The sequence below is a fragment of the Sphaeramia orbicularis genome, chromosome 18, assembly GCF_902148855.1.
Source record: "Sphaeramia orbicularis chromosome 18, fSphaOr1.1, whole genome shotgun sequence".
NCBI lineage: Eukaryota > Metazoa > Chordata > Actinopteri > Kurtiformes > Apogonidae > Sphaeramia > Sphaeramia orbicularis.
The window spans coordinates 19,569,235-19,630,344 of record NC_043974.1 but is presented as its reverse complement, the minus strand read 5'-3'; the positions used below and the strand labels follow the sequence as shown (position 1 = coordinate 19,630,344).

Below are 61,110 nucleotides of genomic sequence, written 5' to 3'. Positions count from 1 at the left end.
TGTCGTGGCTCCTGGTGTGAGTGCGACGTCACTTGTGGATTTTTATTTCATATTTGTCAGAAGGATGGTGGGTTTTGTCGCCCGGTCAGGTGAAGGTAATTAATTCTGCTGCTAATGTTTTGACCTCATGGCAACATGTGGGTCGACGGGTGTTCTTTTGAATCCAAATACCAAGAAATGAGGTGTGAGTGTTGTGGTCGTTTGGTGTTTGTGTGTCAGGCCCTTGCACTGCATTCGCTCTGTGGTTGAAGTGTGACTATCTGGACCAATATGGGTGGAGGGGGAAAGGTGACATTAGCAGCTTTGTTTTTTGTTTTTGTTTTTTTTTTTTTAATATGCTTTAGCACAGCAGGCTAAGGAGCACTAATTTAAAGGCATTGCTAATCAAAGAAAAAGTGAAGAAACATGATTTATGAATGCAGTTATTGTTTTTTTTTTATATTTATTCTTATGACAGGAGGAGTGGACCATTTTGCAGCAGAATCGTAGCTGTCGATTTGTAACGTTTCTCCGTGTGGCGTGTCCTGTTACAGTTGTAAAGCTGCTTCGTCCAATGTGTCGTGCTACTGATTTGATGGAGATACCTCTCACGTCTATGCTGGGGTTTTTTTGCATTTTCGTGACAACAGGATCAGAGGTAAAGTCTCGTCTTTTCTTCAAAGGCTACATCACTTTCTCAGCTACATATGAAGGCCGTGTACTCGATGCCCCTCCACCCCCCGGCGTTGAGACACACCGCAGGACTGCAATAAAGCGTTTTGCACATACAAGTCAGCCTTTGAGTTGTGCCTCACATCATCAGTTTCACTTGCAGATTCACTGTCCCCTCCTTTTTTTTTTTGTGTGTTTTTTGTTTTGTGTTGAAGTAGTGACCAGCAAATATCCAAACCGTGTGCGTTTGTTTTTCATGTGTATTTGTGGCTGCGCTACAGTAAATGACAACCGTTTGTTACACGGACGCCCTCGTGTGAACTGATACGACCTGTTGAGACGTGAACTCAGTGGTAATGAGTTGAATACAAGGGTGTATATGTGTTTTTGTTGTGGTTTCTTCCTTCTGCTGGATGTTTGTGTTTGCTTGGGTTTTTTTTTGTTTTGTTTTTTCTTTTTTCTCCATCGTTTTTATTTCTCCACTCAAGAGACCCACATACTGTAGAGGGCTCAGAGACAAACATGGAGACAGCAGAGGGTCACCATGCAACTGTATCTCACTTGAAATGTACATAATGATGATTTTATTAAAATAAACAGCTGTACATACCCAGTTTGTCTGTGCATATTTGACCTTTACGTGTGTCACTGAATTTTAATTTTTAATGCAAATCAAAGAAGTAATACAAGGTGTCCACAAAAGTTATTACAAAAGCAACTGATGAGATATGTTAATCAGATTTGTTCTATGCACTCAGTGGTTATCACACTTAGGGTTCCCACACGTCCTGGAAAACCTGGAAAATGATTGACCAGTTTTCCAGTCATGGAAAACTTTATTTATAAAGCACTTTAAAACAACCACGGTGGACCAACGTGCTGTACAGAAGCATAAAAGCAGAATAAAAAATTAATAAAAGCATTAAAAAAAACATTAGAATCAAATAAAAATAGATAAATAAAAGAAGTTCAAATATAAAAAGAGACAAAATGCCAACATTGCAGGAGTGTTAAAAGGCCAAGGAGAACAGGTGGGTTTTAAGATAGAATATGAGAAAAAAGGTCAAATGTTTTGGAAACTTAAGTTATCCAAGAAACTGATTCATCCTCCCCGTCACTTGAGACGTCGTGTGCCTAAACTGAGATGAAACAAAGGATTTATTGAAATGTACAAATATTGTTAGCAGGGCTGTCAAAGTGAACACATTAATGCAGATTAATCCATCATCATGATTAATGTGATTAAAAATTTTAATGCAACTAACCCATCTGTAGTGCAGAATGTTAGAATGTTGGCACATGTGCAAATGGACAGTTGATCCAGTAGTGACAGGCAGCAGAACCAACCAATAAAGATGGAAGACACTAAACAGTACGCTGGCCCTCTGGATGGAAATATGAGGACGGAAAAGCCAAGATGGAACAGTTGGTTGAAGTTGTTTTGATGAAACTGTTGAAGGTGTTTAACCCTCCGGTATCCTGTCCAGCAAGGCCCTTACTAAGCACCAAGTGTGCCTTTTTTGCACACTTGTGGAATAATGTCAAAAAAATTTTCATACAGTTTGTTTTTAATTCTTTTACGCTTTTTTTCTATTTCATCAACTTGAGCCGTAAATAAAAATACCAAATACTCAATGACTGTCACATTTTTTAACCCTTTAAATGCCGTGTTTGTAATGTAAACAAACCATTCTTTTGGATGGAAAAAAAAAAAAAAAAAAAAAAAATTTCAATATACAGTACTACATAAAAAGTGGATCACATATTATTTGATTTTTGCAGCCTGGCATATGTCAATAATTAACTCTATTGGTTAATTTGCATTGTTATTTTTGGCGCTAGGTCAAATGTTCAAAAATACTAGCATCTGTCACCAAGTGTGTGTAAAATGCACACCTATAAATCAAACTATTAAATATTATATATTGATTTATTTTTCCGCTCTACTTTGATTATATTTTAGTAAATCCAGGTCAGCCCTAATCATACATATCAAATGGAAGAAATAGTGCATTTTAGGCACACTTGGGAGACAGATGCTAGTCTTGTAATTTTCTTTTGTTTACAATGTGTAAATTTTAGTTGGTGGCCAGCATTCAAAAGATTATGCAAAAATGAACAACTTTTGAATTCTAACCTTATTTAAATTGTGAAAAATAATATGAAGTTTTTTAACATGAACTGCAAAGTGTGCCTAAAAGGCGCACCGGGATACCGAAGGGTTAAATGCTGTGTTTGTATTGTAAACAAACCATTCTTTTGGATGCAAAAAAACACAAAAAATTATTTTTTTTCAATATACTACATAAAAAGTGGATCACACATTATTAGATTTTTGCAGCCTGGCATATGTCAATGATTAACTCCAACACTGGTTAATCTCCATTATTATTTTTGGCGCAAGATCAAATGTTCAAAAATACTAGCATCTGTCACCAAGTGTGTGTAAAATGCACACCTATAAATCAAACTATTAAATATTAAACGTTGATTTATTTTTCCGCTCTACTTTGATTATATTTTAGTAAATCCAGGTCAGCCCTAATCATACACATCAAATAGAAGAAATAGTGCGTTTTAGGCACACTTGGGAGACAGATGCTAGTCTTGTAATTTTCTTTTGTTTACAATGTGCAAATTTTAGTTGGTGGCCAAAATTTTAAAGATCATGCAAAAATGAACAACTTTTGAATTCTAACCTTATTTAAATTGTGAAAAATAATATGAAGTTGTTTAACATGAAGTGCAAAGTGTGCCTAAATGGCGCAACTGGATACCGGAGGGTTAATTTTACGTTTTTCACTGTAAAATATAGAGAAAAGTTTGGAGTTGACGTTATTACCTCCGCCAAGGAGGTTATGTTTTTGCCAGGGTTTGTTTGTCTGTTTGTTTGTTTGTCTGTCCGTTAGTGTGCAACATAACTCAAAAAGTTATGGACAGATTTGGATGAAATTTTCAGGGTTTGTTGGAAATGGGATAAGGAAGAAATGATTAACTTTTGGGGGTGATCCGGAAGAAATCCTGGATTCTGGATCACTTTGAAATTTTCGTTAACATTGTGGTAAATGGGGCCAAAATTTTCGTTTCCCAATATCTCGCTTAATTATTGACCAAAACTCATGAAATCTAACTCAGGAATTGACAATGGGGTCCTCTATCACATTTCAAAGGCTGATCCGGATCTGATCCAGAAGGCGGATTTTATCTCAATTTATATAAAAAATGGGGGTGCCCTTACTTTTTGGCCTACTGTGCCTTTAATTTGGATAAAAATTTCAGGAAATGTTGATACTGGCACAAGGAAGAAATGATTACATTTTGGTGGTGATCGGGGGTGGGGGGGCCCACAGGGGGGCCCACTGATCAGCCTTGGCGGAGGTCTGCGCTCTCCGAGTGCTTCTAGTTTAAATATTATTATGTTATTATTTTACTGGTCCGGCCCACTTCAGATCAAATTTAGCTGAATGTGGCTCCTGAACTAAAATGAGTCGGACACCCCTGTGCTATACAAATAAACTTGCGTTGCTATACTGAAGCCAGCTGATTTTCTGTCAGGTCTAACCACACCTGCATTTCCTCTGCACTCGTCTCAGCATCTTAAAACCATGTATAAGCTCAACCCCACTCCCTCCTCCAACCCACTAACACCTTCTCTCTCTCTCTTTTTTTTTTTTTTTCAGTTTTGATCTTAATAAACCTAACGCCGCTGCACCTTGTGCATAGAAGCCTTCCACTGCAGCCTTCACTGTTGTGGTCTTCAGCCCCATCATCATCTTAATCATCTTCATCATCTCCATCAGATCCAGATCCATCCTGAGTCATGAGGGCTGCGTCCATCCTTCTGCTGTGCATCCTGGGAGCTGCTCTGCTGTCCTCAGTGAACTGCAGCAGTGAGATTCTGACATTTTCCTCATATTCTCTCTGATAATCACTATTGAAAGGTGATCATACAAATCCTCTTTTCTGTAGACGCCAACAGTCCGTCTGAATGCTGCTTCACCTGGTACCCAAGAAGAATAAACAAAAGACAAGTCGTCTCCTACTACCTGACCGGTGATCGGTGTACGAAGATCGGAGTCATGTAAGTACCTCCTTCAGTCTTAAAACAGTAAAGTGACACAGGTATAAGAACCATGCACTGCTGCGTTACATATATACACCCTGTTTTTAATCATTTAATGTGTTATCTCATTAAGTATACATGCATTGACTACTGTGTATTTGTTTATTTTCAGTTTTTTCTTTTACTATTTATTTGGGCTTTTGAAACCGTGTGAGATGTTTGAAGGTATTATTTTTATTCTATTGTTTTCATTTGGTAGTGGTTTATTGTTCTTATTTATCTATTTATTTGTTTTTGTTGTTTTTAATTGTATGGCTTTTTATGTTTTCTAATCTATTCTTGTATTTTATTCTTTTATTTTGGTTTTATTTATTCTTCTGTACAGCATTTTTGTCCTCTGTGGTTGTTTTCAAGTGCTTTACAAATGAAGTTGGATTGGATTGAATTTAGTCCAGTCTAAATCACTTCAGTTCAGGGGCTACATACAGCTAAATATGATCTGAAATGGGCCGGACCAGTCAAATAATAACATAAAAACCTAGATTATTTCTCGGTGTCTAAAGATTTTTTCTGGACAACTTCAAATTTTTCTCTTTTTATTAGTACAAAAAAGTAAAAGTGCAATTTTAACACTTTTAATTCTTTTATCACTACATATTTGATACATTTTTAGTGACTGTATTTATGATAACTGCTCTTTTTGCACATTTCTGATTTAATCTTTTTTTTTTTTTAACTAGTTTTATTGATCATCAAGGTCAAACATTGATCACATACAATCATGAACACTCCTTGACAACAAAGATCATTTAACAATGTTAGTTACTGTACCAGTTCATTTCAAGTAGGAATGGAAGAAAATGAATTGCACAAGTCAAAGATAAAGAGGGGCAGAAAACAAAACAAATACTAAACTAAAAAAAACCCCAAAAACATAGATACACCCCCCTCACAAAAAAACAAAACAAAAATCCTTTCTAGATATTCTGCTGTTTCAACAGATATCATGATACACATGTCCACTTACACACTGATTTAATACGTTTTAATATATTTTTATATATATGTATTTCATATTTAACACACTTGATTCAGTAGCTGCTACAGGAGATTGCTGCTAAACAAAGTTTTGTTGTATCGTGTACAATGACAATAAAACTTCTTTCTTTTAATTTGCCTCAACTTATCATTTCTACATGTGCATTACAACTTACAGAGGATCTACAAAGACACAAAACATTTAGTAACAGCCATAATATTGTTCAAATTCCATTTAATGTCTCTTAAGACATTTCCGGTTGTTCATGATTATCTACAATATTCACATTGTTTTTGTTTTAAAGTGAAAAAAGTAAAATGACTTTATGAAATTTGTTTCTGTACATGAACAACCTGAAATTCCTTAAGAAAAATAAGTGTAATTTAATAATATTATGGCTCAGTTTATCATTTACAACTTACAGATCGCAGTGGATCTACAAAGACACAAAACATCTAGTAACAGACAGAATATAATCCAAATTACACTTAAAAAAATAACTTTCAGGTTGTTCATGTTTTCCCTTTTTTTGTGAAAGTTGATAAACATTTAATCATGTAATATTACTTTTTCTCTCTAAAACAAAGACAAAAATGTGGAATTGTCAATATTTATAGGTTATATTATTGTTTTACTGGTCCAACCCACTAAAATTATTTTAACCCTTTATTATTATTATCTTCTGTGTAAATTTTGCATTTCACAAATTCATCCCATGGGCCGGATTGGACACTTTGCTGGACCGGTTTTGGCCCACGAGCCTTATATTTGACACCCCTGCTCTAGATTTTACCTTTGTATTTCCTTTTTTAAACTCTACATTTTCACTCTGTGTTTCAGTTTTGTGACAGCCAAGGCACGCCACATCTGCGTGAACCCAAACCTGTCCTGGGTGGAGGGCATCATGAAGAACCTGGACGAGAGCTCCTTTTAAAACTGCAAAAATCCAACATGCACTGCAGCTTTTTAGCACTTCTTTGAGTCATATACATGGTTCAAAATTTATATATATTAAAAAAGAAAGTGCTTTAGATGGAGTCCTTTTGAGCAGATCTTGTTTTGTTTTTTTTATCTTCTGTATTTTTTATGCTTTGTAATATCGAACAGTGTAAACCTCAGATGTATACAATAAATACAAACTTTGACTTGTCTGTTCTCATTTCTGCAAAACTAACAAAACTATATATAGTTTTACTTTCTGCAAACTCAACTTCAGCATGAAGCTTTATTTAACCCTTTCATGCACGAATTATGAGAACCTTAATCAAAATTTTTTCCTGAGTGTTTGTATTCCTCTTTAGGGATGGAAAAAATAATGCGATTAAAAAAATTTCTTCTGAAAAATAAATAAATAAATAAATAAAAATTATTTTAAAAATGTAAAAAAAAAAAAAAAAAAAAACATACAAAAAATAACAATGAAAAAAAAAATTCTTATGAACCTATTTTTCTTGAAGTTGCAAAAGTGTCCACTCAGCTGGACACCACACATTTAATTTGTGACGCAGAGAAACATGTATTTACTGATAAATTGTGTGAAAACTATGGAGAGGGCTTGTGATTCTGGGGGTTTATGCTCAGGAGAGATCTACATAATGTTACCTATTTATGTCAGAAAAGATATATAGTGTCTTAAAACTTTAATAAAGATATGTGTAAAAAAAACAAAACAAAACAAAAAAACAATGAAAAGAACAAGAAAATCCATGAATATACAAGAGAACAGCTGTAGAAGAGCTGTCCACTGGAGTGACTACTGTGCATGAAAGGGTTAACATATTAAAGAAATAAGTCTCAGAAGGAAATCTGGTTGAATTTACTTATTACACCACTGAATGTATTTGTAAAGCCCCTTTTATCCTAACACTAACAGTAAAATAACCACAATATCTGTATGATTTTTATCAATATCAAACAGGAACTTTACAATAACTGGACAAAATCAACTGAATTTTTATTAATTTATTAAAAAAAAAAAAAAACACCACAAACAGGACGTGAAAACAGGACACATCTGAGCAAAAGAGGGCGTTGGGTCGCCCTAATCATATGGTGTGGTTTTCATATGTTCGACACTAACATACATATAATTCAAATACCTTCAGAGACACTTTAAGGGTCTTGAGCGCCCCCTAGTGACCATGTGAAGCCTCTCCTCAGCCCATCACTGTGGTGACCTCTTGTATATTTGTGTATTTTTGTGTGTGGTCTCAGTCTGTTCCCTCTGGCTGCTGTTGGACTGATGCCTACCTGCCTCACAACATGTGCTTTGTTTTCTTACCCAGTCCATAGTCCAGTCCATAGAGCGAGTAAACTTAAAGGTTCCAGCTTTAAAGTTGACATCCAGTTTGTCACAAACATCACAGACGTTTTCTCATCAAGCTGGAAAATGCAGGCCAGAATTTGTGTCTGTTTTTTTCTCCTGAGTATAATGTTGTTTTCAGAGCTGCACTCTGTCCCAGGTGAGTTGAAGGGACTCTTTGAAGGCACAGTTATGGCTTCTGTAAGTGTTCTCTGTCTTGTCTTGTGTTATTCATGAAACATAAGATGGGTATAAGATCCTTCATTTCTAAGCTAACAACTGTGTGTGTTTTCCATTTCCATGATGGCAGGATTTTTATTCTTATCTTTGATCACTGATAATATTAAGGAGCACTTGTGTTGTAGTACTATCTACAGATGGAGATGGCAGAGGACAATGCTGCTTCACCTTTTTTGAAAAAAGGATACCCAGGAGGCACGTCACCTCCTACTATATGACTGATCCCGAGTGCCCAGTGGTCGCAGTGGTGTACGTACTTCCTGAAGTCTTCATGTGTTTAAAAGTTAAAATAAGTAAAACGTGACACTAAACTTAACTAAACTTAACTAAACTAAAAAAAACTAAACAAAAAACATATAGATACCCCCCCCCAAAAAAAAAAATCCTATCTAGTTATTCTGCTGTTTCAACAGATATCACGATACACATGTCCACTTACACACTGATTTAATACGTTTTAATATATTTTTATATATATGTATTTCATATTTAACACACTTGATTCAGTAGCTGCTACAGGAGATTGCTGCTAAACAAAGTTTCGTTGTATCGTGTACAATGACAATAAAACTTCTTTCTTTTAATTTGCCCCAACTTATCAATTCTACATGTGCATTACAACTTACAGAGGATCTACAAAGACACCAAACATTTAGTAACAGCCATAATATTGTTCAAATTCCACTTAACTTCTCTTAAGACATTTCAGGTTGTTCATGATTATCTACATTATTCACATTATTTTTGTTTTAAAGTGAAAAAAGTAAAATGACTTTATGAAAATTGTTTCTGTACATGAACAACCTGAAATTCCTTAAGAAAAATAAGTGTAATTTAATAATATTATGGCTCAGTTTATCATTTACAACTTACAGATCACAGTGGATCTACAAAGACACAAAACATTTAGTAACAGACAGAATATAATTCAAATTACACTTAAAAAAAATAACTTTCAGGTTGTTCATGTTTTCCCTTTTTTTGTGAAAGTTGATAAACATTTAATCACGTAATATTACTTTTTCTCTCTAAAACAAAGACAAAAATGTGGAATTGTCAATATTTATAGGTTATATTATTGTTTTACTGGTCCAACCCACTAAAATTATTTTAACCCTTTATTATTATTATCTTCTGTGTAAATTTTGCATTTCACAAATTCATCCCATGGGCCGGATTGGACCCTTTGTTGGACCGGTTTTGGCCCACGAGCCTTATATTTGACACCCCTGCTCTAGATTTTACCTTTGTATTTCCTTTTTTAAACTCTACATTTTCACTCTGTGTTTCAGTTTTGTGACAGCCAAGGCACGCCACATCTGCGTGAACCCAAACCTGCCCTGGGTGGAGGGCATCATGAAGAACCTGGACGAGAGCTCCTTTTAAAACTGCAAAAATCCAACATGCACTGCAGCTTTTTAGCACTTCTTTGAGTCATATACATGGTTCAAAATTTATATATATTAAAAAAGAAAAGTGCTTTAGATGGAGTCCTTTTGAGCAGATCTTGTTTTGTTTTTTTTATCTTCTGTATTTTTTATGCTTTGTAATATCGAACAGTGTAAACCTCAGATGTATACAATAAATACAAACTTTGACTTGTCTGTTCTCATTTCTGCAAAACTAACAAAACTATATATAGTTTTACTTTCTGCAAACTCAACCTCAGCATGAAGCTTTATTTAACCCTTTCATGCACGAATTATGAGAACCTTAATCAAAATTTTTTCCTGAGTGTTTGTATTCCTCTTTAGGGATGGAAAAAATAATGCGATTAAAAAATTTCTTCTGAAAAATAAATAAATAAATAAATAAAAATTATTTTAAAAATGTAAAAAAAAAAAAAAAAAAAAAAAAAAAAAAAAACATACAAAAAATAACAATGAAAAAAAAAATTCTTATGAACCTATTTTTCTTGAAGTTGCAAAAGTGTCCACTCAGCTGGACACCACACGTTTAATTTGTGACGCAGAGAAACATGTATTTACTGATAAATTGTGTGAAAACTATGGAGAGGGCTTGTGATTCTGGGGGTTTATGCTCAGGAGAGATCTACATAATGTTACCTATTCATGTCAGAAAAGATATATAGTGTCTTAAAACTTTAAAAAAGATATGTGTTAAAAAAAAAACAACAACGAAGAGAACAAGAAAATCCATGAATATACAAGAGAACAGCTGTAGAAGAGCTGTCCACTGGAGTGACCACTGTGCATGAAAGGGTTAACATATTAAAGAAATAAGTCTCAGAAGGAAATCTGGTTGAATTTACTTATTACACCACTGAATGTATTTGGAAAGCCCCTTTTATCCTAACACTAACTGTAAAATAACCACAATATCTGTATGATTTTTATCAATATCAAACAGAAACTTGACAGTAACTGGACAAAATCAGCTGAATTTTTATTAATTTATAAAAAAAACAAAACAAACAAACACCACAAACAGGACATGAAAACAGGACACATCTGGGCGTTGGGTCGCCCTAATCATATGGTGTGGTTTTCATATGTTCAACACTAACATATATACAGGGTGTCCCATAAGTCTCCATACATAGGAGACATAATACATATGGTTCTAACATGTATTTCTTTATATTTCTTCTTTATAGTTCTTCAGCAGTGGAGGACATGCATTGAAATGGCAGTCATATAGAGCATATTACATAAATAAAAATGGTTTATGTCAAGAAACGTTTATTTTTCCGATGTATGGAGATTTATGGGACACCCTGTATAATTCAAATACCTTCAGAGACACTTTAAGGGTCTTGAGCGCCCCCTAGTGACCATGTGAAGCCTCTCCTCACCTCATCACTGTGGTGATCTCTTGTATATTTGTGTATTTTTGTGTGTGGTCTCAGTCTGTTCCCTCTGGCTGCTGTTGGACTGATGCCTACCTGCCTCACAACATGTGCTTTGTTTTCTTACCCAGTCCATAGTCCAGTCCATAGAGCGAGTAAACTTAAAGGTTCCAGCTTTAAAGTTGACATCCAGTTTGCCACAAACATCACAGACGTTTTCTCATCAAGCTGGAAAATGCAGGCCAGAATTTGTGTCCGTTTTTTTCTCCTGAGTATAATGTTGTTTTCAGAGCTGCACTCTGTCCCAGGTGAGTTGAAGGGACTCTTTGAAGGCACACTTATGGCTTCTGTAAGTGTTCTCTGTCTTGTCTTACATTATCATGAAACATAAGATGGGTATAAGATCCTTCATTTCTAAGCTAACAACTGTGTGTGTTTTCCATTTCCATGATGGCAGAATTTTTATTCTTATCTTTGATCACTGATAATATTAAGGAGCACTTGTGTTGTCCGTTTTTTTCTCCTGAGTATAATGTTGTTTTCAGAGCTGCACTCTGTCCCAGGTGAGTTGAAGGGACTCTTTGAAGGCACACTTATGGCTTCTATAAGTGTTCTCTGTCTTGTCTTACATTATTCATGAAACTTTATTTGTGTTTTTAACCTAAAAACACAAAGTAGACAGAGGATAGGTATAAGATACTTCATTTCTAAGCTAACAACTGTGTGTATTTTCCATTTCCATGATGGCAGGATTTTTATTCTTATCTTTGATCACTGATAATATTAAGGAGCACTTGTGTTGTAGTACTTTCTACAGGTGGAGATGGCAGAGGATGCTGCTTCACCTTTACTAAACTAAGGATACCCATGAAGCACATCCCCTCCTACTATATAACTGGTCCTCCCGAGTGCCCGTTGGCTGCACTGGTGTACGTACTTCCTGAAATTTTCATGTGTTTAAAAGTTAAAATAAGTAAAATGTGACACTAATACCTGTGTTCAGTGAAGATACAGTATGTAATATTATCATTGCTTGTGTAGTATTAGGCTAAGCCCATTACCTTTGTATTGGTTATAGATGCAGGTCAGATCACATTTAACCCTTTCATGCATAGTGGTCACTACAGTGGACAGCTTTTCTCCAGCTGTTCTCTTATATATTCGTGTATTTTGTTGTTTTACTTCCATATCAGCCAAAACAGTGGACACTTATGCATCATCCTAAACACTGAAATTCATACCATTACAGTAAATTTGCTGTTCTAGATAAACTTGATCTGCAGTAACATGTTTGAGTGTAAATTAATTGCTTGTAATTGTTATTAAACTGCAATCAAAAGGTTTTTATTATTATTATTATTATTATTATTATTATTATTATTATTATTATTTTGCATAATATCTCCATGAAGTGAGTAATGACTTGTGTTAGAGTATGTTAAAATGTGAGAAAACAACAGATTAGCAGCATTAATAATGTTTTTATTTCATAGTTTTCACACAATATATCAGTAAATACATGTTTCTTTGCTTCCAAAATTAAACGCATCATGTCCAGCTGAGTGGACATTTTTGGAACTGCATGAAAAATAGGTTAATAAAAAAAAAAAAAAAAAAAAAAAAAAAAAAATCAATTGCATTCCTTTTTTTCATGTCTAAAGAAGAATAAAAACACTCAGGAAAAAAAATCTTGATTAAGGTTCTCATAATTCATGCATGAAAGGGTTAATGTCCAGTCCCTGTAGAAACTAGGACATTTCAAAAGGTTTTATATGCTTTTTCTTACCACTGTATATTGATCTTAACAGTTTTATTATATATTACATATTTTGGTTTCAGTATACATCTATTAGTTCACATCCTGCATATTTACTTTTTTGTCTCCTATTCCATTTTGAGACCATTCATTTTTCTCTCTTCTTCTTTTCATCTACTTTTTTGTTTCAGTTTTGTGACAGCCAAGGGCAGGCACATCTGTGTGGACCCAAAGCTTAATCCGCGTCCAATCTTCAGGGAGAGTCTGAATGAAACCAGTTCTAACTGAGATGACCTACGGTGTAAACCTCAGATGTATACAGTACATACAAGAAATGCAAACTTTGACTTGTCTGTTTTCATTTCTTCAAAACAAACAAAACTATATATAGTCTTACTTTCTGCAAACTCAACCTCAGTATAAAGCTTTATTTAACCCTTTCATGCATGAATTTTGAGAACCTTAATCAAGATTTTTTTTCCTGAGGGTTTTTAGTCCTCTTTAAGCATATAAAAACAGTGATTGAATTTTTTTTATGAAGCTATTTTTCATGAAATTACAAAAATGCCCACTCACCTGGACACCATGCGTTTAATATTTGAGGCAAAAATTAAAACCAATCATCAAAAAGTGATATGCTGTTTGAAAACTACAAAATAAAAACCTTTTTCATGCAACTCACATTTTAACATAATCTAATACTAGTTATTACTCACTTCATGGAGATAATATGCAAAAAAAGCCCAACTTTTTGATTAGGAAAATAGTTAATTACAGTCTAACAACAATTAGCAACTGATTTGCACTAAAACGTGTTGGTGCAGATCAGGTTTATCAAGAACAGCAAAGTTACAGTAATTGTATAAATGTCAGTGTATTATTATGGGATGGTGCATAAGCGTCCACTGTGTTGGCTGATATGCAACTAAAACAACATAAAACATAGATATACAAGAGAAAAGCTGGAGAATAGCTGTACACTGCAGTGACCAGTATGCATGAAAGGGTTAACATATCAAAGAAATAAGTCTCAGAAGGAAATGTTGATGAATTTACTTATTATGTCACTGTTTTGTTTTTTTTGTTTTTTAGCCCCTTTTAACCTAGCACTAACTTCAAAATAATCACAATATCTGTATGATTTTTATCAATATCAAACAGAAACTTCACCAGTGACTGCACAAAATCAACTATATTTTTATTCAGCAATACATTTTCGCTCATTTATAACCGTCCAGACACTCCAGACAGGATGTGAAAACAGGACACATCTGAGCAAAAGAGGGCGTTTGGTCACCCTAATCATATGGTTTGGTTTTCATATGTTCAACACTAACATAACAACTGGTCCCAGGCACAACAAACCCCGCCCCTCGCATGTATTGTAGCTTATTTTGACATCAATCCAGCTGATGTCATCATGTCTATGTGTGTTCTGATGTAAACATATCAGTTGTCTCTATATATGCGCCAAGTTTGAAGTAAATTGAAAGAAAACTGATGTTTTTGTAGACATTTGAAATTTCGCCCATTATAAGTAAATGGGAGAAAAAGAAGATATAAAAAAATTCATACAAAATTTAAACTTTGACCTACTTTTCCCAAAATGTAATGAGATCTATTTTGTATATACCCACTTCTCCAGGGACCTCTCCACCACTGGACATAGGACAGGTTGTAAGATACTTCATTTCTAAGCTAACAACTGTGTGTGTTTTCCATGTCCACTTAGACAAAACTGCACCAAAAAACACGTCTTATTCTTCAACTGGAAACTTTAAAACACATGAAAATAAAGCCAGTCTTCGTCTTCAGAGTTTCCTCCCTGTGTTGTTGATCAGATAATCATGAACCTCCTTTAAGCTGAAGTCCTGCACATGTTAACAAACACACAGAGGCTGAAGACCTGCTGGCTTCTGATCTAGATCCACCATGGACCCCCTTAGTGTCAGGAACCTGCTGCTGATCCTCCTGCTCCCACTTTCAGACCAAAGTAAGTTTATTGTTCATTTCTATAAGAGCATGCATACATTTTTTCATGAGAATACTTTCAGCTTGTTTTTTTTTTTGGTGTGGATGATGGTTATTCTTGTCCATTCATGTGTAGGGTTAGATTTAACATCTGTTAATGAGGTTAAAGTTAATGTTGGGAAAGAAGAAGCACAGGTGACTTAATAGTAGAGTTTTATAGTTACATTTTTTTAGTCTTCGCTATATAAATAATGTGTGTATTTTACCTGAGCACCTTACAAATGTAAAACCAAATTTAGTCTATTAGTTTATATATATATATATACACACACACACACACACATATATATGTATATATATATGTGTGTGTGTGTGTATATATATATATATATATATATATATATATATATATATATATACATACACACACACACACACACACATACATACATACATACATATACATAAACATTCACAAACCACATACTTGTACATCTCATGAAATTAAGTCTACTAATTTGTCTACTTTCACTCCTACTACTACTATTTTTTAATTCGTTGGGAGTGTAGTCTGTATTTTTACAATATTTTTGGTTTTGACAATAATTACTGAAACGTATTGTATGGAAGCGTATTGCATTCACACAAAAAAATAAAATTCGACTCTGTTTTTCCGAATCAACGAGATACTGTTTTCTGAAAAAATAAAGATTCGGTTCTGTTTCTATGAGATAATTATCTTGTTAATTAAGAAAAACAGAGCCGAATTCTTATTTTTTCAGAGATAATTATCTCGTTAATTCAGAAAAACAGAGCCGAATTTTTTCTTTGTGTGTGTGAATGCGATACACTTCCATAAATAATAGCAAATATGTAAAAAAAAAAAAAAAAAAAGTGTTATTCATCTCCATATGGTTTTTGACAAAGCCACATTTGAGCCACTGGAAAAGGGTCCAAGAACCATATGTGGCCCCAGAGCCATGGGTTGCCTACCCCTGAACTAGACCATTCATAATGTACTATTTTGTCTATGGCTCAGATATACTGTGGTCTTTCTCTATAGTCTATTACTGTTGCCATAGTGATATAACCATGCTGTGTGTCTTTATACCCTGACAGATTTGGAGACAAATACAACAGCTGAGCTCGATCACTCATCTCGTTCCATCGAGTTCTGTCTGCATGTTCCTGGTCAGTCCCATTGGAGCAGCTCTAAACCAGATAAACCAACGCCCACAAAGACGGTGCACCCACCTACCCAGCCCAAACCAGAACTGGAACCAGCCCAAGCCAGTTGGGGGTCGACCAAACCGGTAACTTCAACAGCTCCACCTGGACAGACAGAAGAAGAACATACAACCCAACAGCCAGAACCAATAACTGAACCACCACCGGTGATAGAGGACGACATAATACCCATGATACACCACAGGGCTCTATATTCTCCTGAAAGTGAGATTTTTAGATACAATAAAAGGCTTCAAAGACAATAAAATAAATCTTAAGTCTGTGGCAAAGTTTAGACTTGCTTTTTATGCTGTTTTTTTATCACAGGATGTCACTGTGACGGTAAAAACATGAAACTCCCAACAGAAACTTCTCCAGTCAGAAGCACAGAGGTCAGGCCTCCCACGGAAAACTGTCGCTCACCTGAATTCATGTAAGTCCAAACCGCTTTTTTGGGTAAATTATCTCGGCACCAGCATCTGTATCTGGGTCCTTTCCTCACCAGTAAACCTGACACTGATGCCACTTAAAGGTGGGGTACGAGATCTTCGAAAAATAGTTTGAGCAAGCTACATTTTGAAAATATTCAATTCAAAAGTCCAAACCCCTTTCTTCAGACATCCCCCCTGAAGCCACGCCTCCAGAGCACTGGCATGTGCAATACTTGTTCCTGAGGGTTCATGAGCGCTGCACAGCAACAATTTGCCAGTTCCAGCTCTGACCCCATACGGCTTTGGCCCCGTACAGCCCCGGCTTGGGCTCTGACCCCGGCTACAGTCCCCGTCCCCAGGTCCAGCTCCGACCCCAATCTATGCATACCTCATTCAGTCTCCTCCCACACCCCCACTCTTACAGAACAGCCCCAGTTCATATCAGTGGCGGCTGCTCGTCTTTCAGACAGGGGAAGCTCATTGTCGGCTTACATAAAAAAAAAAAATTAAGTTATTTAAACATAAATTCGGCCCTCCGTTCCTTTTTAAGAAAATGGTCGCATCGTACCAACTAAACAAGAAAATGTTGAAATTATGTTAAATTGAAACAAGGAAGTATAATGCATGTGTTTTATTTACAGTGCAAGAAATGAACGAATAATTTCGTAGTGGTTTCTCTCTCTCTTTCACAGCAGAATGTGCGACAGTATTAAACTGAACTGTGTCAGTGCAGGAGTAGATCTCAAACTAGCTGTCAATCAAACGGTAATCAGCCTTTCAACCGATCCTCCAATCAGCACATGGAAGCCTTGTGTCCAGCCCAGCTGAGCTCCGCCCACAGCTCCATTCACCCCCAGAGACGCCCGGCGTCCGGGGGCGGGGCAACATCGTGGCATTTATCCAATTACCGTCCAGTTTTGAGGCGATGAAAAAAACTGTTCCACTCAGTCCCATTGAAGTGCATGGACGCTGAGCGTCTACGGACAAATGCACTGAGCAGAGATCGTATGAAAAAACAGCGCAACGGGAATGTATGAGAAGTGAACAACATCGAGTCTGTAGATTTGTGATAAAGCTGATTCTGAACGAACTCGTCTGTGAGATGTTTATGTTTATGTTTATGTTTACGCATTTGGCAGACGCTTTTTTCCAAAGCGACTTACAGGGGAAAACCAATTAAATCACTCAATCAATCAAATTTTATTTATATAGCGCCAGATCACAAAAAAGTTATCTCTTGACATTTTATATATAGAGTTGGTCAAAACCAGACTCTAAGTCAATTCTACAGAAACCCAACAGAATCCTCCTGGAGCAAACACTTGTGACTGGTGACAGTGGCGAGGAAAAACTTCCCTTTAACAGGCAGAAACCTCGAGCAGACCCAGACTCCTGGAGGATGGCCGTCTGCCTTGACCAGTTGGGGTTAAAGAGAGAGAGTAGAGAAGGGGAAAAAGAGAGAGCGATAGAGATAGGGACTGGGGGAGAGGGGGAGAAGGGGGGAGTAGGGGGAGACACATGGAGGCGGTTGAGGATAAGTGAGTGGTGGTGATGAGGGCAGGGAAGAGGCCGGACCACCGCAGCAGGTCCAGAGATAATCGTGAAAGAATCTGTGGTTGTCCTGGGAAAAACCTTATTAGAATATTTAAAATGGAATGTTTGAAAGTGCTAGGACAGGAGGTGCTCTCGGAAGAGCTGGGTCTTCAGGAGCTTCTTGAAGATAGGCAGGGATGACTCTGTTCTTGTAGCACTTGGTAGAGCGTTCCACCAACGTGGAACGACCCATGAAAAGAGCCTGGATTGTCTTGTACAAGGTCTGGGGACCACCAGACTACGTTCCCCAGACGAGCGGAGTGGTCGTGGGGCGACATAAGCTTTTATTAGTGCACCTAAGTAGACAGGAGCAGACCCATGGAGAATTTTGTAGGCTAGGATTAAAGATTTGAATTTGATGCGGGCAGCTATGGGTAGCCAGTGTAACTCAATGAGTAAGGGGGTGACATGTGCCCTTTTAGGCTGATTGAAGACCAGACGCGCTGCTGCATTCTGGACCATCTGTAGTGGAGATGAACGTGTTCTAACACATTTGTAGTCAATGAAATGTCAACACAACCGTACATATTTAACCATTTAATTTTCGTAATTTTAGGGGAAGCCGGGCTTCCCTTGCAGTCTATGAGAAATCACCACTGGTTCATACCTATCTAGCTAACGTTATATTTCTTAGTGATATTTATATTTGTGATAAAACAGTTTGCCGGTGAACTTTCCATCCTAATACAACTAATATATCCAAGCTCTGGCTCTGGCTTCGCTTCCTGTACAGTTGCTCCAAACCTCGGAGAACGCACGATTTATGCATGAAGAGGAGTACGCACAGAGGGGTTTGATAGACATATCACCGTTCAATCATTTCGACTGGGCGCTTAAAATGATTGGATGGTGTTTTTTCAGTCCTGTCCGTTCCACAGGTGACTAAATATTTTTATTTTTGTGTTGGAGCATTTAATTAATTGGTTGTAATCAGAATGTGAAGGGGACTTTAAGCAATATAGTAAAAAATGCTCCAGGAAAACATCTTGCACCCCACCTTTAAATATTTCTAGGCTTAACCCGTAAAGACCCAGTGTTACTTTTGTGGCAGTTCCAATATATTTTTTTCTCTGTATTGAACTTTTCATAACTGATTTATCACAAATTATTGAGACCTAATCATCTGTATTTTGTGTTTTTTTTCATTGAACATCAGGTGTTTTCTTTTTACTTTAATTACAACTTCCCGTTTGCGACAGAAAAATATTGAGACAGAGACAACAGCTCAACAGTATCAGACCTGTAACATGAATACAGACAAGCTGGACAGCATGGCGTCACTAGATCTAAAGCCTTAGAAAATGCTTCTTTTCACACCCAAAAAATCTGTTTTTGTTTTTTTATTTTATTGTATTACAAAAGTTATAAAACAAAAAATACTGTACAATTCACAAGTCATATTATAGTTCCTTTTTTTCCTGATGTATGTTACAAAAGTATGTACATTTGGTGACGTAAAAGAATCAAAAATCACCCTTAAAAATCACCCCTAAATCACCAGTCAACTGGGAGGTCGTTTTTGTGAAAAAGTTGCAGATTTTGGCGCATTTGGCTGCGTTTGCTTCAAGAGCTTTCCTCTTTTTAATTCTTGCCTCCTCTGCACCACCCTTGCTCTTTCTATTATCCATGTTTCAAACAGTAAACACAGCTGAGCATCCACAGCCGACAGAGCACAGACGGTATATGCTCCACAGCTACAGTATAGAGCTACTAACCGTATGCAAGGACATGTTATGTCAGGTCACGGTGCGTCTGCCAGAAAGAGGAAAAAAACAGTTTGCTAGTAGAGGGGGTGGGGCCCAGGAACAGCGGTTACAGATTACGTGATCAACTCAGTGCTATGACTGACCCCCCCCCCCCCCAAAAAAAAAGATAAATAAAATATTAAATATATATTTAAAGTGAACTCCGGCCCTCGCGGCCTAAATATTGTACCGGCCCACCGGGAATTGTCCCGGTCCTCCCGAATACCCAGTCCGGGCCTGCTGCTAGAATTCTACTAAAAATACTGCTGTTTTTTCTTGTAATCGTACATTAAAGTATAAATGCATGTGAAGGAATTTTTTAAAAAACCCATAATGACTTCTGTTCCTGTTTTCCAGTGAAATACTGCAAGATGGCAGGCAAGTGTGTGTTACTGCACACAGCTTTCTAACATACTTCAGTGAACTTGTAAGGTAAGTCATTTGATGAAATATAATGTAAATGTGACCTGTAACAGCAAGATTATCGTTCATGAGATCAATGCACATCCACATGCACGGTAAACTCTACAAATAAAAGAAGTAAACTGATATAATGGGCTTAAATGATGACATTAATAACTGGAAATATTTTTGGTAAAATCACACAAAACCACAGCATGAAGGAGTCGTTTAAAGAGGAGGAGGTGAATGAAACAAAGGATACCAACGAAGAAGAAAAAAATGGTGGCAGGCACAACAAGCCCCGCCCCTCGCATGCATTGTAGCTTATTTTGGTATAGATCCAGCGGATGTCATCATGTCTATGCATGTGCTGATGTTAGTTTATCAATTGCCTCTATATATGTGCCAAGTTTGAAGTAAATTGAAACAAAATTGATGTTTTTATAGACATTTGACATTTTGCCCATTGTAAGTAAATGAGGAAAAAAAGATTTGAAAAATTCCTAAGAAATTTAACTTTGACTTACTTTTCCCAAAATGTAATGACATCTATTCTGGGTCACTGGCAATCTATAAACCCAATTTGGTGTGAATTCAACCAATAGTTTTGCTGCTACATTCATTTGAAATTTCGCCCATTATAAGTAAATAGGGAAAAAAAAAGATTTAAAAATTCCTAAAAAATGTGAAGTTTGATGTACTTTTCCCAAAATGTAATGACATCTATTCTGGGTCACTGGCAATTGATAAACCCAATTTGGTATGAATTCAACCAATAGTTTTGCTGATACATTTATTTGAAATTTTGCCTATTATATGCAAATGGGGGAAAAAAAGATCTTAAAAATTGCTAAAAAATTTGAAGTTTGACCTACTTTTCCCAAAATGTAATAACATCTATTTTGGATCACTAGCAATCTATAAATCCAATTTGGTATGAATTCAACCAATAGTTTTGCTGCTACAGACATTTGAAATTTCACCCATTATAAGTAAAGGGGAAAAAAAAGAAAAAGATTTGAAAAATTCCAAAAATTTTTTACTTTGACCTACTTTTCCCAAAATGCAATGACATCTATTCTGGGTCACTGGTAATCTATAAACCCAATTTGGTGTGAATTCAACCAATAGTTTTGCTGATACATTCATTTAAAAATTTGCCTATTATATGTAAATGGGGGAAAAAAAAAGATTTTAAAAATTGCTAAAAAATTTGAAGTTTGACCTACTTTTCCCAAAATGTAATGACATCTATTTTGGATCACTGGCAATCTATAAATCCAATTTGGTATGAATTCAACCAATAGTTTTGCTGCTACAGACATATGAAATTTCACCCATTATAAGTAAATGAGAAAAAAAAGAAAAAAATTTGAAAAATTCCAAAAATGTTTTACTTTGACCTACTTTTCCCAGAATGTAATGACATCTATTCTGGGTAACTGGTAATTGATAAACCCAATTTGGTATGAATTCAACCACTAGTTTTGCTGCTAGAGTGTTAACATACAAACATACAAACAAACAAACAAACAAACAAACAAACAAACAAACAGACAAACGGACAAACAAACCAAAAACAAAACTCCTTGCCTCCTCTTTGGGGGGACGGGGTAATAACGAGGGGTACTAGAGGTTACGGTAGTCAAGCCAAGTGTTTCTGAGCTGATTTTGTGTCATTATATTTACAGTAAAGTGACTTGTTAATCTTTTGGATCAGTGTGCTCTGTATATTACTGTTAACGCTGCATATTTACAATCTGATCAACCATTTCCTTATAGATAAGTGGATAAATTTATAGTCGATTCCTGTGCACGTTGATAAGAACTTATTACTCAACCAAATTTCCAGATCACAACAGAAGGAACCTACAACCACAGTTCCACCTCCTACTACAGAGTTACCCACAACCACTCAGCCGGCTCCCATAGACATCAAAGGCAATGGTAATGTTTTATTGAGGCCAGGTGAGTTTTACCATTAGAGCAAAACAGACATAGCATAAAATTTAGACAGAATTCTAAAAATGTGTAAGACATGGGACATTTAGGAGATGTTCAACGAGTTTTGTCATTAAATATTAGATTTTACGAGCAGAAACATAAAGATGTGTAGGAAGGGTTTGGTACAGATCCAAATCCAGATACAGATTTACTTCATTTATCTTTTTCCGTCTGTCACGATTAAATGAGGAATGAACCCAAATGTACGACTGCCAGACAGTAACTTAAAGTCAACAGTTTTTATTTTTAAAGTACAAATAAAAATCACTCAGTAGAGGGAAAAAAAAGTTTACAAAAATAAATAAATAAACAGAGGATAAAACACTCAGAATCACTCTTTCGAGGCAAAAGGTCAAAATTACATGATAAAAAACAAAATCACACAGTCAGGGAAAAATAGTAATTCACTTGGACAAAGTAACAAAAGAACATAAAGGTAAATGAATCAAAGAATATACAAGACAAGACAAGGAGATGAGATGCTGGTTCTTCTGGTGTGGAACGAGACAAACTGGTGTAAGACAAAGGAAGACAAGGATAATATACAGGGTGGGGAAGCAAAATTTACAATATTTTGAGGCAGGGATTGAAAGACAGTGTATGACCAATTAGTTTATTGAAAGTCATGAGAATTTATTTGCCACAAGAAAATTTACATAATAGAAAATGTTTTTATTCTATGTGTCCTCCTTCTTTCTCAATAACTGCCTTCACACACTTCCTGAAACTTGCGCAAGTGTTCCTTAAATATTCGGGTGACAACTTCTCCCATTCTTCTTTAATAGTATCTTCCAGACTTTCTCGTAATAGTTTTGCTCATAGTCATTCTCTTCTTTCCATTATAAACAGTCTTTATGGACACTCCAACTATTTTTGAAATCTCCTTTGGTGTGACGAGTGCATTCAGCAAATCACACACTCTTTGACGTTTGCTTTCCTGATTACTCATATGAGCAAAAGTTTCTGAAAAGGTATGGATAATAGTGTTAGGTATGATTATGACATCAATATATGTTTGGTTTCAAAACAGTTGACGTAGTGCCTGCTGAGAAAAAACAACTAAATGTTCATTGTAAATTTTGCTTCCCCACCCTGTATACACAGTAGGTAATGGGGAACAGGTGGAAACAGTCAGGGTGTGGGGAGAATGTCAGACAAACAGGAAAAGCAAGACCAACAGGAAGAACAAGTTGACAGAATCAGGGAAACAAACCATTACTATAACAAGTGGTCCCAGGCACAACAAACCCCGCCCCTTGCACATACTGTAGCTTATTTTGGCATCGACCCATCTGATGTCATCATGTCTATGCATGTGCTGATGTCAGCATATCAGTTGTCTCTATATATGTGCCAAGTTTGAAGTAAATTGAAATAAAGTTGATGTTTTTATAGACATTTGACATTTCGCCCATTATAAGTAAATAGGAGAAGAAAAAGATTTTAAAAATTCATAAGAAATTTGAACTTTGACCTACTGTTTCCAAAATGTAACGACATCTATTCTGCATTACTGGTGATCTATAAACCGAATTGGGTATGAATTCAACCAATAGTTTTGCTGCTACAGACATGTGAAATTTTGCCCATTATAAGTAAATGGGAGAAAAAAAAGATTTTAAAAATCCATAAAAAATTTGAACTTTGACCTACTGTTTCCAAAATATAACTGGATCTATTCTGTGTCACTCGCAATTGACACACCCCGTTTGGTATGAATTCAACCAATGGTTTTGCTGCTAGAATGTTAAACAAACAAAGAAACAAACCGAACCAAAAACAACACCCCATGCCTCCTGGGTAATAAAAGTCACAGGACAAAAACAGGACTAAAATCTCCTGGCGATGACACCGTCAGCTTAAGAATAGATCAGACTGAGGTACTGTAGAGTCTGATAGTAGAGAGGATGAATGCTATTGACCTTATGCATGTCTTTACAGTGCCTCAGTGTGAAGTTTGCACATCAGATTTGGAAAACATCACCCTAGAGGCTGTCCAGTCCCTCCTCGTGAGAATGAACCCATTCCCCTGCTCCACACTCATTTAGTAAGACTCCTAAAACGAATGTCTCTGATTAATAATATGTTTGTTGCAGTTAGTTCCACAATTCTTTTCACTTTCATTTGCAGTGTAAACCTTAAAGATGATAATAGGAGCATCTGTGTGGACTTAGACGACGTGGGGTTTGAGAGGCTGCTGGAGAACCTTGGAACACTCCCATCCTTTCCTCCTGACAAGACACCGAAAACCAGTCTGTACATTTGTTTCATTATCTAAATAAAATCAGTACAACCATAACCTGTATTACATCTGCAAAACCAACTGAAACCAGATCGGCTTAAATTAGTCTTTGCTGTTTATAAACCATGTTTTCTCTCTTTCAAGCTGTCAACAAATGTCGCTGCAGAGACACAGAAATAACACGTCTATCCTCATGTCAAAGTGCAATGATTTGGTTTCCCAATGATACTTGCAACTCTACTCAATATATGTAAGTACACTTTGTGTCGTCCGGTCAATGCAAAAACTAACCCAATCTACCAGAAATGACATTCATATGCAGGAAAATGCAGACTGAGGTTTAGACAGTAAAGCACTAGGGCAGTGCCTGGAATTCAAATGGGGTCACCTGAAATTTCTAGTAATTGATAAAAATTAAAATAAAAACAAAACTTACTAATAAAAATATACCATGATCTGACAGAGACAATCCCAATCCATAAAAGACATGACAAACTGTGAAGCTGAAACTGAAGCACTGTGGTACTGTTTATCTTTCAAAAGTTCATTGTGGTCAGTTTCAGATGCTGCAGCTCTTTCAGAATTCATAGTCTGAGTTCTTGTTTGTTCAGTATTAATTGTAAATCCAAGCTGGACTGACTGTACATATCCTGACCGAGGAAAATAAAATTCTCACTTTGTGCAGTAATCTACACCTGGCTTTTCTGCCTCCGTCCATAATAATATACATTATATAGACTAAATGTTGTCTAAAATCAACAATTATTCATTTATTCATTCATTTTCTGAACCCGCTTCATCCTCACTAGGGTCATGGGGGTCACTTGGAGCCTATCCCAGCTACATAGGGGTGAAGGCGGGGTACACCCTGAACATTTCTCCAATTAATTATAGCAAAAAAAAAAAAGTCTCTGTTTTGAATGTCTGGGGTCGCCACAAATTTGTGATGTTAAAATGGGGTCACAAGCCAGAAAATGTTGGGAACCACTGCACTAGGGTTATTAAAAGGATGTGGTTTGGGTTAAATACACAATTCAATCCTATACAAATTTCACTTTTGCTTTTTTGCATTTTAGTTTTGCTACTACAGACATTTGAAATTTTGCCCATTATAAGTAAATGGGGGGAAAAAAGATTTTAAAAATTCAGAAAAAGTTTTAACTTTGACCTACTGTTCCCAAAATGTAATCAGGTCTATTCTGGGTCGCTGGCAATCTATAAACCCAATTTGTTATGAATTCAACCAATAGTTTTGCTGTTAGAGTGTTAATAAACAAATGAACCAAACCAAAAACAGTACCCTTTGCCTCCCCTTTTGGGGGGCGGGGTAATAACTTCATTACTTCATTAAGCCTCATAATCAAACTGACCCATGTAAGAAAAACTCCTATGACTAATGCTACTACTGCCTCGTGTTGTTGTACACACTTGAATTTCTCCTTTGGGGGATGAATAAAGTACATCCCAGTGCTTCTACTTTTATCTCTTTGTCACTTTCTTTGTCTATAAAAGTTGTTTCTTTGTGGTTCTCATCCCATCTGGTCACTTTCTTACACTCTGGTCAAAGGCCTCATAGTGTTAGTTTTACTCTCTGTGGAAGACTCACTACTCCCTCTAGTGCTCACAAACCAGTCAGACTGTTGGTGTAAATATATTCAGTTCATATTTCTACAATATAATAATTTTAGGTAATTTTTTTCATATTTGAAAGTAGAACTATTATGTATATACAGCCCATTAACCTGTTTAACCCTGACCATATTTTCAGGGGAAAAACACCTAAAAAGACATACCCAAAGTAAATGAAGAATTACTTCACAATAATAAGGTTCACATGGATGTTCTTGGTGTCTATGGACATTTAGAGACCTCACAGAATCTATTCCCATTGTCTAAAATATTGTATCTATTACTATGCCTGAGTAAACTGTAACAAACTAAAAGAGAAATTGGAATTTTTTATCCTCGCCTGTTTTTTTTCAGCTGGATTGACGATGATATGCATAAATTAATTGTTCGTGTTGGAGATTTTTAATAGCGTATATTTCACCCCACAAAGATTAAAAATCATGTTTGAACATTAAAGTTTGCACTAAAATACATTTTTGATGTACTTTTATTAACATTAGGATCTAAACTTTGAGCAACTTTTTTTTTTCTATTGTTTGATTTTTTGTGTATTGTTTATCATTATTATTATTATTTTTCTATTGTTTGATTTTTTATTTGTGCATTGTTTATTATTTTTTATATTTGTTTCATATGTTTTGTATCATGTCTGTGTCTGAAATAAACGCACCTAAACCTAAACTAACCTGAAACAAAGTTGAAAAAAACATCCGTTGTCCTGATTTGTTATATTTTTATAGTAGATGAATATTAATATAATTTTTTCAGCCCGCGGGGGGCCGATAGGGCTAAAGGGGTTTTTAAAGCAGTTTATTAGGTTGCGTATGATTGTAATTTCACTGTAACAGACATTTTAGCTGTTTTTGCCATATTTTGTAATCAAAGACAAATATTGCCTTTTAACCCTTTCATACATGAATTATGAGAACCTTAATCAAGATTTTTTTCCTGAGTGTTTTTATTCCTCTTTAGGCATTAAAAAAACAATGTGATTGAATTTTTTTTTTTTTTTTTTTTTTTTTTTTAATGAACCTATTTTTCATGGAGTTACAAAAATATCCACTCAGCTGGACACCATGCGTTTAATTTTTGAAGCAAAGAAACATGTATTTACTGACATACTGTGTGAAAACTAGGAAATAAATGTTTTTTTTAATGTTGCTAATCTGATGTTTTCTCACATTTTAACATTCTATAATAGTAGTTATTACTCACTCAGATAATATGCAAAAAACAACAAAACACAACAACGTAAAAAAAAAAAAAAAAAGTTAATTACAGTCTAATAACAATTAGCAATTGATTTACACTCAAATATGTTGCTGCTGATCAGGTTTATCAAGAACAAGAATGTTACAATAATGGTATGAATTGCAGTGTATTATGGGATGGTGCATAAGTATCCACCGTGTTGGTTGATATGCAAGTAAAACAACAAAATCCATGAATGTACAAGAGAACAGCTGTAGAATAACTGTCCACTGGAGTGACCACTGTGCATGAAAGGGTTAAAGATGGTGAATCTAACTGAAATTTAACTGTTCTTTTCCAGAGAAACACTGATGGATGGCACAGAGGTGTGTGTGACTCCACCCAGTCTCTTGGATTATTTTGACTCTGTCAGAAGGTGAGTCAGCGCTATGTGACCTCCAGCAGTTTGGATTTTCTGTGTCATAAAATGTACATTTAAAGTGTATTCTTCAAAACAACACAGAAAGTAGAAAGCAAATTAGATGAACCATAAAGACCCAAACAGTGACTAGTGACAGACATCCTCCACTGATCTAAACTGTTTAATAACTTCGGATCCACTAATCCTATTAATCCATGTAAATAATTGGTGTAAAATACAGTTTGTAATCTTTTCATGGTCATCAGATATGACTCATTTGGACGTTCAGAGGCTCCGTAGTGAATGTGGAAACACTGTTATCCTCTACAACATTGATTCACCAGTAAAACCCATGGAGTTGGATCAACGACAGTGGTTATAGATACTAATTTTTGTTTTCAGTTATTGATATTTTTACTTAAAAAGTCACTTTTTTCCAGCTGTCTTCGTTTTTTAACATAAAAACCCTCAACTTTAATCTGAGCTTCCATGAACATCTACATGATCAGTAAATTAAATTGAGGAAAATACATGATTTTTGCTGAAAAAGCGCAAAATACAGAGGATAATGTTATAATAAATGGTGATAAATGATTTTAGAAACTTTTAGTGAACAGTCACAACATCTTTATGGGTTAAAAACACTACATTTTGTGTTGTAGTTAGTAAGCTCCAGTTGAAATCATTATTTACGCTGTTATTCTTTTCATTATTTTGTTTTACAGCAAAACACAAGACATACAGAGAGTTTTGTGCTTTCTCTGTAAATATACTGAATCAATCAACATGTATCTACTATGTACTACTACTTCTACTACTACTAGTACTACTGACGATGATGATGTAGTAGCTGGAAAAATGTCATGCTGTTTTAACCCAATGATATATATTAAAATTATAAAAATAATTGATTTAAAAAAAGTATATCCAGTGCTGTACAAAAGTTTGAAGCCACATCTAGGTTTGTTGTTTTTTTAGGATTGAAATGAACGTGCTTAATTATTTTTCATTCTCTTTTCTTTGTGTGCACCAAGAATATACAGGAAATATGTACACAGCCTAAAAATACACACAAAAAACTAGATGGGCTCTAAAGGCTAAAGTCAGTATTTAGTGTGACCTCTGACCCCATGATAAGAAACAGCACAAACAGTTAGAAACATCTGACATGTGTTGAGTGAAACATCAGAAAATAAATGCGTAAATCTTATATTGTCTGAACAAAAGGGTTACAGACATGTCAAATGCAGAGGGAATCAGTGTTTTTCAAACTTGGGGTCGCCTGAAATTTATAGTAATTGATAAAAAAAAAAATTTCTAATAAAGGGTCAAAACACAGTAATGTCCCGTCAGAGAGCGGATGTTAATTCATTGCCATTCCAACATTTATTTCAATATAAAGTAACTCCTTGTTTTGGATAATCCCTTATGGTCCAACTAAAGCAAAAATGAATTTAAAAGTAAAAATGTGGGTCATTTAGCAACAATAATCTGTCAAATTGTCTCTGAATGTCCCGTCCCGAGATTTCGAATTCCGTGTTTTGACCCTAAAATATATTTTTTAATGATTCATTATCTATTTTATTATAATTAAAACACCACACACTTTTCCTAATAAAAATCAAGTTCAGATAAAATGTGGGATATAATATCTGAGAGGGCATATCTTCATTGACCTGATCATGTGACTGCATGCATTACTACGCTTCAACATAGTCATAGTCAGAAAACCAGACTGAACAGAGAATGGAAAGATTTGTTCACCTGCCTGGTGCCGCTACGACATCTCCAAGAGACACTGAGAAACAGACACCAAAAAGGTGCATTATATACATTATATAGCCTAAATGTCATCTAAAGTTAACATTTAGTTAACATTTACATAGTAGAGCAAACTATTACATGATCAAAACCAAATTTATTTTAGCAAAAAAATGTCTCTGTTTTGAATGTCTGGGGTCGCCAGAAATTTGTGATGTTAAAATGGAGCCTAAAAGGGTTGGGATCCACTGCACTAAATACTACCACTTTGGTTTATAGAAGGTGTTTTTTTTGTACCTGAAACTTTGTTGTTACTGCTCTTTATACTTCACATATGTCCAGATTGGACTTTAATACACAGACTGACAAATGCATGTGTGTGGTTTAGAACTGAACTGAACCAACAAACCTAATGTTGGACTAGGAGGGTTAATATATAATTGTGGGGCTTTTTGAGTTCCCTTTACAGGGTAACATAGTTGACAGGTATAGTTGACATTTTTGCTGTTTTCAGGCCTAAAATCAACATAACCGTAACACCACATGGCATTTTTACAGAAAGATTCTTCTAATTATCATATATACAAATGAATTAAATTCAAATTGAAAGTTATTTATAAAGATATTGTAGTAACAGTGTTGACATAAGAGTGTGATAAATCCACATTTTATTCACACTACTTTATATTAAATAACTAAGAAAGAGGAGAAAGAAGATAGCTTGGAGTCTTGCCAGCGTTTTCTTGGAAATGACATCATGTGGAGCAGGTCATGTGATTTGGAATTAACACACTTCCTTCAGAGGTGTTTTTGTAATGGGTAACTTAGTTGAAAGTGATTTCTCAGATACAGATACAATTTGTTATTTTCCATATAAAATGTGATATATTGCCAAAAAAGAAATATCTGTCATGATTATCTCAACTGAATAAAAAGAACACAATCAAAACCAATTTTGAATAAACTCATTTTATCATTGTTTAGTTAATTAGAAGGTGGTTGTTTTTAAATTCGGACAGTTATTTAGTTGACATTTTAATATATCTAGTAATTTATTGATTAATTATTTATTAACCATTTATTAATAACTGATTGTTTCCGTAATTAAATAATTATGGAATTTTTAAAGACCTGGTCATAATGAACATAAAAACATTATTATTATTATTATTTTTGCTTTTAATAAAGATGTATGCAAAATATATCCCATGGACTTCAAACGTCCCTCAATTATATATTGACCCAGGACATTTGCACAGAACTGTAAATATATAGTACTCCAAACTTGCATAGCAGTGAGACTTATGGGTCAGTATGAATTAATAGTGTTACAGTGTGATAAGCTGCAACTGAACTCATTAAACTGGTCCAAACACACACCCTGGTTCAGGCTGGGAACCAAAACCTGGTTAAAGACAAAACATAACTGTTCTCATCTGTAAATATTGTGTGTATTGTGTGGGAGAGTGAGTGAATGAGTGAATGAATGCCTCATATCATATAAATGCAACACTGGGTTATTGAATTGTATGGTATGATTATTTTAAATGCTGTGTATTTTATATTTGTACTGCAATGTTGAAGAAGAGCCCAACTGGGGTCTGGAGTTGAGAATTAGCACTAGCTATAAACTCTATAAGCATCGCATCAGCTATGCAGATATGTTTGACTGCACTGTCTCTGTCAAAGAATAAATACATAAATAAAATACAAAATAAAAGAGTGTAAGTTATGGAGTTAATAACTGAGAGGCACATTTGAGATCAGTTTAACCTCTACTAGTAGTTTGGTCCATGTGTTTGAGGCTAAATGCTGCGTCTCCGTGCTTAGACTGGACTCTGGGCTCAACTAGACCTGAGTCCATGGATCTAAAAGTCCAGCTCTGGTTCTGTTTATTAAACATATCACAGATGCACTCTGGGCCTAAACCATTCACTGATCAGTGCCGTTACTAGTCTGTTCTAAAACTAACTGAAAACCAGTGGAAGGTTTTAGATGTGGTGACATGTGCTCTGTTCTTAGTCCTGGTTAAAACTCTGTCACAAAGCTGATCTTAATAATAATACTGTATTACCTGACTAACCCCCAGCCGTCAGACTACACTGAAGACTGTGGATTATGTGTCCTCCCAAAGGAGTTTGGAAGTGGTACATGTACTGCGTGAGTGTTCCATACACAGCATAATCTGCACACACCTATTATATCATGGAGCTCTTTTCATAAACAAACAATAATTTTCATGTAACAGGTTGGTTGTACTTCTGGAAGAACCTGAAGTCCATTAGTGTATAATCACATAAAAATAAGAACTGACGTCATCATCATCTTAGATTGAGGTGATTGTATTGCCACAGGTAGCATGTCACCATTTTTCATTGCTGTGTTTCTACAGTAGTTCCAAACAGACTTTTGAGTAGATAGCCAGTGTTCATACAATGTTCATTTTTATACATTGTGGACCAGTGGAGTAAATATCCTCATAACTTAAAGGCTCAGGACAGACAGAACAAACACAGGCTGTAAAAAAAAATAAATTAAAAAAAAAAAAAAAGAAGGGGGGGGGGGGTGTAATCACAAAAGATGACAGAATGAAACTGTATCTTTGCCACACCCCTAATATTAGCACATTAAATCAATATTTGGTGTATTCCTGCAACCAATTTACATTTTATGCCCTCAAATTGCAAGTGAATAATTTGCCGCTCCTATCCCTATATCCTCCTGAGTCCCAGGAAAGTGAAATTATGTGAAATAATCATTGCCATGATTGGAAACAAAATAATTCATCAGTTTTTTCGATAACTTTTTATGGAATTTCCTTTGCTGTTGACAGTTGTATTTTTTTTTGTGAAACAAAGTCCTTACATTTTTCAAGCAGATAGTAATTTACATTCCAAACATTAAAGTGGTTATATGTAGTATTGATATTCCTGACTCCCAACAACAGGGGGCAGTCACGTACCAGAACACACATAGGTTGACCAAAACCGCCAACGAATCAATGCTATGTAAAGTATCCACAGACTGTATCGCTCACTGAATAAAGTGTAAAGACCATTGCTTACACCCATCTGTATTATAATATCATCAAGTTTTCTTCCTTAATCAAAAACTCATTTTGTTATTTTGACATATGATCAAAATAACAGTATCTTGTAACCTTCAAACGTTGTCTGCTGATAGTTTACATTATAGCTCTGTTAGCTTAGCTCTGTTTTTAGCAGGCAAAGTAAAACCACAAATCCCCTCTGTTTTCTGTTTGCAATCGAACAAACACGGTAAGAACTATCACACTTTAGCTAGAACTGTGGATCAACAAAGGGTGAACTTAGCAAAAATAAGAACATCCCATAATAACTTTATATATTCATAAGCCTCATGATTAAACTCACCCGTGTAGAAGAAACGCTGATATTTCATCATCAAACTCAAAATCATTTACAGCTGTGTCCAGTGGTGAAAACAACAACTGCGCTTCTAGCATTCTCTAAAAGTTGTTTCTTTATGGTTCTCATCTCAACTGGTCACTTTTTGATGCTTTGGTCAAAAGTGGTGTTAGTTTTCGTCTGCATAATGGGTCATAGTAGAGTGCCTCACTACTCCCTCTAGTGGTCACATAAACAGACTGTCAGTGTAAATACAGTCACGGAAAAAAAATATTAGACCACCCCTTATTTTCTTCAATTTCCTGTTCATTTTAATGCCTGGTTTGGACAAATATAATGATAACAACAAAAATAGCTCGTAACAGTTTAATTTCAGAGCTGATATCTATCCATTTTTCCATGTTTTCTTAACAATAACCAAAATCACTTCAGTTCTTACATCAATATCTTCTGCCAAAAACAGTGCTTTTAGGCATTCCATGTTTTCTTTTCTGTCTGTTTTAGTCACATGATACACACAGGAGTTAGTACTTGATTGCATAACTATTGTTTTTGATGACTTTTGATGGTGTAATCGTTTTTTCAGCGACTGTATATTCAGTTCATATCTCTACATTGGCATCTTTGGCAGAACCGCATAACCTTTTATTCTCATCTCTGTATGATCATTTTAATTTTATGTAAGTTTTTTAGTGTTTGATAGTAGAAATACTACATATAGCCCCTTTAAAGTCACTTAAATCTGCAGTTTTCATTGAGAGTGCTTCATTTTGACCTTTAACCTTCTGTCGATCCAGGAGGCATGCAGATATTATTTGTTAAAGACAAACCAGTAGTTGTAGTTAGTGGCACTTAGAACATATGCAACTTCTCTAATAACAAACACTGTTGACAGTATGATGTGATAAATGCCATAACATGACTCTATTTTTAGATGTTTCAGAAAGAATTGACGTTATGTGTGCGCTTCTGTATTGCCCCCCGTTTGACTGGACAAGCATTGACTCAACGGATGTTGAATCGCTGCAGATGGAAGTAAATTCCTTCAAATGCCCCAGCTATCTTGAGTAAGTCTCTCTGATGACTTTTACGCCACCTCTACTCATATGAGACCTAGGGATGTAACGATATGAAAATTTCATATCACGGTTATTGTGACCAAAATTATCACGGTTATCATTATTATCGCAGTATTGTTGAAATTGTGCTCAAAATGTTCAAAAAATACTAATACACACACTGAAACAATTTAACCAGGTAGTATTTAAAATAAATAAATAAATAAAAATAAAATAAAATAATTGGCACAACGTACTTTTTCTTGGCAGAAACATTCAAGCATTAACCCTTGGGTGTCTGAGCCTATTTTTGCTGTTTTTCAGTACTTTTGATTTTGCCTTTATATAATATAAAAAGAAATGTTTACTATACCCATGTCCGGGATCTTTTTTTTTCAGCACAACTTCATCTATATCATCTGTCTATTATTTTTTTCACTTTAACCTACTATATCAACACAAAAGGACAAAAAACACACACACACAAAAAAATATAGAATCCGATTTGAAAAATGTATATAATTTATTGAATAAATAACACAAAGATGCTTAACGAACCTTTTCAAAGACTTTAAAAGTGAATATTGGTTCCAAATTTTAGGTATATAAAATCAAAATTGTAATAAATTAAAACTATACTCAAATATTTGACATAAAAGCAGATCTTTACATAGGGTTTTTTTTCCCCTAAAGGTGGGGTAATCAAACATTATTATGACAATTAGAATTTAAACGGTAATACTAACCGTCTGCAATTTTACCGTGGTTTATCATTATACCGGTAATCATTACATCCCTAATGAGACCTTTTAAGTAGAAAATCTCACACAGCAGGGAATAAATGTGTAACTTCCTCCACTTTTTAAAACTCTTAACACACTGAAGTTATTAACTGTACTGGCAGACATGAATGATATTTATTGCGTATTTCATTTTCACCCTGTTTATTTTCCGTTCACAGAGTCCACCTGAAACAGCTGGATGGTCGCCCTGATTACTTTTGTGTGTCCACCCAAGAACTGTGGTTCTCAGATGTGCTGAAGAAACTGGACATTAATTGAAAGTGATAGAAAAAAAAAAGCATCTATGCAGTTTGTTACACATAGGTCCGATCACGTGGTAACACGTGGACACATCTGATGTTCAACAGTGTCTGTCATGTAAGCAGAGTAACTTATCTGCATGTATTATACATATTTGAGTAGCCATTTATAAGCACTTTCACATTATGTATAACAAAATTTGGGGAGATAAACTATTTAGGTGAAAAATGTCAAATTACTGCTCAGTAACATGTGGATTTCAAATGAACATCAATTTTTTTTAAGCTTTACACTAAAATTCAAAACACGCGGTTCACGACAGAAAGTGATATCAAGTAGGAAAAAACCTTTTACATATTATGTTCAACTATTCTGAAAATAAATTTTGGACTACAATATTGAAAAGTCTCTGTTTTATTGACATGAGAATGTGGTAACACATGGACAGGTTGCCATAGTAACATGTGGATGACTCTTTACCATTGTATGCATCACCCAAAATGTTGACTTAATTTTTAAAACAGGTCAGATATAAACACAATGATTTATTTAATGTATTTAACCCAGAAAAAACCCAGTGCTACTTTTATGTCAGTTCCTCTATATGTAACTTTTCTTAACTGATTTATCACCATTAATTATAATATTATCATCTTTATTCAGCATTTTTTCAGTGAAAATCAGGTATTTTCCTATATTTAATTCACTGATCATGTAGATGTTCATAAAAGCTCAGATTAAAGTTGATGATTGTTATATCACAAACTGAGAAAATGGAAGAAAAAGTGACTTTTTCAGCAAAGATATCAATTACTGAATGTAAACCAAACATCTCCATCCACTGTCATTGATCCAACTCCATGGGTTTTACTGGTGAATCAATGTTGTAGAAGATGACAGTGTTTCCATGGTAACTACGGAGCCTCTGACCGTCCAAATGGGTCATGTCTGATGACCATGACAAGATGATAAACTGTATTTAACACCAGTTATTTACATATATATTGACAGGATTCATGGATCAACAGGTATTAAACAGATTTTATTAGTAGATAGTTTTAGTTGACGGTGGATATATTATTATTTTTGAACAAACAAAAACATGATATAGCACAAACATGTCTATCAAATTGGTAATTTCTTTTCAAAACTGACAAAGTTCTGCCTCCATCCTCATTAATGACAATCTTGTAGTGTCACTGGAAAGGCCTCTGGTGAACAAATTCCTTCCCCTGGTGGATTATCTGTGTATTGCATGTATCTAATTGTATACAACAGGTTTTTCAAGAAAAAAATAGCACACTGATCATGTAGAGGGCTTCAAAAATCATGTATCAAATATGATATGTTTGGTGTTATAGGGTAATAACTTCTGAACAACTAATCCTATCAATACATGTAACTAGATGTAAATGATTGATGTAAAATCCAGTTTTTCAGCTTATCATTAGTACCAGGTATGACCCATTTGAATGTAAAATGACTCCATAGTCAACGTGGAAACATCAGTTTCTGCAACACTGATTCATCAATAAAACTCACATAGTTTGACAAATGACAGTGGTTGTAGAAACTTTGTTTATATTCAGTTAATGGTATAGTTTACTGAAAAGGTCCCTTTTTCTTCAGTTTTCTGTCTTTGATATAATAACCTTTCAATACTCTGAGCTTCTAAGAAAATCTACATGATCAGAGAATTAAATAATTGAAAACATTCGATTTTCAGTTGTTGTGGGTTTTTTTCATGGATTTACAAACATGTCCATGCTACACCATGCATTATATTCTTGGAGCAAAGACACAAATATTTAAAACCCAATATCAGAAAATTATATCAAAACAATGAAATAAAAACATGTTTAATGCTGCTAATCTGATGTTTTCTCACATTGTAACATATTCTAATACTAGTTATTACTCACTTCATGGAGATAATATGCAAAAAAAACAAAACAAAACTGTTTAACACCCCCCCCCAAAAAAAACAAACAAACAAAAAAAAAAACCAAACAAACAGACAAACAACAAAAAAAGTTAATTACAGTCTAACAATTAACAATTGATTTACACTCAAACATGTCAGTGCAGATCAGGTTTATCAAGAACAGCAAAGCTACAGTAATGGTATGAATTTCAGTGTTAGGGATGATGCATAAGTGTCCACAGTGTTGGCTGATATGAAACTAAAACAACAAAATATAAAAATATAATATGCATATAAAATATACATAAAATAAAGTATACAAGAGAACAGCTGTAGAATAACTGTCCACTGGAGTAACCATTATGCATGAAAGGGTTAATGTGGACCCTGTGTAAAATAGTATTTAAATTCACATCCACAGCGGTCATTGAGTTTTTACATGGATATGAATGTTTTTCCAGCAACTGAGACAAAAGTCAAATTCAATCCCATGCCCCTTTATACTTCTACTGTACTACATTTGTCTGACAGCTTCAGTTAATAGTTTCATTTATGAAAAACTAAAGGATCAAGTCTTCCTTTATGAGATAAAACATTGTCCTACTTGTTCAGATAAACTCTATGGAAACCTCTTGGATTAGCTGGAGAATGTATAGTCATTTAGTTTCCTGAGCGTTCCGAGTGCTAAGAGTTCTCCTAAATCCTGATGTTACTGGTAAAATCAAAACATGAATCTGAAAAAATGGTCTTTGTACGGTGTGTAAAAAGGCAATTGTAATTGTAAAGTTAATTGTAACTTAATTTTAATGACATTTTTGTAATACCAGGTGATTTCATGTATAGAACGTGTTTGAACCACAAGAATGTCATTAATTCCTCAATATTTCTTCTACTTCTTTTTATTCCTCTTCTTCTTCTTGTTCTTCATGCATGTTTACAACTAATTTCTCTGATGTAACTGCAACCACACAATGTAAAAGTGAAACTGGGGGTGGGAGTAAATAGGTTTTACTTCTTCTCACTCCCTTTTGGGCTACTAGGGGTGTATATTAATAGTGAATTATTGTATATATTTATGTTTATCGTGTACACATAATGATGTGTATATAATACGTGGATGTATATTATTTGTCTTATTGTGAAACTGAAACAACACTGTGCATAGAGTGCACAAGCTCAAAAAATAAACCAATCAATTAATCAAACATTTGGGGGTGTAAGTGAAACAATTATCAGGAAATCTGAGAACAGCTAGTGTGACTCTGGTGGACTCTCTAACAGGAACTGGAAAATTTTATTATTAACTTCATGATAAAGATTTAAAGGAGATAAAACACCCTGCTGACGTCTGCCAAAAATATTTCATCATCGCTTACGGACATAATGTGGTTTTTATTTTTTCATTTCTGTAGATTACATGAATAAGAATCAATAACTATTGTAAAGTGTCTGTTTTCTGAACTTAAATAAACATAATAAATGTTGCATCTGCAAGAAAAGAAGACAAAAACAAAGCCTGGAATCCTAAGTTGTCATTTCTGAAAGCTTCTTTTATTTAACTGTGCCTTTACTTTTATGAGTTTAAACACATGAAATTCACTACAGATTCGTTTTCCTTTTGCCAAAGTTGAAGACAATCTGGGCTCTCCTGCATCTCAGCTTCTCCAGTTTTTCCTCCAGCTGATCGGAAGCGTCAGCCGTGTCCTCGAAGTCTCGAAGCAGGGCTGTGTTTCCCAGCAGGCCTCTGTGTTCCTTCAGCCTCAGGTTGGCCCTCTGCAGCCTGTTGCGTTCATTCTTGATGCCGGTCAGGACCTCCCTCTTTGCGGCCACCGTGGCCTCCACCTCCGCCAGCTGCTCTTGTTTGGTCCGGACCTCCACCCGGCTCCAGTACAGCTTCTCCTTTATGTTTGACAGGAGCTGAGAGAGAACAGACATCAGCCACGTCTATGGTACCCTGGGATGGGTGGAGTTTAAAAACCATCAATACTGGACCTCATACTGATCCTAAATTAGACTTTTTTTTGACCATTTTTCCATTTGGATGAAAGGGAAATTTTTTTTTTTACTTTTATTTTTCAGCTCTGGGACATTTTAACCCATAAAGACCCAAACATCCACTGTCAACCAAAACATCTACTGATATAAACTGTCTAATAACTGTTCAGCCATTAATCCTATCAATACATGTAAATAACTGGTGTAAAATACAGTTTGTCATCTTTTCATGGTCATCAGATCAGACCCATTTGGACGTTCAGAGACTCTGTAGTTACCATGGAAACAGTGTCATCTTCTACAACATTGATTCACCAGTAAAACCCATGAAGTTGGATCAATGACAGTGGTTGTAGATGCAAATTTTTGTGTTCAGTTATTGATATTTTTGCCTAAAAAGTCCCTTTTTTCAGCTTTCTTTGTTTTTTAACATAATAACCCCCAACTTTAATCTATAATTTGGCTTTTTGACAAGAATTTACAATAAAATACTCTTAACCCATAAAGACCCAAATAGCCACCAGCGACCAAAACCATCTACTGATTTAAATTGTTTAATAACTGTTGATCCACTAATCCTATCAATATATGTAAATAATTGGTGTAAAATGCAGTTATCATGCAGTCATCTTTTCATATTCACAAGATATGACCCATTTGGACGTACAGAGGCTCCGTAGTGAACATACAAATTCTATCATCTTCTACAACATTGATTCACCAGTAAAAACCATGGACTTTGATCAGTGACAGTGGATGGACACACTTGTTTTTATTTTCAGTTAATGATAGATTTTTACTGAAAAAGTCACTTTTTCTTCAGTTTTTTCTGTTTTGATATAATAACCTTTGAATTTACTCTGAGCTTTTATGAACATCTATATGATCAGTGAATTAAATATAGGAAAATAGATGATTTTGACTGACAAAAAATGCAAAATGCAGAGGATAATATTATAAAAAATGGTGATAAATCATTCAGGAAAGATTAAATAGAGAGAAAAATTTATTTGGGAACCGACATGAGAGAGATAGAAGTATTTTTCTCTACATTTAACCTTTCCACAAGTGATTTATCACCATTTATCTGTATATTATCCTCTGCATTATTCATTTTTCAGTGAAAATCTGGTACCTTCCTATATTTAATTTACTGATCATGTAGATGTTCATATGGAAAAAAAACCACAGAAAAATTTATCAGACCATCAAAAGTCATCAAAAACAATGGTTATGCAAACAAGTCCTAACTCCTGTGTGTATCATGTGACTAAAACAGACAGAAAAGAAAACATGGAACGCCTAAAAGCACTGTTTTTGTCAGTACAATGTCATAGATATTGATGTAAGAACTGAAGTGATTTTGGTTATTATCAAAAAAAAAAAACATGGAAAATGGCTAGATATCAGCGCTGAAATTAAACTCTTATGACCTATTTTTGTTGTTATCATTATATTTGTCCAAACAAATGTACCTTTAGTTGTACCAGGCATTCAAATGAACAAGAAACTGAAGAAAACAAGGGGTGGTGTACTAATTTTTTCAGCGACTGTAAAAGCTCAGAGTAAATTCAAAGGTTACTATATCAAAAAAGACTGGAGACACTGGAGGTTTTCTTGGTGTACATGAAGAAAAAGAGAATGAAAAATAAAAAAGAATGTTCATTTCAGTTCTGGAAAAACAACAAACCTAGACTTTTGTAGACTTCAAACTTTTGTACAGCACTGGATACACTTTTTTTTAATCAGTTATTTTTATCGTTTTAATATATATATCATTGGGTTAAAACAGCATGACATTTTTTTCAGCTACTACATCATCATCGTCAGTAGTACTAGTAGTAGTAGAAGTAGTAGTACATAGTAGACACATGTTGATTGGTTCAGTATATTTACAGAGAAAGCACAAAACTCTGTATGTCTTGTGTGTTGCTGTAAAACAAAGTAATGAAATGAATAACAGAGTAAATAATGATTTCAACTGGAGCTTACAAACTACATACAAAATGTAGTGTTTTTAACCTATAAAGATGTTGTGACTGTTCACTAAAAGTTTCTAAAATTATTTATCACCATTCATTATAATATTATCCTCTGTATTTTGTGCTTTTTCAGTGAAAATCATGCATTTTCCTATATTTAATTTACTGATCATGTAGATGTTCATGGAAGCTCAGATTAAAGTTGAGGGTTATTATGTTAAAAAACAAAGAAAGCTGGAAAAAAGTGACTTTTTAAGCAAACATAGCAATAACTGAACCCAAAAAAATAATACAGTATCTACAACCACTGTCATTGATCCAACTTCATGGGTTTTACATGTGAATCAACGTTGTAGAAGATGACGGTGTTTCCACGTTCACTACGGAGCCTCTGAACGTCCAAATGGGTCACATCTGATGACAATAAAAAGCTGAGAAACTGTATTTTACCTGAATTAGACAGGATTAGTGGTTCAGAAGTCATTAAAGTCATTATCTGTGTAGGTCCTCATCTGCCCGGGTCATCGTTCTTCTAAGTTCAACTGGACTGGTTTTGCTCTTTTGAAAACATTTCTTCTCATCCAAGAGACTTCTTCAGTTCTTATAACTAGTGGGGTAAAACTGGATGTATAACGCTGTGGGGGGGTGGTCTGTAGAGGTAGTAAACAATATGCTAATGAACTTAAGTGTTAGGGTCGTATAGAGAGTGTATCCTTGGGCGTCAGGGTCGTTGGTGGGTATTGTGTGTGAGTTTCAGGGTCGTGGATGAGGGGTGAGTCACTGTCCAAATCTAAGTCCAGGTGTGGAAGGGTGTTGGTTGAAAACTGTTTGGGAATGTTGTTTAAAGCGTTGTTATGGGTTTTTGATTAGTACTGTCTCAGACCACCACCTCTGTTCACACTGTAAGCCAGGATAAGTAGAGTTTACTCAAAAAATTTGAGGCAAGTGATTGCACTTAACTCTTTCAATGCCACGGGCCGATCAGATCGGCTTTGGAGAACACGCCATATTTGTGTACAAACAAACCATCCACCCCCATTTCTTTCTCACATTTCGATGACGTTCTTTCAAATCTTCTTGCAAATTACGATCAATAATGAATCGGCTGCGTCCGGTGCGTTTTGAATCTAAGTAGCAATCAGTCGGATGTTACCGAGCGGTTTTTGACCAAGGAAAAGCTCGCGTTTCGTTTTCTGCTTGGGAAATTTTATGAATGAATTTATGAATGAAATCATATGCAAATTAGATGGCCATTTTGTAGTAATATCGTAAACACAGCGATCTGTCAAAACAGTCCCATCTGCTAGAAAATGAGTTCTGATGACGATTCAGACTTCGATTATAAAAACGACGCGAAATACTGAAAAACGGCCAGATTCTGTGGCACTTTTAAGGCTTATTCGCCCCTTAACTGTCTGGCACCGAAAGAGTTAAATGATTTGAGTAATGATCAACTAATCAGTTGGTTTAAGTAGGTTCATCTTTAATGCTAAAAGTATTTAACTTAAACTATTAAGTAGAAAACACTGAAAGACAAGTTATTTGTGCTTTAAATCTGTTGTAAAATCAACCCCACTATCCAACCATTCAACTCAGCATTTTAGGTTACACTGACTAATTTTTTCAAATGCAGCCAGATTCATTTATCATTGATTAAACAACTTTTTTTTTAAGTTAATCAAACTCAAAATCCTATTCCTGACTAAAATTGTTGTGAAATTATTCATCTTAATATATTGTAGCATGAATAGAAGTTAGCTCAATGTCATTTGCCAGTACAGGAAGTGCTTTTAATTTAACAAGATATTAAAAGCCATTGTTCTTCCTATGGCTCTGACTCATGGTGCAGCTCTACAAAAATACAAAAACAAACACAAAAAGGCCAATAAACACTGCCATACACACATTAAATCCAAATTAACACTAACACCACAACCCCGCTGAACCCCTGCACATAAAAATAACACATTTTCAACAATATGCCCAATACCCACAATGCAATACGAAGATAAAAAGGTGTGGTCATGACTAAAACTTAGTGATTTAATTCCATTCAACTTAAACTTTTTCGTACTTTCAACTATGTCTACAAATTAGTAGAATATACTTAACATTTTATAGTAACATCATAAAACTTAAATCATTTAAGTGCACTGTAATTAAAGCATTTTAGTAAATACAAATTCCGGGCTTACAGTGCAGGGAAGGATTTTCCACTTTGAAGGAAGCACCGAGAACATGTGATTACCCAAACTGGGCCTGTTGGACTTCTTTTTTTTGCATCCATGTTCTCTTTGCTTGATCTCCTAAATACATGAGGGACGATAAAGGTCTGACCTGAGCTGAGGTGAATGGAGTATCTGAGTATTTTTGTGTATTATTTATTTAACCCTTTCATGCATGAATTATAAAAGCCTTAATCAAAAATTTTATTCACGAGTGTTTTTATTCCTTGAGGCATTAAAAAAAAAAAACAATGCAATTGAAATAGTTTTTATGAACCCATTTTTCATGGAGTTGCAAACATGTCCACTCAGCTGGACACCATGCATTAAATTTTTGAAGCACAGAAATGTATTTACTGATAAACTGTGTGAAAACTATGAAATGAAAACATTTTTAATGCTGCTAATCTGATGTTTTCTCACATTTTAACATACACTAATACTAGTCATTACTCACTTCATGGATATAATATGCAAATCCCCCCCCCCACAAAAACCTGTTAATTATAGTTTAATAACAATAACAAGCATTTGATTTACTCTCAAACATGTTAGTGCAGATCGGGTTTATCAAGAACAGCAAAGTTACAGTAACAGTATGAACTGCAGTGTATGGGATGGTGCATGCACTGCAAAAATCTAAATCTTACCAAGTGTATTTTTCTCATTTCTAGTCAAAATATCTCATCACACTTAAAATAAGACATAATCACCTATAGAGTAACTTTTTTTTTTTTTTGCTTAATTCAAGCAAAAAAAATCTGTCAGTGGAACAAGTGAGAGTTATCTTGGTAAGATTTCTTGAAATCACATTTTGCAGATCTATTGTCTAAAAATCAGTTCTCATATCTCACTGAAAAGTTCCTCTTTAGGTGATTATGTCTTATTTTAAGTGTGATGAGATATTTGGATTAGAAATGAGAAAAATACACTTGGTCAGAGTTAGATTTTTGCAGTGAGAGCGTCCACTGTGTTGGCTGATATAGAACTAAAACAACAAAATCCATGAATATACAAGAGAACAGCTGTCCACTGTAATGACCACTATGCATGAAAGGGTTAATTTTCACATAGTTATAAAACATACACATAATACATGTTGGTGAAAAATTGTGATGGATGGTTATCAAAAACCTTAAAGGGGCTTAACAAGTGGCAACCTCCAGATTTCAAAGATTACTTACAACGGCAATTAAAAATATAAAAAAAATATTTGCAGCTGCACAAAAGTACATTTTTACACATTTTGAGTAGTTTGGTCTGGACCTGCTGGGTGTTTACCTCACCTCCAAGCTGCTGCTGATCTTCTTCTGCAGTTTCATCGATTCCTGGCTTTGCTTCTCGATGTGTTTTTTGAGCTCCAGCCTCTGAGCCTGCAGCTGCTCGTACTGGAGCTGCAGAGGGTCACTGGATCGTTCGTCCCCCTCTCGGAGCTCCGTTTCCAACCTGTGGACCTTTCTCTTCAGCTTTAGGTGCTTGAGGCGCAGTTTGATCAGCTCATCCTGCTGCAGTTGTTCTGCTGACAGGGCTGAGTCCACCTTGGCCTGCGCTGACGCTTTACCCAAGAGGCGGCTGAGCACCGTCACAGCCACGTCCTGCTTTAACGCCATGAACGCACGCCATTTATCGTCAGCCTGAGGAAAGAGAAAAAAATGACCTAATCCAGGGGTAGTATTATTATTTAGGACACAAGACTGTCAGATAATAGGCTGAAAAAGCATGTACATCCAAAAACATTTCTCACAATATCATGTCAGTTTTTTTTTTTAAATCTAATTAGTGTATGTCATATATTTCAGTTTTCTGAGCTCTTCAAGCAGAAACCATCATTTTCCTACACCACCCAGTCTTTTAAACTGAGCAGTGCTTACAGTGTTTAGTATTCATGTTGCATCAGCTTAAGTCACAGTGTGGCAGGATGTGAAGACCCCTTGTACTGTTTTATCATTACATCCTGAAGAACAAACCTTTTCTTCAGAAATTTCCTTTCTTTTCTAAAACAACATAGTTGGTTATGTGATTCTGAGCAGTTTCGTTAGTTGCTCAGCTGCAGATGGCGACAGTTTTGTTTCTTGATTTAATGTAGTCTGGGTTATCTATTAAACAAAACATGTTCATGTTTATCTGTAAAACATCTCACTCATCCAGGTCATGGCAAATCTAGGTCAGGGGTATCAGGCCAAAACCGGCCCCCGAAGGTTCCAGTGCAACACAGGATGAATTTACAAAATGCAATAATGACACTGGAGATATTAACAGTCAAGGGTCTCTTGCTTCAGTTCAGAGGCCAAAGCCCATTTGTGATCTCAAGTAAAATAATACCATAATAACTGATAAATACTGACTATTCTAAATTTTCCTCTTGCTTTAATGTAAAAAAAATATTACATTATGAAAATATTTATATTTACAAACTATCCTTTAAAGATAAAATGTGAATAACTTGAACCAATATGAACAACTTTAACCCTTTCATGCATAGTGGTCACAACAGTGGACAGCTATTCTACAATGTAATTTAACTTGAACTTCTATAACAGTACCTGCATAATATCTGCATGAGGGAAAGGCAAGGAAATAAAATGTTATTAATATTTAACCCATAAAGACCCAGTGCTTCTTTGATGGCAGTTCCCAATTTTTTTTTTTTCTCTCAATTTAACCTTTCTTAAGTATTTATTACCATTTATTATTATATTATCCTCTGTATTTAGCATTTTTTCAGCGTAAAGTAGGTATTTTATTATATTTAATCTGTTGATCATGTTGATGTTTATTAAAACTCAGAGTGAATTCAAAGGTTATTAAATCAGAAACATGGAAAACAGAAAAAAGTGACTTTTTCAGCAAATCTATCATTAATTAAGTGTCTCCATCCACTGTCATTCATCCAACTTCATGGGTTTTACTGGTGAATCAATGTTGTAGAAGATGGAGGTGTTTCCACGGTAACTACGGAGCCTCTGAACATCCAAAAATGGGTCATATCTGATGACCATGAAAAGATGACAAACTGTTTTTTACACTAATTATTTACATTTTCATGGAGTTAAGAAATGTCCAGCTGAGTGGAAATTTTTTTAACTCCATGAAAAATAGGTTCATCAAATAAAATTTCAATAGCAGTTTTTTTCATACCTAAAGAGGAATAAAATCACTCAAGAAAAAAAAAAAATATTGACTTAGGTTCTCATAATTCATGCATGAAAGGGTTAAATGTCTAAAAATAAAATTAAGTGCAACTTTAACACTAGAATTAATAATATTGTGCCTGTTATTGAATGTTTTGTGCATTTGTAGACCCACTGTGATCTGTAAGCTGTGTTAATAATAAGCCGAGACATAATATTGTTTAAATTGTTCTCATTTCAGTTCCATACTCCAAAATTTTAACAATATCATGCCTATTACCAAATGTTTTGTGCATTTGTAGATCCGATCCGTAATGCACATGTATAAATGATAAGTTGAGGCATAATATTGTTAAAATTGCACTTATTTTTCTTAAGAAATTTGATTTTTTTTTAGGTTATTCACATCTGTTTTGAGGAAGGATACTTTATAAATGTAAATACTTTCATAATTTAATTGGTTTTTTGCACTGATACAGAGAGAAAAATTCAGAGTTGTCATTATTTACCGATTATTATGCTATTATGTTACTGGTCCGGCCTGCTTGAGATCAAATTGGGCTGAATGTGGCCCTTGAAAGAAAATGAGTTTGACACTCCTGATTTAGGTACTCTTTAATGAGACGTTTCATCTCTCATCTGACACACTTTCTGTTCTGTTCTACACTGACTCGCAGGATGTACTCTGATGGAATAAGTGTCACTGGACTGGGATTCTATCTGTGTCAGCCATACCTTGTCCAGTTTCTCTTGACTCTGTAACCTCAGTTCTTCTGCCTGCTGCTCAGCTCTCTCAGACTCAATGGTGAGCTGCTGCTTCAGATCACTCAGGATGTTAAGATAATTCACATACTCCTCCATCTGCTCTGATACCAACCCATCCCGCTCCAGCTGAGCATCATCCACAGCCTTCATCCGGAGGTACTCTGCCAGCTTCATCTGCAGCTGACTGCTGCGTTGGCTGGCTTTATCTGTCTCCTCATTAAGCTGCTGGAGGAGCTGCATGTGTTCTTCATAGTTGGCATCTTGTTCATCTGGAGAAGGAGTAGCAGCAGCAGCAGTGACTTCCTTTATTTCAGCCTCTTTTGCAGGACTGTCTGGAGTCTCTAGATCCAGCATGTGGGGCCCATCCCCATCGCTGCTGTTAACTTCAAATATTACACTGGCATCATGGGACAGGAGCTGATCATAATTCATGAGATCATCCATGATTCCACTTGCAGTGATGATGTCCACATCTTCAGTAGCTGGAGCCTCCTCTTTGGCTTGTTCATCATGAAATGATACCACATTTTCATCTTCTTTATCAACTTCTGCAAAGTTCAGAAGAGATTTGTCATTTTCTTTGGAGGAATCTGCTGAAACCACCCTCACTGTGTCATCTTTCACCTCAATCTCTTCCTGCTCTGACTCTTTGTTCATTTTATCATACAAAATAATGCTTAAAATTATAATGATTGTGTCTAAAGCGCCATTTGCACTTCTACTTGCGCGTCTATTCGTTTTGTTTGGGTTGTCCTGGAAACTAGAGGAGGCAGCCAATCAGAGACGTCCCCGCCCCCCTCATGAATATTGACGAGCAGGATGTGAGTAGCGGGCGCTGCTGCGACGCCCTCAGTACGCAGGCGCGAAGATCTGCCTCCAACAACAAGAAGCAGGAGCCAGACAACATGGCCGACCTGGGGAAAAAGTACTGCGTTAACTGCCTTTCGGATGTTACTAACCTACGGCTTCGGTGCACCGACTGCCCAGACATCGAGCTGTGTCCGGAGTGTTTCTCGGCGGGTGCAGAAATTAGCAACCACCGGAGATGGCACGGTTACCAGCTGGTCGACGGCGGTCGGTTCTCTCTCTGGGGTCCCGAGGCGGAGGGAGGATGGACCAGCAGGGAAGAGCAGTCGCTGCTCGATGCCATCGAACAGTATGGGTTTGGAAACTGGGTAACTACACCAGTTTTATTAAATATGTTGTCAATGAATTACATTTATGCGCTTACAGATTCTTTGTTTTAATCATGCAGTACAGAACAATGATACATTTAACCTAGGGAGTAGCTAATGCTAATTCATTTACCTGTCGTTGAAAGTTGGATATCTGAGCTTTAACTGACATCCAAACTCTTCTTTCTGACTTTCAGAGAGTCCCCAAAATCCTCATATAATACCTACAGTGTTGATATATTTAGTATAAACCACGTAGTGTCGTATTTATGGCATTTACATTACTATACAGAAGCTTATATTTACCCCTATTACCAGAAAGTAATGCTTTTACAAAATTACACCGTACAACAGATGTAGACAGAGTATTCAGATTCTGTACTAGTACCCCAAAATACTCCATTACAAGTAAAAATTCTGCATTCAACTTACTTAAACGTACATATTTTCCAGCTGCTAGATCAGGGGTCGGCAACCTTTACAGCCCAAAGAGCCAATTTTGTCTTGGAAAAAAAGAAAAAAATCTGACCAGAGCCATGAAAATAAATGTAAACCCATCCATATTTTACCATGAGGTGACTGCTCTGCTGTAGCCTATTTGGGATTAGTTTGCTATTTAACTTTGTATTTCCATTATAATAATGCAATGTCTGGTGCATTTATGAAATTATACCACTACAAGAAAGAAAACATTCAAGATTTGTACATTTTTTTAAATGATGGACACTTTTTCTAAAACATAATTACGTTGTGCAATGGAGAAAAAGTGTAACTTTCATGTATAGTGGCTTACCTACAAACTACAGCCAAATGCAAATTGAGCATCTTGTATTGAATTTGGGAAGAAAATAATCCACTTTGGTTTTTATGCTGTGGAAAAAATGATTTTATTCCATGTAAAGCCTGTGCATTTCTGCTGATGGACAAAGTTAGAATAGATTTAGGCCGATAACAGTGTTAAAAAGTAATGACTCTTTCAGATCATTTCAAAATGTTCCTTAGGTTTTTGACCAAAGGAGCCATAGACAGATGCCAAGAGCCATATGTGGCCCTGGAGCCACAGGTTGCCTACCCCTGTGCTCGATCAGAACAAGAGCAGACCATGTTGGTTTCGGTACATTTCATAATAAAAGCCCTTAACCCAGACTTCATCCCTGAGTGGATTGAACAGAGTTGAGATTTTCAAGTGTGACATCACATTAAAGTACATAAAAATTTCCCAGACTTCTTTTACGGACCAGATTTGTCCACATTTTCTCAAGGACCAACCATAATACTTTCCATGACCTTAATCACATGATCAGAAGTGGATTTTCTTTCATTCTTTACTTTCTTCATCATTTTTATTTCACTCGAAATACCTACAAAACTCTTTAAAATGGCTGCCTGTTTTCCAAGGTTTATGATAAACCTTGGAAAACAGGCTATTTCACTCAGAGGTAACTGAATAAAGGAGCTCACAGCTTCATTCACATCAGGTTAAATGACTTTACTCACATTATGTACTGTACATTCATTCTATTGAAGTAGATGCAGGTAATGTCAAAAACTAATGTGTGCCTAACAAAGGTAGTAGGACACTAATGATTTAATGTTCACTGTGTACACGAGTTGCACTAAATCTGAACAGAGGTGTATTTGATATAATATAAACTCACGAGTCAGTTAACTATATCCTCTTGAGACACAGCATTGCATTTTTGGAGGGAACAAGAGTTTCACAGCTTTAAAAAAAAGAAGAACACTGCCTGCTGCAAATGACTTTCCATAAAGAATTTAAAAATTATATCTGGAAAAAACAGTTGTGTTATGCTGTTTCCACTCAAGGCAATTATTTAATGTAGAATAGCCAAAACTTTTTACTTTCCTCGGTCTCAATAGGATACAGTAGGCCTTGTGAATTTCTCGTTGAGACTCTATTCTGTCACATGCTATGGATTTTAGTAAAATACAGCTGTTATCAGCAAAATACTGACATTTTTGAAAAATAAAAGTAGTTACTGTGCAGCAAAGTAATCAATGCGATCTGTATACTGTTATGTGTTGGGTGGAGTATGGAGTTGAAGTCATCAGAAGCTCTTTTTATGATTTATTGGAAATGTGTGCATTTTGTAACCCTGTGTGTGTTGCCTTTTTCTTCAGGAGGACATGGCTGCTCATGTCGGAGCATCCCGAACGCCACAGGAAGTCATGGAGCACTATGTCACCATGTACATTCACGGAAACCTGGGTAAGGCCTGCATTCCAGACAGTATTCCCAATCGGGTCACTGACCACACCTGCCCCAGCGGAGGTCCTCTGTCGCCCAGCCTCACCACCCCACTACCCCCACTTGATATCAGCCTGGCCGAGCAGCAGCAGCTGGGCTACATGCCACTGCGTGATGACTATGAGATCGAATATGACCAGGATGCTGAGAAGCTCATCAGCGGACTGTCTGTGAACTACGATGATGAGGATGTGGAAATTGAGATGAAACGTGCCCACGTGGACATGTATGTGCGTAAGCTTCGTGAGCGCCAGCGACGTAAGAATATTGCCCGAGACTACAACCTGGTGCCTGCATTCCTAGGCCGAGACAAGAAAGACAAGGATAAGGAAAAACCAGGGGCACTTGGAGTCATAGGTACTGCTGGTGGTTTGGGTGGGGCAGGGGCTGGCAGTGGTGCAATCGGGTCAGGCTCCACAACAGCAGGAGGATCGGGTCCTGTTCCAAGTACACCTAAAAGGAAGATCACCAAGGAAGAAAAAGAGCAACGTGTCAGGTTGCGGGGGCTCTGCCAGTTCATGGCCCACAGGGAGTTTGAAGACTTCTTTGAGAACATGCATAAGGAGCGTTTGCTGAGGGCGAAGGTACGAGAGCTGCAGCGCTACCGCCGTAACGGCATCACCCGCCTGGAAGAGTCAGCTGAGTACGAAGCTGCGCGCCACAAAAGAGAAAAACGTAAAGAAAACAAAAGTGTGGTCACCTCTAAACGTGGCAGCGGAGGAGGTGGAAGCATTGGCTCTGGGATCGGACTGGGTGGTGGAGCTGGAGGCGGGGGTACGGCTGGAGGATTGGGGGTTGGAGGCGGGATCAAAGAAGAAGGTAAAGATGGTGAGTTTGCTGCTATCGAGAATCTGACCGGCTTTGAGCTGCTGTCCGACAGGGAGAAGGTGCTGTGCAACTCTCTGAACCTCAGCCCGGCTCGTTACCTGACTGTCAAAACCATCATCATCAAAGATCACCTGCAGAAAAGGCAGGGAATCCCAGCCAAGAGCCGCCTGCCCAGCTACCTGGACAAGGTCCTGAAGAAGCGCATTCTCACTTTCCTCACAGAAAGTGGATGGATATCCAGAGACGCCTCTTAGCTAAACGTAACACCATGAGTTGGCTGATTTGCTGTGAGTTCTGGTGACCGGAAAAAACTACTACTTTTCACCATTTTTTTGAAGGTGACCTTGTGAATATGTACACTTTAAAAAAAATTCCAGTTTAGAAAAAAATATTTTCTTACCAGGGTTTGAAACGCAAACCTATATTTTTGCATTTGGAAAAGGATGGGGGTGAGATACAGCTCTGTGGGTTCATAGTACATGTCTATATTATAACTAATAATAAATGCAGTACTAACATGTATTACTTAATGGTAGAGGTATTGTAAAGGTACAATGAAGGTTCAATGAACATGAATGAAAACCAACAAATACACCTACATGTGTGTCACCTAGAAAGTGTTAAAAGCAGTCCAAAACAGATCACATCTATTATCAGATTTATTAGTATTGGTGTGTATTTCAGCCACATTAGCTGTATTAAGAAATTGCAGGAATATGAGAAATGAAAGATAATTTAAAGATTATCACATAAATCACGGAGTTAGATGTCAGTGAGTAACTCTGGTGTTCTCAAGGTAAAGTTGTTATTTTTGTCAAAGGACTCTGGTTGCATTGAAATAAATGCTTCAGTTCCATATTGGAAAAGTTAAAGTAGTGAAAATATTCCATTATTCCATATTGTATAGATGATTGGTTGCTTAAGTACAAAAATGTGGCTAAAATATAAATTCATGTTATATTTTGACATGAAAAATGAACAGTAAGTGTCTTTTCTTCTTTGAACCCTCAAATATCAATATTTGTATTGATCCCAGAGTTCCAGTGTTGGTTGGCCTGTTCAGTGGGTACAGTACGGGTGAGGAATGTCAGTGTGTAACGGCATTAATGAACCGCTGAAATGCAATTCCACGCTTTATCTTTGCTGTGCGTTTCCTGTTTTTCCTGAGTGAGTAAGCTGAGTTCATGTTGCAGCTCCTGCTCGTTTCTTTTACTTGATATTCAGTGTTTTCTTGGTCAGTGTCTAAGCTGCGTTGTCTGAATACCTTAGTAAACAATAAGTTCACTGTGTTGGTGCTTACGGGGCCTGATATTTTCCACATAGATTTAAAGGAGTTGACAATGTGAAGTCAAACAGCACAAAGTGGAAGGCGTCTACAGACTCTCTTTAATAATCAGTATTCTTCATCAGTGCAGACGTTCATTATTAAATATTATCCACACATAACCACATGACCTGCAGGCAGACATCGGCATCCTCACTGCAAAAATCCAAATCTTACCAAGTGTATTTTTGTCATTTCTAGTCAAAATATCTCATCACACTTAAAATAAGACATAATCACCTAAAGAGTAACTTTTCAGTGAGATATAAGAACTTATTTTTAGACGATAGATCTTGAAAATCTTATTTCAAGAAATCCTACTAAGATAATTTTCCCTTGTTCCATTGGCAGATTTTTTTTTTTGCTTAATTCAAGCAAAATATCTGCCAATCTAACAAGTATGGAGTAAGATTTTCAACATCTCTTGTCTAAAAATAAGCTCTGAATATCTCACTGAAAAGTTACTCTTTAGGTGATTGTCTTTTTTTAAGTGTGATGAGATATTTTGACTAGAAATGAGAAAAATACACTTGATAAGATTTTCATTTTTTTTCCAGTGCTGTCATTATCTTCTCAAACGCAACTTCGTTTGGTCTCAGATGCAGACGTACAACAGTAGAATTTGTAACTCCCCTCCCTTTTTCTACCTTTTTCTGCAAGAGGAGCAGAACGGTGGCCATTGTTCTATTTAAATGCAAATTAAGTCATTGAAATAGCTGTAATTTCATGGCAGGAGCAGTAGAAATTTACTAGAAGAAAGTTGCTGTGCGTGTGTGGATGTTATCGAAGCTGGAATATGTGTAGATTTATGTTGTTTAGTTTGTTTTTTTTTTCCCTTGCATTTTCTGTGCATTTATGTCCTGCCGTGAGTGTAGTGATCAGATGATTGTATGTGAAGTGCTGGTGGTTTAAAGTCGAGGTTTTTATAATTTAGTACTGGGAATATTTATAAAAGAATCAGACAAAATGATGAGCCTCCTGCATTTCCACCCAAAAAAACCGTTTGGATTTATCTTCACAGATTCACAATCAGGCAATAAAATAATAAAATAAATGTGGAGGAAACAAAATGTTGCATATCCCACAAAGTTACAGAGACGTTGATTTGCACAAGACTAATATTGTCACATGATGTCTGTTTGAAATAGGGTTATTTGCGATTTTTATGTTTCAAATATTCACGTGGGATTAAGACCACAGAAGTCCTGGAATTATTTCAAACCACCTGAGGGTGACAGATAATGGTAGCTCTGTGTAATTCAGGCTGAAGTGGACACAGTGATCATCTTATTTATCATGTGGTTTAAATCAGACGCAAAAACAGCCAAATGTTTCAGTTGCCATTTGGTCAAAATCTATGCTTCCCCCCCCCTGGAAACCCTAAAATCTGATCAGGAGTCCAAGGTGCTGATTAGGAATGTTGTAATAATATATTTTTGTCACATAAGCTCTCTTTTTTTATACTCTTCTGTCTGTTATAAAAATATACAACTAAGTGCAAAACCACAGAGACTGTCCATTTGAGCGATTTATCATAACCAGTGATGGATTAATTAAAGTTTTCTCTGATTAGTAACCAAGGAGAATGCTAAATTTCTAACAGATTAACTGTACATTTGCAGTAAAAAAAAAAAAAATTGGCATTAAATATTAGAATAACATCATTGCAAAATTTGTTGCGTGCCTTTAAACCGAATCAAATCGGATGAAAAAAAAAGTGCAATAGAATAATGACTAAATCATTCTCAATTCAAGTAATAGTTAATACATGTCCTTTTCTTTGTGATGTTTAAGAGTTAATTTTAATGATTTAATGCACTAGTGTCAAAACTGGGTTGCAGAAGGGTCCAAATTTGCGAAATACAAAAATTACACCAAAGATATTAACAATAAAGGGTCAAAATCATTTTATTTCAGGGTCCACATTCAGCCCAATTCAATCTGAGGTGGATCAAACCAGTCAAATACTATCATAATAAACAACTGCAATTATTTCCTCTTTGCTTTAGTGTAAAAAAGTGAAATTGCATGAAGATGTTTACAAACTGTCCTTAATACAAAAAAATGTGAATAACCTGAAGAAATATGAACATGAAATTTTAACAATAAATGCCTGTTACTAAGAGTTTTGTGTATTTGTTGATCCACTGTGATCTGTAAGTTTTAATGCACAAACTGAAGCATATTGTTGAAGTTGCACTTATTTTTTGTAAGAAATTTCATGTTCACATTTTTTAAAAGGTAACTTACTTTGTAAACGGAAATATTTTTTGTAATTATATCGGTCCTTTTTTTTTTTTTTTATACTCTAAAACAGGAAAAAGTTTGGAGTTGATATTATTTATAGTTTATTATGTTGTTATTTTACTCACATTGGGCTGAATGTGGCACTAGATTTAATGTATTTTGGATAATAATTATAAAAAAAAAAAAACAAAAAAAAAAAACTCCACAGATACAGATTAACCCATTAAGACCCAAACAGCTACCATCCATCAAAATCACTGCTCTACACATTTAAAACCTGTTGATCCACTAATTTTATCCATCCATGTAAATAATCGGTGTAAAAAAACAGTTTGTCGTCTTTTCATGGTCATCAGATATGACCCATTTGGACGTTCAGAGGCTCCGTAGTTACCATGGAAACACCGTCATCTTCTACAACATTGATTCACAGCGGATGGAGAGGGTCGAGTTATGCTCAGTTAATGATAGATTTTACTGAAAAATCTCTCTTTTTCGTCAGTTTTCTCTGTTTTTAATCTGAGTTTTAATGAACATCTACATGATTGGTAAATTAAACAAAGAGGAACACCTGATTTTGACTGAAAAAAATGAAAAATACAGAGGATAATATTATAATAAATGGTGATAAATCAATTAAGAAAGGTGAAATAGAGAGAAAAATTTATTTGGGAACTACCAGAAAAGTAGCAGTGGGTCTTTCTGGGTTAAAAATGTGAGTGAACCCTGGTGGACTGGTCTACGTGCTCATACTTTCTCGTGTGTGTTTTCCTGGTGGTCGGTCTTTCAGGTTTGTGCCGCTGTAGTTCACATGTGACTTAGTGATGAGACGTCAAGCTGTTCCATAGTGTCTGAATGTCACCGTTTTTCCTTTTTTATTTAGATAAGCTGTACAGATTATGATTTTTTTCCTTTTTTTTTTAAAGAATGTTTTGAGATCTTTTCCACGTGTGCAACCAAATGTTTCAAATTGTTTCTGAGTTCAAAGAAAATTTATCTGGAATATTTTTTTGTAAGGGTGATTTTTGATTCTTTTACGTCACCAAATTGTACATACTTTTGTAACATACATCAGAAAAAAAAGAAACTATAATATGACTTGTGAATTGTACAGTATTTTTTGTTTTATAGCTTTTGTAATAAAATAAAATAAAAAACAAACAAATCCAGATTTTTTTTTTTTGGTGTGAACAGAAGCATTTTCTAAGGCTTTAGATCTAGTGACGCCATGCTGTCCAGCTTGTCTGTATTCATGTTACAGGTCTGATACTGTTAAGCTGTTGTCGCTGTCTCAATATTTTTCTGTCGCAAATGGGAAGTTGTAATTAAAGTGCAAATACTTTATACTTCTATATAGCTGTGTTTCTTTTTGAATGATGAACAGACTGAAGGAAGGATCAACAATCTAACGTCCATGACCTTAATCACATGAACAAATGGACTTTTTCATTCTCTACTATTAAAAATAGTGAGCTGTTTTCCAAGGACTGTCATAATATAGATCCAAAATGATGCAAAAATGCTTCATTTTAAGTCAAGCAATGTCAAAAAAAAGCCATCCTAGCACCTGCACAAACTTGAGCTCCGCTGTAGTTTTAATTTGTCTTAATCTGACAGGTTTACTCTTGTTTTGTGAATGTTATTACAGAGTAAACTTAAGGATACAAACTTGTGGTGAAAAATTATTTATTTTTTAAAATATCAGTTTTAAAGTGTGGGCACAACATCAGTGTTTGTATCACAATAAAAAATATATATTTTACTGCTCTAGAAATATAACTTATTTTACTTTGGTTATTTTAGTTAAGTCAGTGATTCTCAAACTTTTTGCAGTGGAGTACCCCTTGAAATATATATTTTTAGCCAAGTATCCCCAACTCTCACTTCAGCATTTTTAAATCAAAAAAATGAGGCAAAATTTATTCCTGTGTCAAAGGTGTCTGTTTTTGTTTTCAAAACTTTGACAACATATATTTAGCTTTAATATATTAAAAATAACATTGTGAAAAGCAAATTTTGTGCACAATATAAACTGAAAAGTACCATCTTTTATTGCTAAGAAAAATAAATGATAATGAATAAATGAACCTTTCATCAACAAAATATAATTACTTAATTACTCAAATAAACTCATCATGAATAATATTAAATAGAAATGTTCTTAAAATGTTACCAAAGCTTAAATAAGATGACAGACAAAAATACAAATATTGACATGAAATGAGGTCACAAGTTTCAATGTTATGATAGGAATGTATTTATTGTGTTTTATATTTCAGCATTAATTCTCATTATTTGATTTGTATTCAGAACATACAGGGGTTGGACAAAATAATGGAAACACCTTCACCTCAAGATGATAATGCCCCAATCCATACAGCTAGAATTGTTAAAGAATGGCATGAGGAACATTCTAATGAAGTTGAGCATCTCGTATGGCCGGTACAGTCCCCAGACCTCAACATTATTGAGCATTTATGGTCAGTTTTAGAGATTCAAGTAAGACGTCGATTTCCACCGCCATCGTCTCTAAAAGAGTTGGAGGGTATTAAAACTGAAGAATGGCTTAAAATTCCTTTGGAAACAATTCACAAGTTGTATGAATCAATACCTCGGAGAACTGAGGCTGTAATTGCTGCAAAAGGTGGACCTACACCATATTAAATTATATTTTGTTGATTTTTTTAAGGTGTTTCCATTATTTTGTCCAACCCCTGTAATGACTTATTTAATGTATTTTTCCTGAAAAATTTGAAGTACCCCCTGGGTGTCTTCCAAGTACCCCTGGTGGTACATGTACCCCTGAGTTAAGTTATTCTGTATCTGAAAGGTGAGGAATTGCATCCATACGAATAAATTTCATGAACTTTCCAAAACATTTTACATTTGATATCAGTTCTTTTCCAGGTTTTTTGTGACGGTGGGATCCCAGTCCGATGTAATGAATGAAACTTTAAGATACTACAAAATAAACTAGGTAAAACAAAAAAAATCTGGAATCTAAGTTCCATTTATGTAGATGTGAACACAAGTTCTCCTTGTACGTAGCAGTGGGATTTTTTCTTACTGAAAAACTATGGCATTAACCTGTAGCATTAATAATAGTTCGGTTCAAGTCTTTAGTAAAACATGAGGAAAATAAGCATCTAAATAGAATTCATCCTCCTTTATTTAATTATTCAGACCTGTACTCTGTTATCCACTACTGAAATGTTTGAAGAAATGACTTTAGTGATATTTCAGTAGTGGTTATTATTTTACTGGTTTATTGAATGAATGAATATTTATTTCAGTTTTGTACAAAAACACATACAGGGTGGGGAAGCAAAATTTACAATATTTTGAGGCAGGCATTGAAAGACAGTGTATGACCAGTTAGTTTATTGAAAGTCATGAGAATTTATTTGCCACAAGAAAATTGACATAATAGAAAATGTTTTTATTCTATGTGTCCTCCTTTCTCAATAACTGCCTTCACACGCTTCCTGAAACTTGCGCAAGTGTTCCTCAAATATTCGGGTGACAACTTCTCCCATTCTTCTTTAATAGTATCTTCCAGACTTTCTCGTAATAGTTTTGCTCATAGTCATTCTCTTCTTTCTATTATAAACAGTCTTTATGGACACTCCAACTATTTTTGAAATCTCCTTTGGTGTGACGAGTGCATTCAGCAAATCACACACTCTTTGACGTTTGCTTTCCTGATTACTCATATGGGCAAAAGTTTCTGAAAAGGTATGGATAATAGTGTTAGGTATGATTATGACATCAATATATGTTTGGTTTCAAAACAATTGACGAAGTGCCTGCTGAGAAAAAACAACTAAATGTTCATTGTAAATTTTGCTTCCCCACCCTGTACATATAAAAAAAGAACCAAACAAACATAAAATTAACACAACTGGTAAGTGAAAAAGGAAGAAGCTGAGGCCAAAGGCTTATTTCTGCTTCTCCTATTCCCATCCTTTCTCCAACTCCACACCTGAAGTTGCAGCAGATAAAACATGAACACAAATTAGTCTACATTCAGTTTCTTAAGTCACTTTGAAATCATATTACTTTCATTGCCCTCGAGAATTTGACAACTTAAAGCTTTTTTGACTCGACAGCGAACTACACAATTTCACTTCATCCTTCAGTTGGTTCCATAATTTGACACCAATAACTGAAACACAGTGATATTTAACGTTCGTTCTTACTTTACATGTTTCATACACAAACATCCCTCTTAAATTATAATTCCCTTATCTTAAAAATTTTTTCTGAATACAAACAGGAAGACTTTTACTTCTAGCACAAAACATAATTTCCATTGTTTTTAAATATACAATATCAAAAAATTTTAATAAACCAGATTCTACAAAAAATGGATTACTTGATTGAAGATAACCATCTTTATTTATTACTCTAATAGCTTTTTTTTTTTTAGTTTAATTATCGGGTCTATATTAGTTTTATACACATTGCCCCATATTTCCACACAGTATGACATATATGGCATTATAAGTGAACAATACAATATATGCAGACATGTTATTATGTTAACGATGTAAACTTAACACTGTTCTGTTCATTTGTTTCCTACTGTCTCACTGTAAAATGTAAAGATCATTAACATGTAGACCACAGGTGTCAAACATGTGGCCCGGGGTCCAATCTGGCTCCTGGGATGAATTTGTGAAATGTAAAAATTACACTAAGATGTTAACAGTCATTTTACTTCAGGTTCCACATTCAGACCAGTTCAATCTCAGATGGGTCATAATAACCTATAAATACTCACAACTCCAAATTTTTCTCTTTGTTTTAGAGTAAATACATAAAAACGTTTACAAAGTATAATATTGCAAAAATATCAGCATAACCTGAACAAACATGAACCTGAAATGTCTTAAGAGAAGTTAAGTGTAATTTTAACAATATTCCACCTGTTGCTAAATGTTTTGTGTATTTGTAGATCTACTGTGATCTGTAAGTTATAACGTACATGTATGAATGATAAACTGAAGCAGAATATTGTTAAAATTACACATTTTTTCAGTTTGTTCATGTTATTCACGTTGTTTGAGAGGATAGTTTGTTGATGCAAACATCTTCATAATGTAATTTTACTTTTCTCACTAAAACATAGAGAAAAGTTTGGAGTTGACATTATTTATATAGTATTATATTATAATTTTACTGGTTCGGCTCACTTCAGATGGATGCAAAATTTAGTGGAATGTGGCCCCTGAACTAAAATGAGTTTGACACCCCTGATATAGACAATTCGAGTAATGAGTTTTGGGTCAAATAAAAATGATTTAATCGATGGTATCTGTAACTCTGCTGCATATGTGATAGATTATATTAGATTGGTTATATTAGATAGGATTAGATTAGATTAGATTAGATTAGATTAGATTAGATTAGATTAGATTAGACTTTACTGACCCGACACCGGGGAAATTCAATGGTCAAGGCAGCAACAGAATAAAGTGCAAGAAAAAGTGTGAATGAATAAAGATGGTGTAAAAAAAACAAACAATATAAAATTAAAAAAGTAATAATAGTAGAAAAACCATACAGACTATAAATATATCGGCTAAAATTTGCTTAGACGTCTTATTTATGTCTTTGTGCATAAGAAATCAATATAAGTGAATCCCCAAAGGAACTTTGTGTTGGTAAATGCAAGTTATGCACATTTACAGGATTTTAGTTCTGTTGCAACATGTTGATGGTCATATGAACTATGTTTTCAGCTCAAAAATGTCCAATTTCATCACAATTAATGCTATATTTTCATGTCACAAATGGCCAAGTTATATTTTAACTGAATTTACTTGAAAAACAAATATTCTATTCTTTTAGATTCTCCAGTTTTTCTTACCAGATTCTATCCTACATATCACATGTTTTATTTTTACAGGTTGCAGTATGGAGTATGGTGCTGATCCATCCTGCTTATGTTACGCCAATACATACATTAAGAATGTCACACGTCACTTTTTAAATCAACAGTTTTCTAATAATAAGCATTTTTATAAAGAAATAACAATTCTATATTGTTATTTACTCTTTAGTATGATGATAAACTATACAATAAATAATTCTGATCCTAGTTTTTGCACAGGGATCATTTGTGGAAACGGTGACATGGCTGCCGAGCATCAGTATGATGGGATCTGTAACAACCATGTCACATCCGTCCACTGCCACATTTTGTTTTTGTGTCAGCTGTTATAGTTTTAGATCCACAATACTAACATTTATGAATAAGAGGATAATTAGCAATAGTA

The 61,110-nt window shown here is 35.3% G+C and overlaps 4 protein-coding genes across 4 annotated transcripts; 3 read left to right on the top strand and 1 right to left on the bottom strand.

Annotated features, from left to right (window-relative positions):
• Positions 1-4,360: 4,360 nt before the first annotated feature.
• ccl36.1 (chemokine (C-C motif) ligand 36, duplicate 1) lies at positions 4,361-6,898 on the top strand. The gene is made up of 3 exons (XM_030162782.1): positions 4,361-4,541; positions 4,621-4,732; positions 6,594-6,898. The coding sequence occupies exons 1-3, from the start codon at positions 4,472-4,474 to the stop codon at positions 6,685-6,687; spliced, it is 276 nt and encodes a 91-aa protein (XP_030018642.1). The 5' UTR covers positions 4,361-4,471; the 3' UTR covers positions 6,688-6,898.
• Positions 6,899-14,760: 7,862 nt separating this feature from the next.
• LOC115438731 (mucin-3B-like) lies at positions 14,761-34,993 on the top strand. The gene is made up of 12 exons (XM_030162517.1): positions 14,761-14,853; positions 15,951-16,283; positions 16,386-16,491; positions 20,185-20,259; positions 22,082-22,176; positions 24,175-24,280; positions 24,364-24,485; positions 24,620-24,725; positions 27,657-27,731; positions 31,567-31,637; positions 33,798-33,930; positions 34,883-34,993. Exons 1-12 carry the CDS (start codon positions 14,793-14,795, stop codon positions 34,980-34,982), a joined length of 1,383 nt encoding a protein of 460 aa, XP_030018377.1. The 5' UTR covers positions 14,761-14,792; the 3' UTR covers positions 34,983-34,993.
• Positions 34,994-38,471: 3,478 nt separating this feature from the next.
• Positions 38,472-48,036, bottom strand: cfap184 (cilia and flagella associated protein 184). The gene is made up of 4 exons (XM_030162692.1): positions 47,946-48,036; positions 46,957-47,534; positions 44,377-44,724; positions 38,472-38,805 (listed from the first exon to the last, which is right to left on the bottom strand). Exons 2-4 carry the CDS (start codon positions 47,428-47,430, stop codon positions 38,488-38,490), a joined length of 1,140 nt encoding a protein of 379 aa, XP_030018552.1. The 5' UTR covers positions 47,431-47,534; positions 47,946-48,036; the 3' UTR covers positions 38,472-38,487.
• Positions 47,772-51,835, top strand: tada2b (transcriptional adaptor 2B). Its single transcript, XM_030162691.1, has 2 exons — positions 47,772-48,161; positions 50,304-51,835. The coding sequence occupies exons 1-2, from the start codon at positions 47,787-47,789 to the stop codon at positions 51,510-51,512; spliced, it is 1,584 nt and encodes a 527-aa protein (XP_030018551.1). The 5' UTR covers positions 47,772-47,786; the 3' UTR covers positions 51,513-51,835.
• Positions 51,836-61,110: the final 9,275 nt, after the last annotated feature.

Bases quoted from the DNA above. Each gene is read 5' to 3' on its own strand.
- ccl36.1 (XM_030162782.1), top strand. From the start codon at position 4,472: ATGAGGGCTGCGTCCATCCTTCTGCTGTGCATCCTGGGAGCTGCTCTG. The intron at 4,542-4,620 runs GTGAGATTCTGA...TCTTTTCTGTAG, and splicing joins GTCCTCAGTGAACTGCAGCA to ACGCCAACAGTCCGTCTGAA. The intron at 4,733-6,593 runs GTAAGTACCTCC...TCTGTGTTTCAG, and splicing joins TGTACGAAGATCGGAGTCAT to TTTTGTGACAGCCAAGGCAC.
- LOC115438731 (XM_030162517.1), top strand. From the start codon at position 14,793: ATGGACCCCCTTAGTGTCAGGAACCTGCTGCTGATCCTCCTGCTCCCA. The intron at 27,732-31,566 runs GTGAGTCAGCGC...ACTAACCCCCAG, and splicing joins TATTTTGACTCTGTCAGAAG to CCGTCAGACTACACTGAAGA. The intron at 33,931-34,882 runs GTAAGTCTCTCT...TTCCGTTCACAG, and splicing joins AAATGCCCCAGCTATCTTGA to AGTCCACCTGAAACAGCTGG.
- cfap184 (XM_030162692.1), bottom strand. From the start codon at position 47,430: ATGGATGATCTCATGAATTATGATCAGCTCCTGTCCCATGATGCCAGT. The intron at 44,725-46,956 runs GTATGGCTGACA...CTCTTTCCTCAG, and splicing joins GTCAAGAGAAACTGGACAAG to GCTGACGATAAATGGCGTGC. The intron at 38,806-44,376 runs GTGAGGTAAACA...GTTCTCTCTCAG, and splicing joins AGATCAGCAGCAGCTTGGAG to CTCCTGTCAAACATAAAGGA.
- tada2b (XM_030162691.1), top strand. From the start codon at position 47,787: ATGAATATTGACGAGCAGGATGTGAGTAGCGGGCGCTGCTGCGACGCC. The intron at 48,162-50,303 runs GTAACTACACCA...CTTTTTCTTCAG, and splicing joins AGTATGGGTTTGGAAACTGG to GAGGACATGGCTGCTCATGT.